This window comes from Ascaphus truei, chromosome 1 (assembly GCF_040206685.1).
Source record: "Ascaphus truei isolate aAscTru1 chromosome 1, aAscTru1.hap1, whole genome shotgun sequence".
Taxonomy (NCBI): Eukaryota; Metazoa; Chordata; class Amphibia; order Anura; family Ascaphidae; genus Ascaphus; species Ascaphus truei.
This window is the reverse complement of record NC_134483.1, coordinates 254,408,849-254,480,937: the sequence shown is the minus strand read 5'-3', so window position 1 is coordinate 254,480,937 and position 72,089 is coordinate 254,408,849.

Here is a 72,089-nt window from a genome sequence, read left to right as displayed (position 1 = left end):
TTTATATTTGTTATATATATATTGAAGTTTCAATTGAGACATATAAGTATAAAGAGTAATTAAAAATTAAGGAAAGTATGATAATCAAGTACCTCCATATGTGTTTTATGATATATACATATTTGCTATATACATTTTTATATACAATTGGCTTTTGGATTCATAGGTATTTATTTATTTTTCATAATTATTATTTTTATAGTTGTAGTCACATTTACTTTGGTTATATTGTGTGTGCTAGCTGATTGTATCGTCTGTTTGTTTATGCATTTCTTTTTGATTTCTTACTTTTTTGTGTTATTTTTAATGATCATACTACATGTGTTCCGGCATTTTTATGTATATTGGCTGCCATGGTTACCTCCACCGCTGCGTCACCAGGGGCCGTCCATGATTTTGCATCGCGTGAGACTTGTTGAATGAATTTGGGGGCGGAGCATCAGGCAGCCAATCACTACATATGCCGGCACATTCGAGGAAAATGCTACTCTTTGACAAAGTGCCTGTCAGCACGAAACGCGTCAGCTTTCTCCTCGAGGTACCCACAGTTGCTGTATGGTTTGCTGACCTCAATAAAACATTTTTAAGTGGCCCAGCAGTATCAGCTTGTCTTTGGCACGTCCACAAACGCAGTGCATGGCTATATCCTCCTGCATGGGAGAATTCCTCTTTGCTGCTATCTCTGAATCCGTTGCACGCTCATCCAGGACTTTATACTGCAATCAATAATCAGTGAGAACAACTATATACTTACTATTTTACTCACATGTTATGTTGATCCAGCTCCAGGGACTGGTTCACCAATTAGTTGGGGGTCTGGTTGATCCTTATCACGGTCTCCCTAGACATCCCCACAGTTATTGTTGGTTACATACCGTTTATAGGAGCATAATGGGATCTAGCTGCCTATATTCCGGATGAACTATATTGGACTTGTTTTATATATTCTGGTGCATTTATATATAACTACTGTATGCATTGAACTGATTGCCTATTCACAGGCTTTAGAGCCCTGTATTGGGAGTTTTTTTCCTCCACCCTCTACCATATTATATGAGCATGATGTACCCACTGTACCAATGAATGGGTGAAGAGTGGAGGTAGTTGCCTGGGGAGGGTGGTTAGGTTTACTGGGTGGGTAGTGGCAGAGGGTGGGTTAACCCCTTAATTACTATAGTGATTACTAACCGCTAAGGTGATTAAGGAGTTAGGGGACATTAGATTGTTTTTTTTATGTACTGTATTGTTTGTGGCAACGGAGGACATGGACGGTGATGAGGATGGTTTTCATCATGGCAGCCTGGCAGGGTGAGTGCAAGATTTATATACCTTATTTATGCTGCTAAATGTTTTATTTTAAATGGGCAAATGCACTATTATTCATATGTGGATAATAGTAATTTTGGCCATTATTGTACTGTATGTGTTAGGGGGCGGGGGAGGAAGAGGGGTGTATTTATTTAAAAGTATGTATTTTTTTTTTTTGGCCACAGGATTTGTACTGCAGGCAAACGGGGACCACCCGGGGAGCCCTGTGGGACCCCTGACAATTGTCCCCAATAAACATGCTATTGTACCTTAACCCATTCATTGTCTTAGCGGATAGCCACTAAGGTAATGAAGCTGCTTAAAAGTATTTTTTTTAATAGTGTGCGGGAGCAGGGGGTCTCCTGAGCTGAACTGCTTTGATTTCTGGGTCAGGGACCCCCTGCTTCCTGTGTTACAGGCCCCGGTATGGGGCATCGGATGCCAGTGTCGCCATTTTTAAAGCGTCCACCTCGTATGACGTGTGACATGTAAATAATGAAGATACTGGCACCCTTTATCTGGGCCTGTAACTCGGGAAGCAGGGGGTCCCCAAGGCTGAAATCAATGCGGTTCAGCTCAGGAGACCACCTGCTAAAAATTATATTAAAGCAGCTTCATTACCATAGCGGATAGCCGCTACGGTAATGAATTATTTTTTATTGTGATGTGTGTTTTGAAACTTGTGTAAATGAGCAGGGGGTCTCCTGAGCTGAACCGCATTGGTTTCAGCCTCGGGGACCCCCTACTTCATGAGATATAGGCCCCATTATGGGGGGCCGGTATCCCCCTGCAGGATTTAAATCCCCCGGTCATGTGACGTGGCACTTTAAAAGCACGGGGGATACTGGCACCCAATAACAGGGCCTTTATCTCATGAAGTAGGGGGTCCCCGAGGCTGAAACCAATGCGGTTCAGCTCAGGAGATCCCCTGCACATGTACACTAGTATTAAAATGTATATTGATACTTCACGATCGCCTGTAAGAGCTGTGCATGGAGACGCAGCGTCTCCATGCAGTTCTTACAGGCTGTTTTTTTTTTCTATCAGCTATTGCGCTGTAGAACTTTAAGCATGATAGCAGGGGGGGGGGGAAGCAGCTCGCGCGATATGGCATATTTTTGCCCGCCCGGACCAAAATGCGCTTCACTTGTTAGTGAATCCCGCGTTTGGTTTCACTTTGTATCGGGCGAGTCAAAAATTCCAAATTGGCCGCAAAAATGCGCTGCTTAGTGCGTAACCCCCTTAGTTTCTATAATATTTAGACAAATGACAGCTGCACTGTTGCATCTGTATACTTAATATGCATGCCTAGCTACGAAACTTTATGTTTTTAGTGCTCCGTTTGAGTGACCAATGGATATCTCACATATGCAGTTTAGTTAGTCAAGCATATCTGGACCTGTTTGTCACTGCTCTCTGTTATTCACAGGTGATATTTCAAGAACGTGGTTTTCCTTTGAGGCTGACGGCCTAAGATCTGGGAGCTGTAACCAGATTTCCATAATATACATATTACACTTTTAGTGGGCAATCAATGATGGCCCCCAGGTTAAGCTCACTTTCTAGATCAATACAGGAACAGGAAGAGTCTTGAACTATCATTTAAAAAGAACAATTCATCAAGATTATATGTAATGTACACCGTATTTTGTATCACTTGTTTGGAAAAAATGCAATAAAATCTAAGTTACAAAAAAAAAAAAAAAAGAACAATTCATGAATTTTTAAGGCAACCTAACAGCTAAAATGAACGCCCGATGACGCACCAGATTTATTCAGATGCTTAATACTTAATATATTCTGGCATTTTCATTATACTCCTACAAATTTAGAAGTATCCATTATTGATATGGATTCTGTCCTGTATCCCTCAATGGTTCTCATACACTCATAGGAAAAAATTGTATCTGGTAGCATTTGTCACTATGACCCTTTCCCCCCAACACAAAAAAAAAAAAAAGAAGAGAGAGAGAGAATATTACATTTAACATTTTTGTGTGTGCTTACAAAAAGTAAATGCAGCACACACAGCCCACAGATAAAGTGAGGGGACTATCCTCAGAATGACAAACTCCTGATCCTCACAAAGAGTGATGATGGAGAAACACCATCCTACAGCACATAGCATGTTGAGTGCAGTGCTAAAGGGGGAAAGCACTGCTTGGCATAATCAGAAATAAGGGTTTAGTTAGGTAACCCCCAAAATCAAACCAATGAATTATCCCCTGTTGATTTTGGGGGGTTATTCTAAAATACCATGCTCATGATCTTCGCAAGGGGTTAAAATGGATGGTGCCCTCCCCCATTTTGTGCAATGGGGAGGGAACGATCCATGATCATGGGAAATAACCCCTGAAATAAAATAAGGCAGAAGCCCTTCTTGATTTTGGGGGTTTACAAAGCAAACAAAACAAATGTAAAAGCATTTACAATAAAAACACATAATGAATACGTTCTCCTCTGACGGGCGCTTGAGTAGGGAATTATAGACTAATCAGTAGAGGGATTTAGATAGATATACTAGCAGGTCATACAGGTGAGGGGATTTCTGGAGGATGAAGACACAAGAGTACTAATACAACAGGATATAAAAAAATTCAAGGACACAGACCTTGGGGCACAACCCCACCGCCCCCCACCCCTCACCTTTCCTTCCCTTGTTGTGTTGTGTGTCCTTATGTGATGTATGTTTTGATATCCTTTTCCTTTATTTCTATACTCATGTAATATAATTTTAAGGTATTGTCTGAATGATCAATTTAACGTTGGGAAATTGTATTACGCACTGTATTATGAAAATCAATCAAATTTAAGTTTAAAAAAAACCAGACAATGAAATACAATAGGATAGTGGCTTTCAACCGGGGTCCAGCGAGCACCCCTCAGGGGTTCCGTGGCCGCCAGGGTGGAGAGCTGGGACAACTTTCCCATCACTGCTATACTTCATCTCCCGAAAAAGAATTGATAGTCCTCCAGCGCGTGGTCTTATTGCTTCTTTCTCCGTAATATGTAGAGAGAAAACAGAAAACAAAAACACACCACAATCCAGTGGTATAATATGCGTTGATATCACAAGGGATGTTTTCTCTCTACATATTACGGAGAAAGAAGCAATAAGACCACGCGCTGGAGGACTATCAATTCTTTTTCTGACATTCACACATGGAGGAGTTTGAATAACCTCCCTGGGACTCTGGCTGCGGGACTACAAGTAACTTTATTGCATTTGAACTGTTTAGTATTGTAAAAAAAGTCTGGCGCCGCTCTACCACGCTTTGCCCAAATACTTCAGCTCCCAGCGCCGCTGACAAGAGGGAGAGAGAGGAATTTGAGAGGGCGGGCACTCGCTCTCGCAGGGGGGGGGGGGGGGGGAGTTGGCATGTGTGTAAGTGGGAGAGAGTGTGCGTGTGTAAGTGGGAGAGTGTGTGTGTGTGTGTATAAGTGGGAGTGTGTGTAAGTGGGAGAGTGTGTAAGTGGGAGAGTGTGTAAGTGGGAGAGTGTGTGTGTGTGTGTGTGTGTGTGTATGGGGGGGAGAGTGAGAGTGTGTGTGAGTATGTGGGGGAGTGTGTATGTGTGTAATTGGGGGAGAAAGTGAGTGTGTGTGCGTAAGTGGGAGAAAGAGTGTGTGTGTGTGTGTAATTGGGAGAGAGAGTAAATGTGTGTGTGTGTGTAAGTGGGGGAGTGTATGTAGGTGGGAGAGTGTGTGTGCGCGCACGCAAGAGGGAGAGGGAGCGCAAGGGCGAACGTGAGGGCGGAGAGAGGGTGACAGGAGAGGGGAGAGAGACGGGGTGATAGGGGAAGGCGGGAGAGAGATATGGTGAGAGATGGGGGGCAAGGTTTGGGGTTCCCCAGAATTTCAAAATCGAACTCTGGGGTTCCCTAACCAAAAACAAGGTTGAAAACCACTGCAATAGGAAAATGACAGAGGGGAATATCAACCTTTTATCCAGGAGATTGTGCTCGGGGGGTGGGAAATGCCCGCAATGTTTGTACACAGGTACATACATCAATATCTCTCACTTGATATAAATACTGTATACATTTATACTGTGTTCAGGAAAAAAGGGACCCCTATTATTTTCCATCATATCTTTTATATTTATCACTCAATACTCATGAACATTTGAACAATTGTAGGTCTTTTATGTAGATTACGACTATATAAGAAACACAATGTAGACAATCAACTGATCTTAACTAAATTGATGTCACTGTATTATGTCAACAAGTACCAGGTACACTGCAGTATGTTCATTAAACGAGAAATAGATGTTTTTTTTTCTTCATAGCTCGTGAATGTTTAAACTGTTGTAATTTAATTTGAAACACAAAGGTTACTATAAAGTTTGAGTTCAAAATACTGCAGTATATGGTTCAAAGTGTGTGTTCAAATTGTCCTCCTTTTGAAATGCACGCCCGAAGACGAGTAGGCCACTGATTGCACAATTGATATTGCGTTGATCTTGCTCCTCTCACTTCTGAACAATATGTTGTTTTACAAATTCTTTTTTTCAGTCCTCCCTTCGACCATCTTTTATCAGGAAGCATTTACTGTAAGCATTTTGGACTAAATTCCTGCTCTGTCTCATGCACTTTATAACTTGCTTATCTTCTTCACTAAACACCATCTTGTAACTATGAATTTGATGAGGTCATCATGTCATCACCAATTTCAAAGAATATTTATTAGATTATCAAATCATCCTTAAATGTAATTGTAACAGGGAATTGCCCATGTTAAGAAACTTGCCTCTGATCTAGCAGTGTGCTAGCTAATTGCACACCTGCAATCAACCAACCCCACATGCCTAATTTTAGTTTCACTTTAAACGGTCTCCATTGTGTACCTCTGCACATGTCTCTTACAGTAATATTCTACTGTGCAGACCTATAATTTCACACATTTTCATGAAAATGGAGTGATATATATATATATATATATATATATATACAGTATATATATATATATATATATATATATATATATATATATATATATATATATATATATATAATGACAGAGTACACATGCAACCTTTTCTTAGTAAAGTACTGTATACTGTATGTATTAGGAGTAAATGAGTACTTCAATATAAGGTGATACCTTTTTTATTTGGACTAACAATTGATATAAGACAAGCTTTTGAGATTTTTTTCTTTCTTTCTCAGGTCAAACCGGTTCGGATTTACAAAATATTCCATGAGTTAAACACCTAAGGCTAAGGCCCCAGTGCGCACGCGATGGGGTGCCTGGCCGCGCTCGTTCCCGGCATCAGCGCAACCAGGTGGACTTCTGGCAACTCGCGATGGGGAGGTTTGGCGGGGCGTGGCCATGACGTCACACGGCTGGTTCGCTCTCACTGGCTGAACCGTCGCCGTGACGTGGCCAATGCTCGGCCACGGGGCCCATAGATGGCCATACCTTGTGAGCGCCGTGCAGCTGTCTCACGCGCAGCCTCGGCCACCGCAGACAAAGCCTTAGACTGAAGTACTCTGCACTATCACAACTAGACTAACACGGCTATTTCTACTTAATACATATTAAGAGTAACAAATTCCCTCAATTTTCACTTACATCAAAAGGAAAAAATAATGTGCACAGCAGATGGACAGACATCAGTTGAGCTAGGCGCCGAGAGGTATAGTCACCGCCAACCCGATATTTGAGCACGAGAAGCAGAAAAAAGGTAAAAAACGCAAAATAAGTGTCATCTTCAAGTAACACAAATGTGATATATGTAGTGTAATAAATCTATAAGTGAAGATCATAAGTGATGATAAAAAATATATAATTTTCACCATACAAGTGAGATGAGGCTGTTAAAGAGATGATTCCCAACATCACAGATAAGACCCGCACAAAAACTTGAGCAGCGCAGGGGACTCTCCAAATATATGGGGAAAAAAAAACAAAATACACAAAAATAGTGCAGATGTGCTAATAGCAAAAAATAATAGTGATGTGTGTGCAAAATGCCCACTCACGTGATGGTAAATAATTGAGACGTATATCAGATATTACTGATCAGGAACTGATCAGGAACTGATCATTACGGATGTGGTGAATCAAATCAATATCCAAAGGATATTAAGAAGAAGAAAAAAGGACATAGTACAGTACAGATCAATTTAATTAAAATAATATACAAGGGCAGTGAGCTCCAACAACTCACATGCTCCCAGTAAAAACAGGCAATGTGACCACTCATGCCTGCTGCAATGGCATCTCGATCGGTCCTGCAGGCACTGGGTAAGGGGTGGCTCTCCCTCCGCTTTAGGCCGAGTCCCCACTGGCGCTGAGTGCGCTCATGCTTGGAGAGCGCTCCAAGCATGAGCGCCGGGATTCCTGGTATTTGTGCATGTGCGTTTGGGGCATTGAGCGCGCTTGAAAGTATAATTCTTTTATTTACCTCACTCTCTTCCGGATTCTCCCCAGATCAACTCCACCTCTTCGCTCATACATTTTTTTCTTTTTTTCATTTGAAATAACCTAGATCCCTCTCAGTTATCTGGGTTATTTGATCAAATCTACACTTCTTTGCTCCAACAGACAGGAGCTGTTTTAAAGCCCTGCCAGCTGAAGGAGAAAGGAGGCAAGTACAGGAAGTACAATACATATATTGTGGGTCTCCAGGTGCAGGCTTTCATGATGTACATTGTACCTCCATGGGGCACTGAAGGGGTTAAGTCAATGTCCATTGCCATTTCACTTAATATGCTAATTTCCAAAATCCTCTAAAATTGCCTAAATGTTGTGTCCTCAGCCAAACTATCAAAGCAATTTTACCAAAACAAGAAGTACAATGCCCAAAGCTTACATGACAATTCCAAATCGTCCATTGAGGAGGAATATGCTCTCATCAATCCTTGTCTTATTTACACGTTTCTCAAGGAAAGATAGCATCAAGATTATAAGAACCTAAAAAAAAAAAAGAAGAATTTGTTAGTATGAAGTACAAAAGGTGTCCAAACAGGAACATATTAACAGCTTATGACACACATAAGTGTACAATGTTTCTTGGAGACATGATTTCTTGGTTAGGTACCAACACCTGGGGAAACAGTGGTTGAATTTAGGTGATTGAAATATTTTTTTTCAAAAATCCAACACATTAAAGTATATTTGAGGCATTTATTAAAGTTTGTTTGTAAACATGATGAGCTGAGAGGAGGTGCATGACATGATGAGCATTCGTTTGATGTCCATTTGCTAAAGTCTTACAGTTTCAAAAAAGGGGTAGAAAACAGCACATATATACAGTTAGGTCCGGGAATAATTGGACACCGACACAATTTTCATAATTTTGGCTCTGTACGCCACCGCAATGGATTTGAAATAAAACAACCGAGATGCAATAGAAGTGCAGACTTTCAGCTTTAATTCAAGGGGTTTAACAAAAATATTGTATGAAACGTTTAGGAATTGCAACCATTTTCATACACAGTCCCCTTATTTCAGGGGCTCAAATGTAATTGGACAAATTAACACAATCATAAATAAAATGTTCATTTTAAATACTTTGTCGAGAATCCTTTGCAGGCAATGACTGCTTGAAGTCTGGAATGTATGGACATCACCAAACGCTGGGTTTCCTCCTTTGTGATGCTTTGCCAGGCCTTTACTGCAGCTGTCTTCAGTTGTTGTTTGATCATGGGTCTTTCTGCCTTAAGTTTTGTCTTCAGCAAGTGAAATGCATGCTCAATCGGGATGAGATCAGGTGATTGACGCGGCCATTGCAGAATATTCCACTTCTTTGCCTTAAAAAAATCCTGGTTTGTTTTCGTTTTGGTATGTTTTGGGTCATTGTCCAATCAACTTAGCTGAATTTGGCTGTATCTGAGCATACAATATATCCCTATACACTTCAGAATTCATCCAGCTGTTTCTGTCTTCTGTCACATCATCAATAAACACTAGTGACCCAGTGCCATTGTAAGCCATGCATGCCCATGCCTTCACACTGCCTCCACTGTGTTTTACAGATGATGTGGTATGCTTAGAATCATGAGCCGTTCCAAGCCTTCTCCATACTTTTTTTCTTCCCGTCATTCTGGTACAGGTTGATCTTAGTTTCATCTGTCTGTAGAATGCTGTTCCAGAACTGGGCTGGCTTTTTTTTAAGATATTGTTTGGCAAAGTCTAATCTGTCTTTTCTATTCTTGAGGCTTATGAATGGTTTGCACCTTGTGGTGATCCCTCTGTATTTGCTCTCGTGAAGTCTTCTCTTTATGGTAGACCTGGATAATGATATGCCTACCTCCTGGAGAGTGTTCTTCACTTGGCTGGATGTTGTGAAGGGGTTTTTCTTTACCATGGAAAGGATCCTACGATCATCCACCACTGTTGTCTTCCGTGGACGTCCAGGACTTTTTGTGTTGCAGAGCTCGCCAGTGCGTTCTTTTTTTCTCCGAATGTACCAAACTGTTGATTTGGCCACTCCTAATGTTCCTGCTATCTCTCTGATGGATTTTCTTTCCTTTTGCAGCCTAAGGATGCCCTGTTTCACTTGCATTGAGAGCTCCTTTGACCGCATGTTGTGGGTTCACAGCAACAGCTTCCAAATGCGAATGCCACACCTGGAATCAACTTCAGACCTTTTACCTGCTTAATTGATGATGAAATAACGAAGGAATAGTCCACACATGTCCATGAAACAGCTTTTGGGTCAATTGTCCAATTATTTTTGGTCCCTTGAAAAAGAGATGTAATTCCTAAACCCTTCCTCCAATTTGGATATGAATACTCTCAAATTAAAGCTGATAGACCTGCACTTTAAGCCCATATTCATTATTTACCTGTAACTTGAATTTATTTTTGTAAACACCCGAAATAACAAAACTTGTATCAGTGTCCAATTATATCCGGACCCAACTGGATGTGATGGTGATGTGAGTATATATATATATATATATACAGTGTTTGACAATCATATACATTTACACGCCCGGGGCGAGTGTATTTAACCTCCGGGCGAGTAAATATTGGCCCAAGCAGCACAGATATTTGTTTTTTTAATTTCCCCCATTCGCGCTGCTGTTTTCCCCCCACTCGCGTTGGAGAAAAAAAAAAAAAGCCGGAGGCGGGTTCATGTTGTTGGGGGAGATTACCCCCCCCTTCGGCTCTATGAGCAGTGCCTTCGCTCCTCCCCCGCCTCTCAGCAATACTTTCCCTCCTCAGCGCTTTCACTACTCCCCCTTCCGGCAGCCAGCCCCTTCCGCGCCTCTGTCTGCCACAGGCCCCTGCAGGGCCATCTGTCGCCTCCCCTCCCATCGGGCCATCCGCCACCAACCCCCCACCCCAATCTCTCCTGGCCTCAGTGACCCCCCTTCACCCCAATCTCTAACGGCCTCCGTGACCCCCCCCTCACCCCAATCCCTCCCGGCCTCCGTGACTCCCCCTCACCCCAATCTCTCCCGGCCTTCGTGACCCCCCTTCACCCCAATCTCTCCCAGCCTCTGTTACCCCCCCTACACCAATCTCCCCACCAACACCCCAAATCTCCCCACTCACTCCCGATCTCACCTCCAACTACGTGTCCCCGGCCTCCGTGACCCCGCGTGGCAGCTCCGCCAGGTCGGTGACCCGGATCAGCCCTTCGTGTAAGAAGATGGTCTCCTCCTTCACCGACAGCCACTGAGCTGAGGCTGCCGCTGCCCCCATATCCCGGCGTGTCTGACCCCCTCACTGACACCCGGTGACCCACCGCATCACTAGCCCCCCCACTCCTCTCTCCCCTCTGTTCGGACCCCTCACTGACAACAGGTGACCCGCAGCGACAGCCGCCGAGGCTGAGGGCGACACCCTGCCTGCCACTTCCTCGGCTGTCACAGAGACCAGAGACCACAGCGATCCCACGGTGTGTAGGGGACGGGGGAGGAGAGAGTATGTGTATGTGTGTAGGGGGGGAGAGAGAGAGAGTGTGTGTGTGTGTGTGTGTGTGTAGGGGGTAGTGTGTGTGTGTGTGTGTGTGTGTGTGTGTGTGTGTGTCTGTGTCTGTGTCTGTGTCTGTGTGTGTGTGTGTGTGTGTGTGTGTGTGTGTGTGTGTGTGTGTGTGTGTGTGTGTGTGTGTGTGTGTGTGTGTGTGTGTGTAGGGGGGGAGGCAGAGAGAGACCACAAGTAGTCAGTCACCCACCAACCCAGTCACCCACCCAGTCACCCACCCAGTCAGTCACCCACCCAGTCAGTCACCTACCCAGTCAGTCAGTCAGTCAGTCACCTACCCACCCGGTCAGTCACCTACCCACCCACCCAGTCAGTCACCCACCCAGTCAGTCAGTCACCTACCCACCCACCCAGTCAGTCACCCACCAACCCAGTCACCCACCCACCCAGTCACCCACCCAGTCAGTCACCCACCCAGTCAGTCACCTACCCAGTCAGTCAGTCAGTCACCTACCCACTCGGTCAGTCACCTACCCACCCACCCAGTCAGTCAGTCAGTCACCCACCCAGTCAGTCAGTCACCTACCCACCCACCCACCCACCCAGTCAGTCACCTACCCAGTCAGTCAGTCACCTACCCACCCACCCAGTCAGTCAGTCACCTACCCACCGAGTCAGTCAATCACCTACACACCCAGTCAGTCAGTCAGTCACCCACCCAGTCAGTCAGTCACCTACCCACCCACCCACCCACCCAGTCAGTCACCTACCCAGTCAGTCAGTCACCTACCCACCCACCCAGTCAGTCAGTCACCTACCCACCGAGTCAGTCAATCACCTACACACCCACCCAGTCAGTCACCTACCCACCCAGTCAGTCACATACCCAACCACCCAGTCACCTACCTACCCAGTAAGTCACCTACCCACCCACCCAGTCAGTCACCTAAGTGTCAGTCACCTATCCACCCACCCACCCAGTCAGTCACCTACCCAGTCAGTCAGTCAGTCAGTCACCTATACACCCACCCACCCAGTCAGTCACCTACCCACCCACCCAGTCAGTCACCTACCCAACCACCCAGTCAGTCAGTCACCTATACACCTACCCACCAAGTCAGTCACCTACCGACCCACCCAGTCAGTCACCTACCCAACCACCCAGTCAGTCAGTCACCTACCTACCCAGTAAGTCACCTACCCACCCACCCAGTCAGTCACCTAAGTGTCAGTCACCTAATGTCAGTCAGTCACCTACCCAGTCAGTCAGTCACCTACCCAACCACCCAGTCAGTCAGTCAGTCACCTACCCACCCACCCAGTTAGTCAGTCACCTACTCACCCACCCAGTCAGTCACCTACCTACCCAGTAAGTCACCTACCCACCCACCCAGTCAGTCACCTAAGTGTCAGTCACCTAATGTCAGTCAGTCACCTACCCAGTCAGTCAGTCACCTACCCAACCACCCAGTCAGTCAGTCAGTCACCTACCCACCCACCCAGTTAGTCAGTCACCTACCCAACCACCCAGTCAGTCAGTCACCTACCTACCCAGTAAGTCACCTACCCACCCACCCAGTCAGTCACCTAAGTGTCAGTCACCTAATGTCAGTCAGTCACCTACCCAGTCAGTCAGTCACCTACCCAACCACCCAGTCAGTCAGTCAGTCACCTACCCACCCACCCAGTTAGTCAGTCACCTACTCACCCACCCAGTCAGTCAGTCAGTCACCTACCCACCCAGTCAGTCAATCACCTACACACCCACCCAGTCAGCCAGTCACCTACCCACCCACCCAGTCAGACAGTCACCTAAAGTAAGTCACCTACCAACCCACCCAGTCAGTCACCTATCCAACCACCCAGTCAGTCAGTCACCTACCTACCCAGTAAGTCACCTACCCACCCACCCAGTCAGTCACCTAAGTGTCAGTTACCTACCCACCCACCCAGTCAGTCACCTACCCAGTCAGTCAGTAAGTCACCTACCCACCCAGTCAGTCACCTACCCACCCAGTCAGTCACCTACCCACCCAGTCAGTCACCTACCCACCCAGTCAGTCAGTCACCTACCCACCCACCCAGTCATTCACCTACCCACCCACCCAGTCAGTCACCTACCCACCCACCCAGTCAGTCACCTACCCACCCACCCAGTCAGTCACTTACCCACCCACCCAGTCAGTCAGTCACCTACCCACCCAGTCAGTCAGTCACCTACCCACCCACCTAGTCAGTCACCTACCCACCCACCCAGTCAGTCAGTCACCTACCCACCCACCTAGTCAGTCACCTACCCACCCACCCAGTCAGTCAGTCACCTACCCACCCACCCAGTCAGTCAGTCACCTACCCAACCACCCTGTCAGTCAGTCACCTACCCACCCACCCAGTTAGTCAGTAACCTACCCACCCAGTCAGTCACCTACCCACCCACCCAGTCAGTCACCTACCCACCCACCCAGTCAGTCAGTCACCTATAGTCAGTCAGTCACCTACCCACCCAGTCACCTAAAGTCAGTCACCTACCCAGTCAGTCAGTCACCTAACCACCCACCCAGTCAGTCACCTACCCACCCACCCAGTCAGTCAGTCACCCACCCACCGAGTCAGTCAGACAGTCACCTACCCACCCACCCAGTCAGTCACCTAAGGGTCAGTCAGTCACCTACCCAGTCAGTCAGTCATTCACCTACCCAACCACCCAGTCAGTCAGTCAGTCACCTACCCACCCAGTCAGTCACCTACCCACCCAGTCAGTCAGTCACCTACCCACCCAGTCAGTCACCTACCCACCCACCCAGTCAGTCAGTCACCTACACACTCACCCAGTCAGTCAGTCAGTCAGTCACCTACCCAACCACCCTGTCAGTCAGTCACCTACCCACCCACCCAGTTAGTCAGTCACCTACCCACCCAGTCAGTCACCTACCCATCCACCCAGTCAGTCAGTCAGTCACCTACCCACCCACCGAGTCAGTCAGACAGTCACCTACCCACCCACCCAGTCAGTCACCTAAGGGTCAGTCAGTCACCTACCCAGTCAGTCAGTCATTCACCTACCCAACCACCCAGTCAGTCAGTCACCTACCCACCCAGTCAGTCACCTACCCACCCAGTCAGTCAGTCACCTAACCACCCACCCAGTCAGTCAAACCCACCCACACAGTCAGTCAGTCACCTACCCACCCACCGAGTCAGTCAGACAGTCACCTACCCACCCACCCACCCAGTCAGTCACCTAAGGGTCAGTAAGTCACCTACCCAGTCAGTCAGTCATTCACCTACCCAACCACCCAGTCAGTCACTTACCCACCCACCCAGTCAGTCAGTCACCTACCCACCCACCCAGTCAGTCAGTCACCTACCCACCCACCCAGTCAGTCACCTACCCACCCACCCAGTCAGTCAGTCACCTACACACCCACCCAGTCAGTCAGTCAGTCAGTCACCTACCCAACCACCCTGTCAGTCAGTCACCTACCCACCCACCCAGTTAGTCAGTCACCTACCCACCCAGTCAGTCACCGACCCAACCAGTAAGTCACCTACCCACCCACCCAGTCAGTCACCTACCCACCCACCCAGTCAGTCAGTCACCTAACCACCCACCCAGTCAGTCACCTACCCACCCACCCACCCAGTCAGTCAGTCACCTACCCACCCACCGAGTCAGTCAGACAGTCACCTACCCACCCACCCAGTCAGTCACCTAAGGGTCAGTCAGTCACCTACCCAGTCAGTCAGTCATTCACCTACCCAACCACCCAGTCAGTCAGTCACCTACCCACCCAGTCAGTCACCTACCCACCCAGTCAGTCAGTCAGTCACCTACCCACCCAGTCAGTCACCTAAGTCAGTTACCTACCCACCCACCCAGTCAGTCAGTCACCTACCCAAGCACCCAGTCAGTCAGTCACCTAACCACCCACCCAGTCAGTCACCTAAACAGAGTCAGTCAGTCACCTACCCAGAGTCAGTCAGTCACCTACCCACCCACCGAGTCAGTCAGACAGTCACCTACCCACCAACCCACCCAGTCAGTCACCTAAGGGTCAGTCAGTCACCTACCCAACCACCCAGTCAGTCAGTCACCTACCCACCCAGTCAGTCACCTACCCACCCAGTCAGTCAGTCACCTACCCACCCAGTCAGTCACCTAAGTCAGTCACCTACCCACCCACCCAGTCAGTCACCTACCCACCCAGTCAGTCAGTCAGTTACCTACCCACCCACCCAGTCAGTCAGTCACCTACCCAAGCACCCAGTCAGTCAGTCACCTACCCATCCACCCAATTAGCCAGTCACCTAAGTCAGTCGCCTAAAGTCAAGTCAGTCACCTACCCACCCAGTCAGTCTCCTACCCAATAGTCAGTCAACAACCCACCCACCCAGTCAGTCAGTCACTTACCCACCCTGTCAGTCAGTCACCTACCCACCCAGTCAGTCACATACCCACCCAGTCAGTCAGTCACCTACCCAGTCAGTCAGTAACCCACCCAGTCAGTCAGTCAGTCACCTACCCAGTCAGTCAGTCACCTACCCAGTCAGTCAGTCAGTCACCTACCCAGTCAGTCACCTACCCAGTCAGTCAGTCAGTCAGTCTCCCTCTCCCCCCCCACTCCCCCCCCCCACTCTCTCCCCCACACACTCTCTCTCTCCCCCTCTCTCTCCCCCACACTCTCTCTCTCCCCCACATTCTCTCTCTCCCCCACACTCTCTCTCTCTCCCCCACACTCTCTCTCTCTCCCCCATACTCTCTCTCTCCCCCACACACTCTCTCTCCCCCACACACTCTCTGTCTCTCTCCCCCACTCTCTCCCCCACACACTCTCTCTCTCCCACACACTCTCTCTCTCTCCCCACACTCTCTCGCTCCCCCACACACTCTCTCTCCCCCACACTCTCTCTCTCCCCCACACTCTCTCTCTCCCCCACACTCTCTCTCTCCCCCACTCTCTCTCTCTCTCTCTCTCTCCCACGCACACTCTCTCTTTCTCCCCCACTCTCTCTCTCCCCCACACTCTCTCTCTCCCCCACACTCTCTCTTTCTCCCCCATTCTCTCTCTCTCTGTCACCCACTCTCTCTCTCTCTCTCTCTCTCTCTCTCTCTCTCTCTCTCTCTCTCTCTCTCTCTCTCTCTCTCTGTCACCCACACTCTCTCACACTCTGGAACTAGATATTTTATTTACCCTATATATCTTAACTGCCCTATACTACACCGAAATAACCTATACTGCTTTCTTCCAGATCTGACACAAGCTTCACACGGAAGACATCGGAACCTCCCCTTAACCCAGAAGACAGGTAGGGAACACATCCCCTCCAATGTATAACATTGCAGGAATGCGGGTACCTGGACATTGAGGGACTGCGGATCAGGTAAGATCCCAAACGGGATTGCTGCTTTAGATATTCTGAAGCAGGGACGTCCAGACACTGGTTATGGGGTTCAGGAAACTAGTCATTCACACCTGGCTTTTATTTCTAGATCCGACATACACACACACACACACGCACGCACGCACGCACGCACACACACACACACACACACACACACACACACGTAACAAGGACTAATTGTAGTATAATGTAATACAATAAATACATTTATGTCAAAAACAAATGTTGTTCAGACTAGGAATTTATTACATGTATTTTATTTATATATTTTATTTTAAAGCGGGGTCGGGTGGGACTAGGGGCGGGACTAGGGGCGGGGTAGGGGGCAGGACTAGGGGCAGGGTTGGGGGCGGGACTAGGTGGCGAGTAGATTTTTTGGTTAGGCGAGTAGATTTTTGGGTGATTTGTCAAACACTGTAAATATATATGTATATATATATATATATATATATGGCTCCGTGAGTAAAGACACTGATTGGCACTGAGTTTGAAGCAGGGGAAACTGGTTCAATTCCCTCATTCAATTCCTCACTCGGTGCGAAGTACTCCTTGAGCATGTTGATGTGATATGTCCTGGTTCTACCTGTCTCTACGTCTAACTGTGCAACTTAGTTGCACTCATTCATCTTTCTGAGAACCGTGTACGGACCAGAGCAGGCAGCCATTCATTTGTTCTCCCGAGTGGGCTTCAGAACAAGCACTGCTGACCTGGAATGAATGATTTGCTACGGGCATTCTGATCATACCAAGTCTTCTGCATGGTCTGAGCATCCCTAAGGTTATCCTGTGCCACGAGTGTCTCTAACCGATCTCTGAGATTTACCACATACTGAATCACAGAGGCATCAGTATTGGTAGTCTCCCCTTCCTACCCCTCCCGGAATAGGTCAAGAGGTCCCCGTACCCTGCGACCATATAGCAGCTCAAAGGGAGACAAGCCTGTAGATTCTTGCGGTACCTCTCTGTATGCAAACAGCAAGTACTGCAGGTGAATCTCTCAGTCTTTCCCCTCTGTCTCTATAAAAGCCTGCAGCATCTGCTTCAGGGTTCCATTAAACCTCTCGCATAGTCCGTTTGTTTGGGGGTGATAGGGGGCCGTGCGTTGGTGCTTCACCCCACATGCATCCCAGAGACACTGTAGCAGCTCACTCATGAACTGCGACCCTTGATCGGTTAGGATCTCACTTGGGAATCCTACTCTAGTAAAAATAACTAACAATGTCTTTGCTACTGCCTTTGCATCTATAGTTGCCAGCGATACAGCCTCAGGGTACCGGGTGGCAAAGTCCACCACCGTGAGGATGTAGCGCTTCCCTGACCAGATGGGAACCATAAGGGGACCCACTATGTCCATGGCTACTCGCTGAAAAGGCTCTCCTATTACCGGTAATGGGTTCAGAGGTGCCTTCACACGATCACCTGCCTTACCTACTCGCTGGCAGGCATCACACAAGTGGCAGAACTCTGCTACTGCGCCGATGCCCCCGGCCAGTAGTAACGCTGCAACAGCCAGGCTCTCATGCGAGTGACCCCCTGATGCCCACCTGCAGTAATTGCTGTCTATAAGCCCAGGGTACAACTAATTGTCGCCTGCCAGTCCAAACCCTATCTATCCACGTAGATCCTTGCTCCCTATACAGAAGCCTGTGGTGCCACAAGAAGTGGTCTGACCCCTCACTTTCCTGAGACTCAGACGCCCGCAGTCTCATACCTTCTAAGCTGGGGTCAGCTTTTACCGCTTCCCTAAATTCTGTTCCTAACACTGGCCACCCACCCTTAGTCGCTAAGTCAGGGGACACGGGAACAGGGGAAGGGAACACAGTAAGTCAGTCTCTGGTTGCGACTCCGCAGTCTGGCTTACCGGTTTGGTCTCCTCAGAGACCTCTGGAACCATTGGTCCCAAATGCAGGGGGACAGGGGTTGATTCTGCTGCTATCCTTGATGCCTGGCTCCTAGTAATCGCTGCAACAGGAGCCAGCTCTGCAGAGAACATACAGGTCACATGCCCCAGGACATTACTGAGTAAGCAACAAGAGACAGGGGGTGCCCAATGCTACATTCCATTGACAAAACATATATAATGAAACGTATAAAGTAAAATACTTCAATAATAATATTAAATACTTGGTTATTTGGTTAACCCTTTGGCCAAAGCATCATAAGCCTGCATACCAACGTCAAGGTATAACCAACTTAATGCAGGTCCTACACTACACTACACTGTGAACCCTTTCTATTACCTCTGTAAGAGGGGAAGAACCATAATAGGTCTTGTTCCTGCAGCAAATGAAATGACCTCCCAAGTTAAAAAGGTGAAGGAGGAGGATTGAGCTCTGGGGGGAGGTGCCACAGCCTCCAATTGACTGCTAGCAGTAAGACATAAATTAACACACATTCCCAGCTAGCTCAAACTCCCACACCCACCACATGATGAATATATATTTATGTCAACCAGAGAGCTACCGAGCGTGGCAATTGCATACAACAAGAGACAGGGGGCGCCCAATGCTACATCCCATTGACAAAACATATATAATGAAAAGTATAAAGTAAAATACTTCAATAATAATAATAATAATATTAAATACTTGGTTATTTGGTTAACCCTTTGGCCAAAGCGTCATAAGCCTGCATACCATGTCAAGGTATAACCAAATGAATGCAGGTCCTACACTACACTACAATGTGAACCCTTCATTTTACCTCTGTAAGAGGGGAAGAACCATAATAGGTCTTGTTCCTGCAGCAAATGAAATGACCTCCCAAGTTAAAAAGAGGAGGAGTGAGCTCTGGGTGGAGGTATAATTATTATTGAAATATTTTACTTTATACTTTTCATTATATATGTTTTGTCAATGGGATGTAGCATTGGGCACCCCCTGTCTCTTGTTGTATGCAATTGCCACACTCAGTAGCTCTCTGGTTGACATAAATATATATTCATCATGTGGTGGGTGTGGGAGTTTGAGCTAGCTGGGAATGTGTGTTCATTACTGAGTAAGACCTCGGCATCCAACCCAGGCAGCACCCCAACCTCCCTCATGCCATGACCGGCACCCCAATCCAAAAAGACTCGGGCAACCTGGAATGACCGCGGTCCTCCATCTAGAATGGTCACTTGCATCCCGGTGCCGGGAGCAAATAATCTGGTCGGATCATATCTAGTCTAACCAGGGTCACGGTGGCACCGGAATCCAGCAAGCCGTCCACTTGCCAATCTCCAATGGTCACACACCGCAGATGTTTCTGCCGGACATCATTTGATTGCAGCCTGACTAGCGCTACTTGATGCACCTCCGCCTCCGCTGCTGGTCCCAGGGAAGCAATGGCAGATCTCTCTGTGGACGTCCCTCTGTGGATTGGTTCCTCGGCTGGCCTTGGTTCCTCTGTGTGTGCCAGTCACACACAGGCAACCGGCTTCGCAGCTTGGGAGCATTGCCTCTGATGGGGTCCACCGGACTTGCCACGTTCCAGACAGTCAGGACTGATGTGACCGACTTTGTTACATAGGTACTGTAACACCTTTTCTCATGCCTGAAGTCTGCAGGCTTAGAACTGTTAGGTGCTGCTGTAGGTTTGTGCACGCACTGAGATGTCTGCTTGGTGCTTTTAGCTGGCACTGCCGGTCTTTTGGGAGAACTTTTCTACTCCATTAGGGCATGGCTGAATAGATACTCATCAGCCAGCTGGGCAGCCTCCTTATGAGTCTTTGTTTTTTGTCAAAGATGCATGCCCTCATGTCCAAGGGGCACTGCTGAGATAGCTGCTCCTGACACAGTAAGTCTAGCTGCTTGTGGTATGTTGTAGCACCACAACCCTCCACCCTCTGAGTACACTGGCATACGATGCGGGCACTGTAGTTTACAAAGGACTCCTGAGGATGGCGTTCCTCTGTCCTGATCTTGCCCTGTACGCTTTTGGGGTGAGGGCATACCGCAACAGCAGTAACGCCTTGACGTGCTCATTGTCATCCCTGTCTGCTTGTGGGGCAGACTGCTGGGTTTCCTTTGCCTTGTCCGAGAGCAAGGGCTGTAACTGCAGCACCCAGTCCCGTGAGGTACTCGGTACCTTAAGCACTGTGCCTCAAAGTCTGATAGGAAACCATCAATCTTGTCCGTGCCACAGACGAACTTACTGAAGCTGTGATGGTTAACTTGTGGCACAGGCTGCTCTCCATTTACCTGGTGAGCATGAAGGGTCGCTTGTCCATGAACGGCTGCCAGCATGCGAATCCACTCATCAGCTGTAGCGTTTGCCCCCATGAGGCAAGAAGTGCTGTCAGTCCAGAGTTAGGCGTCTCCGCAGGTACAGGAACAATTGGTACTATAGGTACAATAATGTTCCCCGCCAACCCCAAACCCAGTCCTTCACCATTATCCCAGTGAGCACCTTCTTCCTCATCTGATTCATCTGCCTCCAGGGGTGGCATAAGTTCCCCCACCCTGTGCTGGAGTGACTCTACTGCGGCTGCAGTTCCAGGACTCGTGCGGGGAAGGACTGCAAGGCTTGTCTCATATTGTTCCACATCCTCTTCTAGCTGTGTCTTTGCCCGACCATCCGTCGGTAACCCATACTCCTCACACCGGGCAACTAGCCTGGCACGGTCCCAGGAATTGTATTTTCCTGCTCTCCCGTCCATGCTTCACCCACAGGCAAAGATTAACTGTGTTATTTGCTTCTCTTGCAATTTGTGTGTGTGTGCTATCTCACGCTTTGGGGAGCCTCCCTGCTATGATATAGTACACCGCAAGATACTATATTATAGATTCAATCAGATCCCCCGACTGGTACGTTAAACTCTTTTGAATGCTTGTAGAAAGGCAGCGGCGTCATTAAGCAGTGAGGATTCCTTTTTCCAGAGAGGGGAGGCCAAGGCTAAAGCCTTGTCTGTCAGTAGGGAAATTATGTAGGCTACCCAGAATCGACGGTTGCAGAACATGGAGGGCTGGAGCTGGAACTGAATAGAACACTGACAAACCTATGGCAGTCCCAGCACTCTCTGTCTTACAGCTAAAGAAATACAAGTGTAATGAAGGTGAACAATTTTAAGGACACTAGCAATAAACTGAAATCATAGCAATAATAGCCAATGTGTAAATAATACAATGTGTCAACATGGGAGAAGTCTCAACGTAAGGGGTGGAGGAGAAAGAAGGAGAAGGGGGGAAAAAAACACATGAAACATAAGGAATACCACAATATGGGAAAAGAAAGCAAACTAGGGGGGGCGACGTTTCGAAGGGACTACCTCTTCATCTGGCCCATTCCCCCTGGTCCCAAAGGTACTTCCCTAAGCCTTCCCTCCCCAATAACAAGTATGCCCACACACCACTGAGAGAAAGCTATTGATCATATGCTGTAAGTAGGGCAGAGTTCGCATAAAGATATCAGACATCCAGAACAGTAAATGAGATAGGCAAACCCTCTGTCCTCTGCTCCCCGTGCTCTGTGGAGTGCTGGGCCCAGAGGACAGAGGGGTTGCCTATTTCATTTACTGTTTTGGATGCCTGATATCTTTATGCGAACTCTGCCCTACTTACAGCATATGATCAATAGCTTTCTCTCAGTGGTGTGTGGGCATACTTGTACTTGGAACACACACACACGACTGCGACTATTCTAACACAAACTAGTGGAAATCGCCAAAAAGACCCAGGTACATTCTGAATATATGCCTTAAATTTGCCTTAAACTATCCCCAGCATTTCTGCTTTGATTAATGGACCATCAGATTAACAGCGGGGGTCTCAAACTACAGACCAATCTCACTTCTCCCAATTCTATCCAAAGTCATGGAAAAATGTGTCCACTTCCAATTAAGCGATTACTATACCAAGACAAATTTCCCTAAACAATTCCAATCTGGCTTTCGTCCCAAACACTCCGCCGTAACTACCCTGCTAAAAGTTAGCAATGAAATTCATTGTGGAATGGAACGGGGACAACTCACTGGTGCAGTATTCCTTGATTTGCAAAGGCTTTTGATACAGTTGATCATGCTATCCTGCTTAAAAAACTCCAGAGCTCTGGAATAGGGAAGCATGCTTTAAACTGGTTTCAGTCCTACCTATCAGGAAGATCCCAACATGTGTCCATCTCAGGCTCTAACTCCAACCCCCTTGATATCACCTGTGGTGTCCTGCAAGGCTCTGTTCTGGGGCCCCTACTCTTCTCAGTGCTCATAAATGATCTTCCCACAGCTTGTAAGGAAGCCTCAATACACATGTATGCAGATGACACAATCCTATATGCACACAGCCATAGCCTCTCTGACCTTCAACACATACTTCAGTCTGACTTTTTGAGACTCGAAAACTGGATTTCCCAACACAAACTGTCTTTAAACACTGACAAGACTGTAACAATGGTATTTGGGACCAAGACTAAATTTTTAAAGCTTCCAGCGACTGAGCTCCACATTAAAACAAACACTAACACCACCCTAACCCCTGTCACTAGTTTTAAATACCCGGGCTTATGGTTTGACTCCCACATAACATTCGGAATACACATTGATACCCTGACAACCAAGACCTATGCCAAACTAGGGGTACTTTACAGGAACAAATCCTCCCTAAGTCTCCTGGTCAGAAAGCATATCGCACAGCAGATGCTAATGCCAATTATTGACTATGGAGACATAGTATATGGCTCAGCACCTCAAACCCACCTTAGCAAACTTGACACCCTCTACAATTCAATTTGTCGTTTTGTTCTCTAATGCAACTACAACACACATCACTGCAAAATGCTCAAAGAACTAGATTGGTCATCACTAGAGTCTAGGCGCAAAGTTCACCTTTCCTGTCTTGCCTTTAAATTCTTTATGGGCAAGCTACCCAGCTACCTGAACAAGCTCCTCACCCCTACCACATGCAGCACTTATCACCTGAGATCAGACTCCAAAAGACTGTTCATGGTCCCAAGGCTCAACAAAGTATCCGGCCGTTCCTCCTTCTCTTACCGTGCACCCCAAAACTGGAACAACCTACCAGAGACTCTCACATCCACCACCAGTTTAAGTTCTTTCAAATCTAAGGCTGTCTCACATTTTAATCTGGTCTGTAACCGTTTCATTCGCCCATAATATATATTTTCTTTAACTGCATGCAATGTCTTGTATATAATGTATACCCTGTTCATTTATGTAACTGTATTTGTAACCATGTATTATTTGTCTTAACTCTGTGCCCAGGACATACTTGAAAACGGGTGCCAATAAGCCACTTTTCAACACTTTTTGAAATCGGCTGAATTCTAATTGCGCCGATCAGCTTTTCGCTGGTGATCGGCTCTCTAGAATTAAGATTTTTACGCAAATCCAGCCCGCCAACTAAAGTTGGCAAGTTGGTGGTGGAGAAGCATCGGCAAGGTCGACACAGAAAAAATCAGGCCTTTTTCCTGCCTGGGATTGATGCCGGGGTTCTCCGGAGCTGATACCCATTAATACCAGCACCGGAGCCCCCCCGGCGTGCATCCGAGGGAGGAATGCATTTACAGCCCACTTCATTACCTTACCGGCTAACCGCTAAGGCAATGAAGGGGTTAACCAGCCGTGCCAGGTTTATTGTATGCAATTGCCACACTCAGTAGCTCTCTGGTTGACATAAATATATATTCATCATGTGGTGGGTGTGGGAGTTTGAGCTAGCTGGGAATGTGTGTTCATTACTGAGTAAGACCTTGTGGGTAGCGCGGTGGGTGAAGGGGGTATTTGGCCCTTGGTGGGTGTTTAGGGCTTGCGGGGGGTTGCGGGTGGACTTAACCCCTTCATGACCGTAGCGGTTCATACTGCTACGGTCATGAAGGAGTTAAGCCCTCCCGCTACCCACCCGCAAGCCCTAAACAACCACCATTGGGGCTAATACCCACTTCGGCCACCCCCGCTACCCACAATAAAAAAAATACACACACAACAGCCCCCCACTAAATAAATATATAAATATATAAATATATATATATATATATATATATATACAGTGTTCGACAAACCTATACATTTGCTCGCCCCGGGCGAGTGGATTTAACCCCCAGGCGAGTAAATATTGGCCCAAGCAGCACACGTTTGGTACTAGGTGGCGAGTAGATTTTTTGGTGTGGCGAGTAGATTTTTTGGTGATTTGTCAACCACTGTATATATATATATATATATATATATATATATATATATATATATATATATATATATATGTATGTATGTATGTATGTATGTATGTATGTATGTATGTATGTATGTATGTATGTATATATATATATATATATATATATATATATATATATATATATATGTGTGTGTAGAGGTATCAGTACCGTGTTAGCTGAGCTTCAATAATCAAAAAATAAATAAATAGATGATACCGTTCTGTGGCTAACGAAATGCTTTTATTTGTGCGAGCTTTCGAGATACACTGATCTCTTCTTCCGGCGATGTTACAATGAATGAAGCAAGCAAAAGGTATACTTAACAACAGTGTCTATTGGAATGTTATCTGTGCTTGTCCTTCCCCCGGTGTACCTCATCATGTGCATGAAATGCCCAGGGGGCTACTACTACATAGGTGAGACAGGGCAGGGGCTAAACAAGAGAATGAACCTGCATCGCCACAGCATCACACACGGAATAAGAGACAGTCCTGTTGGCGAACATTTCTCTGACTCTGGCCATATGATGAACGATCTGAGGGTTGCCATACTCAAAGGTAATCTTAAAACACCGAAAGAGAGACGGTTGCATGAATACAAATTTCTGCAACTGTTCGGGACACTTAGCAGTGGCCTAAACAGAGATCAAAATTTTATGAGTCATTACTGACACAAGTGAACTCTCTTCCCATGAGCGCTAAAGGCCATGTCTGTACATACTGTGCTATATGTATGCACACACAGCTGTCTCTTACACATACTAATACTCCTTGTTTTTCCATCCCTATATACCAATAGGGACCACAAAGTATCCACACACACTTTTAGTTGTGCTACTATCTCTCACATTTCCACACCCACCCACACCATTTATATCCACTCCCACTCCACACACACCTTTTGTAAAGCACTGTATATACTGTGGGCTCTCCATTCATTTTTATTCACACTGATACACACACACACTCTTACATCACTTGCTTTCAGCAACCTTTTGACACCTCTAGCCATATAACACATCCACACCGGGGGAAGGATCAGCACAGATAACATTCCAATAGACACTGTTGTTAAGTATACCTTTTGCTTGCTTCATTCATTGTAACATCGCCGGAAGAAGAGATCTGTGTATCTCGAAAGCTCGCACAAATAAAAGCATTTCGTTAGCCACAGAACGGTATCATCTATTTATTTATTTTTTGATTTTATATATATATATATATATATATATATATATATATATATATATATATATATATTACACCAACAACCCCTATACCCCCCTAACATACAGCAATGATACTATAGGCAGGCGGGGGCCCTCGGGTGTTACCCGCGGCCCTGCAGTACCAATTCTGTGCCCCCCCAAATTAATTTTAAAACACATACATACTTATAAAGAAATAACCCCCCGTGTGTGTGTGTGTGTGTGTGTGTGTGTGTGTGTGTGTGTGTGTGTGTGTGTGTGTGTGTGTGTGTGTGTGTGTGTGTGAGAGAGAGAGTGTTACAGTGTGTGTGTGAGAGAGTTTGACAGTGTGTGTGTGTGTGTGTGAGAGAGAGTGTGACAGTGTGTGTGTGTGTGTGACAGTGTGTGTGCGAGAGTGTGACGGTGTGTGCGAGAGTGTGACGTGTGTGCGAGAGTGTGACGGTGTGTGCGAGAGTGTGACAGTGTGTGCGAGAGTGTGTGTGGAGTGTGGGAGAGGAGGAGAGAGAGAGAGGAGAGAGGGAGAGAGAGAGGAGAGGGGGAGAGAGAGAGGAGAGGGGGAGAGAGAGAGAGGGGAGAGAGAGAGAGGGGAGAGAGAGAGAGAGAGAGGGGGGAGAGAAACAGAGGGGGGAGAGAAACAGAGGGGGGGGGAGAGAGAGAGGAGGGAGAGGAGGGAAGAGGGAGAGGGGGGAAGAGGGAGAGGGGAGGAGAGAGAGAGGGGCGGGGAGAGAGAGAGGAGAGGGGGAGAGAGAGAGAAGAGGGGGAGAGAGAGAGGAGAGGGGGAGAGAGAGGGAGAGGAGGGGAGAGAGAGGAGAGGGGGAGAGAGAGAGAGAGAGAGAGAGAGGGGGGAGAGAAAGAGAAGGGGAGGGGGGGGGAGAGGGGGGAAGAGGGAGAGGAGGGAGAGAGAGAGAGGGGAGAGAGGGAGAGAGAGGGGGAGAGAGAGGGAGAGAGAGGTTGGGATTGAGAGGGGGGGGAGAGAGAGAGGGGGGTGAGGGGGAGTGGGAGAGAGAGAGGGGAGAAGGAGAGAGAGAGAGAGAGAGAGAGGAGGAGAGAGAGGGGAGGTGGAGGAGAGAGGTAGAGGAGAAAAGGGGAGGGAGAGGAGAGAAGGGGGGGGGAGAGAGAGGAGGGAGAAAGAATGGGGGGAGAGATCGATTGATCCGTGGGGGGGTGATGTGAGATGCAGGGGAGGTGATGTGAGATGTAGGGGGGGGTGTTTAAACCAAAATCATTACAAAATATATACACAGTTTATTCAAAAGTATGAGTTAATTATTATTTATTACCCCCACTTCTTTACACGTCTATTTGTGATTTACCCGTTGAACATGTTATCCAGATAGGGGTTCCCCAAAATGTAACGAAATACTTAAAGGATTCCTCCAAACAAAAAAGGTTGGGAATCACTGCTCTATACACACAAACACACACTGCAGCCCCCACCTCTCTACACACAAACACACACTGCAGCCCCCACCTCTATACACACAAACACCCACTGCAGGGCCTATCTCTGTACACAGAAACACACACTGCAGCCAGGGTTGCCACCTTCTATTGAAGGCTAACACGGAGATAACATTTTTTTAGATCTATTTATTATATATTTATTTATCTTGCCTTTGGCTGTATCCTCCCCTCGAAATTCTGTCAACATGGCTGCGCGATGTCACGTAATACACATTGCCATAACAACGAGCTGCTCCGTGACGTCACGCAGCATCAAGTTGACATGACAATGGGATGCATTATGGTGACGAGGCATCACGTGATGCCACATTGTCATGGCAACATGTCACTGCCTGACGTTAGTGTCTTGTTGTCATGGCAACGAGAAGGGGGGGGCGTGACGTGATGTACATTGTTTTATAAATAATGTTTTAAAGTGTCCCGGTTTTTCATTTTGAAAATCTGGTCACCCTACTGATAGTGCCATCACATCAATGTTTGCATCACACAGACTGCTCTCAGATAGGGAGGACTCACTGATTACACACACACTGTCTGCACCTGGAACTCCATGCTCAGCTGTGTGAACTGCTGCTGCTGCTTGCATCTCTCCTTGGCCAGACTCCATTTCTGCTCTGCTGGTCTCAGGGGGCTGTGTTTGGGAGACCTACTCTGTGCTGCAGCTGCTGCTCCCTTGGGAGTAGTACTGAATCTAGAATTTATAATCTGCTTCACTGCTAGAGGAGCTACAGATGTAGCCCATCTAACTTGCTTTGGGAGCGAATTCAGCTGAGGCCCTGTTCTCCTGGCACACTGTGGCAAATGTAAATTTAATGCTTATTGCTTCAACTCCTTAATGCTTAGCCACAGAACCAGGACTACAATAACACACCAAAACGCTTTCCATGCTTCAGTTCTCCGGAAAGTTATTCAGGCTGCATCTGTACCAATTCATTTGTTTGCAGACCTCACTGGCAGTGAAGATTGAGATCACTTTTAAGGAAGGTCACATTGTGGGGGGCCTGCCATTAGTCCTCGTGGGACTGGTTCGGACTGATCCACAGGTAAACAGGGGAAGTCCTTGGTAGGTCTCGCCATCAGGCACCCATCAACTTTAATACTCGCAAGTTTACATGAACGACCGGGAGATTCCCAAAATCTATGGTAGGTCATTGGTTTAATTATTCTCTCAGTATTCTCTATAAGCGTTAAGTGTGTATGTATCTATCCGACTCTTCTTTATCAATCAGTGTATGTATGTATGAGTGCTTGCATTTATGCGTATATGCGTGTATGAATCTACAGCACAATAGCGGGACCTTTATTCTGTTCCCCCCTGTTGACCCCTAACGCCCCAGCATGATACTGAAGAAACCCTAACTCATTCCAATAAATTGCTACCTTTAGCCCTTCAGGCAGTGAAGGCAATAACACAGGTTAGTAGACCTAATTTTCATGTGCATGGTAATCATGACACTGATTCTAATGAATATTTTTTTAATGTGCAAAAGCAATATGCAATACAATATGTTACAGACCCTTATAGCACAGAAGGGTAAATTATCAAGTTAAAAGCACATTCTCACGTATGCTAATGAGAGCCTTAGATGGAAAAGTTACTATGTAACATTTGCTTACATTATGGTATTGTAGGGGTCCGGGGGTTGCCTCCGCCATGTCGCGCTTCCCGCTTACCTGCTCCAGCGGTCACCACGCCCCGCCGGTCCCCTGCCCCCACGGGCATCCCTCCCGTGGCTCCCTCTCCTATTCCGGATCGCGCGCGCCAGCCCGTCGGCTTTATAGTGCGCGCGCGGACCCGTGCCTCTTCTCTTCTGCTCGCGGAGATTAGCTCCGCCCCTGCCTATCACGTCACTGGCGCGCCACACTCCTGAACCTCAGGACCGCCCCTGCCTGCCTCCCTCTGCCTGAGTAACTATCCAGGTACTTCCTTGGGCCCTGCCTCAGCAATCCTTACCTCTGATTGGCAGCTATCAGCTATGTAGGTTCCCTTCAGTCAGTCAGTCAGTGCTCAGCATAGACTCTGGTCCCTTGGTGCTGTCTGGTCTTGTGCTTGGCTCTTACTCTCTATTGTTTCAGTCTCCATGTTCCTGACCTTGCCCGTCTGCTTACCTTCTCTGGATCTTGACCCTGGCTAATGGAACTCTACTAAGCTGTCTTCTCTACCCCCCGGACTTGGCAAACGAAACTCGACTACGCAGCTCTCTCTACTCCCAGACCCTTTGTTTACGGACACGACCATTCTACATTCCACTACCCAGGACCGGCAAGTACCCGACTAACCCTTCTCTCCAGCCCAGACCCGGATCCGCTCAAATACCACACTCCGGGCATGCCTCTTCTGCTGTGGGTGTGTGGTGATCTTCCCTCCCACCTCAGTACCGGGGTCTTGTCAGGTTTGCAGGCAGCACAAGCGTGACAGGTATGTACTTCATAAGCACTTGTGCATGCTGAGACATTCAAGAAGTATTTTCTTCGAAATGTGGTTCAACATCATTGTACATGAAAGGGAGGTGTGAATAGACAATGGAAGGTCTGTGACAGTAATGGAAAATCCTTTTTTGCTGTATTAGATTACTTACCGATGGAGCAAGTGAACAATGTAGAAATAAGTCCATGTCGACATAGTCTTTACAGGTGGCATTTTCCTGTACAGCTCTGAAAGAAAAAACATTTCCGACAGTCATAACCACTGAAAAACAATAATAAACACGAACAATAGTATTTTCATTCTAAATAGTCAGTCTACATTCCTCTTTTAATTAGATTCTTTAGGGAGTGTTTACCCATTTTGTAAGACCTGCTGTGTAATTGTATTTTGCCTGGTTTTAGGAGAGACGAATAATGTTAAATAAAAAATATTCAACAGGTATATGCTATCTTTAGGAACAAAAAAAGGTCACACAGTATTTTGTATAAATCTTATTTTATTCTAAAAAGGCAATGTAATACTATATATACCTGCACCATACAGTGGCGGCCGCCTCTAGCCTCCTGCGGCCGGATACACGGCGTTCTGATCATCGCGGGCAGATGCGTTTTTTTTTTGGTCCAGAGTGAATTGCGTTATTTTCGCGCTCGTAATATTAGCATTTTATTATCGCTGTCTGCAATACTGCAATACCGTCTAAAAACTCAGGGGGCGTTCGCGAGCTGTTGTCTTGGAAGTCTAATACTTTAGCAGTTCAACCTACGTCAGTACACAGTCTGCGTGTGCGTGCGCAGTAATTGTAAATTTGCATATTTATACATGCATTTGCAGTGCTGTACTGTATGTCCCATTTGAAAATTGTTGAAACGCATAGGCGTGTGCTGTAACAGTATCACATTTCGGCATATACAGCACTCTCCCCTCACTCGCCCCCGCACACACACAGGATAATTTACTGCACTGCAGTATTTCAACTTCTTATCTTATCTAAAGTGCAGTACACTTCTCCCACACCATTCATTTGAATGTGTGTCTTTCTGGTTTCAATCACAATCCTGCTAGATAGCTGATGATTACTGCGCATGCATCTGAAAGTTCACCACTGCTTGCTTGAGTGAGTGACCAAAAATAAATAAATATATATATATTTTTTTCTCATTTTTTATTTTTATTTTCTCCACACAAGCCTGCATAAACCATCATGATATTACGATATTCAATCTGTACTGTAGCTTTTCACTGCAACCCTGTGCGTTTGACTGCACAAGGTTGATTTGTGTGCTTTTTATGTACTGTATTTGGGGGTGTAGGGATCAAATTATTATGATGACCTGCCTTTTGAAAATATGCCATTTCTTTGAACTGCAGTAGAGCTAATCATTCATTCTGCTGTACCCCCCCTGCACTCCCCCTGTACCCCCCTCCCCCACGCACACACACAAGGCTCGCTCAAGGATTTGAAACTCTTATCTACAGTCATTCAGTTTATGAAGCTTGTCATTGTGTTTTTAATCCGTCCCTAGCCGAGCATCACCTCTCTCTGCACCTGCGTGTAATCCTCTTTGGGATGGGAGCTAGTTCATTACTGCGCATGACTCACCCAACTCCCCCCCCCCCCAACCCTTTGAGGCTTTGTTTAGGGTAACGCTTTGGAAAATCCCTTCTCGAATTTGATATGTAAATCTGATTTGCACAGCACTGTGAGAATTGAGAGTTAAAAAAACCATTAACTGATTCATGCTGTTGATGCAGTAAATTACTGCTTTTTGTCATTCTTTCTTTTTCTTTGGTGTAGGTGTGTGTGTGTGTGTGGGGGGGTTGTTGACAATGATTATGATTATCATGAATGTAAATAAATATTTATTTTATCAGGAACAAAAAAACACATTTAAAAATAATCATGAATAATACATACAGTAATGCAGTCTTTATTAAGTTCTTCTGTCAGATGGAAATTGACTGCCGGCCGGTGGATAATCATGAATAATGCACATTGATAATAATATTAATTAATAAAATATAATATATAATAATATATATAGTAATATAATTTTTTCCGTCTTTATCTTCTTCCTCATTCTGTGTACAGTACAGTAGTTCATTGAGAGAAGGAGAGGGTTTGTGTACATCATGACTGCAGTTTAGATACTGTACACTTAACTCCCCCAGTCCATCCTTTTTTTCTGAAAAGACAAGAAAATAAAAAATGAGTGCAGTTATGTGCATACTGTCTTATGGCATTGTGTGCTGTGTACTACTGTCAAACTAGTCTATACTGGAACTACTGTATACTGTGGCTACTGTTAAATAGTTTGGAACCAGATGGCTGGTGCTGCTCTCTCTGGAAATAAATAAATTGAGCAGTTAGGTGCATACTGTATTATGGCATTGTGTACTGTATAGCTACTCCATATTGGACTACAGTATGCATTTAGTACTGTCTAACTAGTCTATACTGGAACTACTGTATACTCTGACTACTAGGAAAGAAAAAATATGTGCCATACTTACTGTACCTGTATCATACTGTACTTACAATACTACAGTACTACAGTATATCATACTACCTTCCCGATGCTTGCCCATTACGCGCAATCACAATGGGCAACACAGTCGCAATATGGTCAATATATTTATTGCATCGTTCCACGGTGAGTACATCGTTCCAAAAACTCAGTATGCTTTGCGCCAACTCATCCTTTTTGGAGGGTTTCATGACTTTTCGGATATGGTCCTTCAGCTGATGCCAGACCATTTCGATAGGATTGAAGTCTGGCGATCTGCCATTGGAGGGGGAACAAAAAGGACAATTAGTTTAAGAGATACAGTACACAGTAAAAACAGTGGTAAAAAATGAGACACGGTTACCGCACTTACTCCGCTGGCGTCTTCACCCAGTTGATACCGCGCTCAAGGATATGCGATGTTGACGCGGTGTGCTTCGGATCGTTGTCCTGGTAAAAACGGTGACCATCCGGGAACTCACGTGTGATGTATTCCACAATCTCGGGCACAATTTTCTCTTGGAAGAAAGCTTTATTCATGATTCCTATAACAAGAAAAGAAAAGTGCTCAAAAAACTGCACACTAGTGCAGTACAGTGCGTAAGGCAAAAGCGTGTGACATACATTTTACTGTACCTTCAAAGATGACGATGCATCCTGGTCCACGGCTAGAGATCTGGGTGTTTTGGACACGGCTTCATAGATATGCGACCTTTTTTGTGGAATGCAAAGGTGGTAAATCTCTCCAGCGAAACAGTAGACTCGTCAGTGAAGATGCAATCCTGGAAAGTTTCTCCACTGTTGATCCATGCCTAGGCCTGTACCACTCTCTTGATTTTGTTAACGTCCCTTATCATAGAGTACGCTCTGTAATGACAAGGAATAAATAATTTTAGAGGTACAGTACAGTTTCTTGACCAACACTTTTAACTCCTGTACTGTCCAGTACTGACCTCACACGTCCATATTTCCATCCAATTCGGCGTCTCATCTTCTTTATGCTGGTCTCGGATACAGTGAGATTGTGATTTTGCTGCAGAGTGTATTTGACCCTTAATGCACTCTTCTCATCATTCTCTTCACTTATTTTGTCGACCAGAAGAGTTGTCTCCCTACAATGTACAGAAAAACAACAATCCGGTAAGTTACAGTGCAGTAGGCCACAAGCACAGCACATCATTTGCAGTAAAAATAAGATACAATTAGAGAGATCTACACAATATATTGTTCTATTAATTTGCAGCAATATAAACAATATATATACTGTTGTTATATAAATATACCGAAATAACTATAACATTAGATAGATCTACACAATTATATTGTTCTATTAATATGCAGCAATATAAACAATATATATACTGTTGTTATATAAATATACCGAAATAACTATAAAATTAGATAGATCTACACAATATATTGTTCTATTAATATGCAGCAATATCAACAATATATATACTGTGGTTATATAAATATACATATGCGTTAGTTACCGTTGGTGTCCTCGTGCGTTGTCTGGTTTTTCCGTGTGCATGATAGCACACGGTGGTTGATTGCACAACGAGGCCAGAAGCAGCTAACCAGCATTGGATATCTGCAATTCGGTGTCCGCTTGGGTACATCTCCTTAATTCTCATGCTGAGCTCCTTTGAAATCTTTTTAACAGGCATTGCTGCAAGTAGAAAGAAATACAAACACAAGAATGTATATTCAATGTTTAGTTGATGTGTATTCAATGTGCAGTGAATCCACAAAATGGATGGTGTATTTATATGTTAATGACTCACATTAGAGTACGCCCACTTTAACACCTGTACCTCGTCGCCATGCACAAAAGGTTACACACTTTGCATAGCCCACCACTCGATGATCTTTATCTGAACTTGCCCTTGTCCAGATACTGCAATGTGCCATCTGCTTCCATGGATCAACTCCGATTCTACGGACGCAAGAAGCCACTCGTCTCTGCCGTGCCTGTCACGCAGAAAAAGCGAAAGGCAGGAGCCGTTCCCAAGCCAAGGCCAAAGCAACAGGCTAAGGCTAATAAAGAAAACCTTCTGCTGACCCCAGAGGCTAAGGGTTTTCATAGACGTCAGCCTTATTATGTCAAGAAGAAATACAGTGATGTACACTCAACGCAAAACAAATGGCAGCCAACCCATCGAACCCGCAGACCACTTCCTCCAATACACTTCGACGACTCTACCGCTCTCCCGGAAATCTACAGCCCATCTTCTCCACTACTCGTCCACGATGCTGCCGCTGGTGCCCCTGAAATCCACGGGTCACTTTCTCCATTACGCTTAGACGACTCTGCCGCATCTCGCCCGGAAATCCACAGGTCACTTTTTCCATCCCTCTTCGACGACGCTGCCACTTCTCCTCTCCCGGAAATCACCAGGTCACTTTCTCCATCTCTCTTTGACGACGCTGCCGCTACTCCTCTCCCGGAAATCCACAGGTCACCTCCTCCACCCTTCTTCGGCGACACTGTCACTTCTCTCCATGGAACCCCCATCTCATCCTCCGTAGCACCCATCCCCCTAGATGTCCACAGCACGCCATGCACAAGAACCAGCTCGTTAGACCGCATGCTGAATGGGTTAAGTGTGGATATCCCCGGGAACTCTATTGTGCTGCAAAGATAGATCTGCTTCTGGAGACCATGCTAACTATGGATCAACGGATGCAGAAGATAGAGACTGACATAGCGGGGATAGATCATTTGCTCGGTGTTCATGCCTCTGTATCCCCGACACCAGAGCAGGAGGGTGGCATGGATCTGATGAATGGGACCTTCGACCACCTTCCAACCCCAAGCGCACCCCCTCCACCAGAAGATTTTGTGTATATGTATGCCGTTGAGGAGGAGGATGTTGTATCCAGGGTAGGAAGGGAGCGATGGTTTCAGGAACACCCCGAAAGAAAAGATAAAAAATGATGGTGCAGCAAGTTTCCACAGTATTAGATACAGGTATGTCTTGGCTCTATTAGATTGCCTACTTACAACAGGTAAGTGTTAAACCAGCAGTGACAGGGAACAGGATAGATGATGGTACAGGAGAGCTCCCACTCGAGTTGATATTCATGGAAGACAAGGAGAGACCATAGTGTAGATCGAAAGTATCAAATTTATAAGTTTATTTCCCAGGCACAGGTTTACCCAGAACTAATGTCTGTGGATTAAGAGGTAGTTTTGTACCTATAATTGTATCGATTAATATTATCATATTATCATATTTTCCCAAAATGTTTATATTTTACTGCACAACCACCATTTTTGTCCCAAAGTTTCAATCTGGTTAAATTGTCTCCAACACTTATCTGATGTGTAGAGGTTTGCTTGTTGCTGGTGTAAGATACCATCTTAATAATATTTTATAGCTATTTTCTTTTACTATAGAACATACTGTATAGAGCCTACTTTAGCGCTCAGCCAAATATGTTCCCAGTCTTCCATCTCCAAGGTTGACCCCCAGCCCCTTTTCCCATTAATCATATATTGTATTTTCGTTTCTGCAGAGGATTGTGATAAGATATAAATCAAATAAATCATCCATTTTCTCACAGTGCCAGATTAAAAAATTGCTTCATACCTTGTAAGCACCCTATATGTTCATGGGTTTGTTCTCTGAAACTGTAAGTGTTTAATTAGCATATATTTAAAAGACTCTGTATTGGGAGCATGATTGATATTTCTCTTTTATCGTTTTGAATATTTGTATTTTTCCATCATAGATTAAATCTCACTAATCCATTTATCTTTCAAAAGTGCCAACCTATATCTTCTTGGCCAAGTGAAAAACATCTGAATTTTGAAATATAGAGGATCATTGGAGATGGGAACATAGACAATCTAGCTTTTATGGCTCAAGTATCCCAAAATATAATAAAAGTGTCACTGTAGGATTGCTTTTTGTTAAAATCCATTTTCTTTGGGCAACTAATTTTGCGGATTTTTAATTATTCTTACGAATACTCTCCGCAGATTCCAAAATCCGTTGACGGATTTGTAGAAGTCAATCCGATTGCTGATTCTGCAGATTGGATTCTACAAATCTATCAACAGATTATACTCTATGGCGGTTTTTGACAAATCCGTGTGGATTAAAACCGAACAAATCCGTTTGCAAATTTTACAAAGCGAAATGGATTTGGGGGGAGGGGGGGAAGCGAGAAAATCCTGGAAATGGATTTGGGCGGATTCATACATTTCTAGTAGTCACATGCACTAACCAAGGGCACATGGAGAGCAGGCGTTTTTCTCTCAATGTTCTCCCATATATACTATCTGATTTAACTGAGCAGCTATAAAATATTTTTCTAACAATGGGAGGGCAAGGGGCCTACTCAGGTAGCTTCGATGTTATCACTGCAACACCGAACATGTTTGCATGTTATTACCTAACGGTATGAACTATGTGAAAAAACGGTATTAAGTAAGATAAATCGCATTTTAAATACCGTTTGTTAAAAAAAAATTATATACCGCACAAGTTTGTACTTGCAAAATGACCTGAACATACAATTTCCCCCCAGAGCCTGGAGCTGCTACCCGGAATGGCTGCGATGTGGGTTCTAATCCTTTTGGGTCTGACACTGGTACTCCCTTAATCACAAGGGTATTTAAACTGATTGGTTCTAAGAATATATTTTAAGACTGACTCATTTAAATATACTTTGTATAGACATTAGCATATCTCCCACGGTACCTCAATTATGTTCATTTTTCAGCAGAGGTATCTCTCCCTAATTAAGGATTTACAATAACTGAGACAAGATATATTTACCTTTTTCATCCCAATGTCTAACTCTATAGATAGACAATAATGAGAAATGGCTGATGCAAATGTACATGCAGTCTGTGTTTTTTCCGTGAGTAACATCAATAATGCTGTTACTTAACTATATTGTTCTGTATCCCCCTCTTTCTATTTTCTAGGACGCCATACATAGGGGGCTATGCACTAAGCAGTGATAAGTCGTTTTAAGAGCGCAAAGTGCTCATAGAACGTGAAGTTCCGCCGAGCGCTATTCACTAAGCCGCGCAAACATGCACTTTGCGCTCTAAAACTGACTTTTTCCTGGAAATTTTTCAAAGTCCAACTTTGAACATACGATGAGCAGTTTGCGCTGAATCCTGCCCTTCTGCGGGATTCATTAAGCAACGCAAACTTATCGTACGTGAAAGTTGCGCTGAGTAAAGCTCACCAGCTAAAGGCAGGTGATAAAAAAAGCAGGACTTTGAAAAAATTCTTTGTTTACCTAATTGCAGGCGCAAAACCCATACAACAGGCCGGCGGGTGTCCCCGGCTGACCCCGCGGGGGTCCCCGAGGTAGACCGGGCGTCGCGTGGGAGTCCCCAGCTGACCCCGCAGCCGTCCCAGGGTCCCCTCAGGCCTGCGGTACTAATGTTGTGCCTACAAAGATACTAAACATTATTTCTAACTAAATACACCCCCCTAACACATACAGTACAATAATGTGCAAAATAACTATTATCCAGATATGGATAATAGATTATTTGCCCATTATTAAACACTGCATTAGCATACCTAAAAAAAGTAAATAAAAATAGTAGCCAGCAAATCTAATGAATACAAGCAGTAACAACATCAACAATGAATTAATTAAACCATTAACCAATGAAACCAATTAATTCCTAAACCAACTCAAAATGAATAGTAACACTAACCAATCAAACCAATGAATTACTACAAAATTAATGAATGTAAACATTAAAAGACAAAGAAATACATTCAAACAATATCTGAAATAACCATAAAGCGCATTAGCTAACATAATACAACATTAACTGCAAACGAACACCAATCGCAAACATTTTATTACCATTAAGCAGGAAAAAAACAAACAGTCACATCCACATAAGAAATAGAAATTTAAAAAACCAACAGGAATACCAAGCCACAAATGCCCCCCAAATATTGTCATATTAATGTATTAATCTGTTCCCTAAAGTGGTACAGATTAATATATTATCAGTCAATGTGCCTCCCCCCAAAAAATCAAAAAACACATCCAATGAAGAAACCTGTAAAAAGAGACATTTACAAACATTCAATAAATTACTTACCATTAGAAGCGGTGGCCGTCCGACTCCCGGGGTAACAGGAAGCTCACGTACCTTGAAGGCCTCCAACAGCATCCGATGCCATCCGCCATGAAGATCCGGATCAGGTACCCAAATCTTCTTTTTCTTTCTTTAATCACCTTCTTCTATCTTCATCTGTCACCATTTCTTGATCTTCTTTATCTTCTATCTTCATCTGTCAATCCAAAAAACACCATGGTAATTCCCAACCGATGTTGTCTCGTCGTCTTCTTGGGCTCAAATGAGGCATCACGGCCTTAAATAGGCCTTGTGACGTCACATTTAGCCTCAAAATGGTTAACAGCCACCTGATGTTCCGACTTTAATTTTTTTTTTACATGACGTCACTTAAAGGGAATGATGCCAGCCAATCAGAATGGTTGTGCTTCATTTGCCTTTAAGATGACGTCACTAAATCCAAGATGGCCGGTGTCACAAGGTATTTCAGCCAATCAGAGTGTGGAATTTGTTCCCACGATCTGATTGGCTGAAATACCATGTGACGCCGGCTTCGTCACGTCATCTTAAAGGCAAATGAAGCACAGCCATTCTGAATGGCTGGCATCATTCCCTTTAAGTGACGTCATGTAAAAAAAAAATAAACATGTGTTTCATAGTGTAGATGTGCAGGGGGTCTCCGGAGCTGAACCGCTCCCTACTTCAGGAGATACAGGCCCCGTAATCGGGTGCAGGTATCCCCTGCACTTTGAAGCGTCCGCGTCACGTGGCGGGACATTGAAATTCTGCAGGGGATACCGGTACCCCATAACGGAGCCTGTATCTCCTGAAGTAGGGGATCCTCGGACCTGAAACCAATGCTGTTCAGCTCCGGAGACCCCCTGCTTATGTACACTATAATTAAAATGTATTTATTTAGTGTACGATCGCCTGTAACAGCCTTGCATGGAGAAGCAGAATCTTCATGCAAATGTCACAGGTGGCTTATTTATTCTATCAGCTAGCGTACAGGAAGTTTCAGTGTGATAGCAGAGGGCAAAAAACGTGCACGCACGATAAGCCAATTTTGGGCACGTCCGATAGAAAATGGGCTGAGGGCCTTAGTGAATCGTGCCGCCGGCTAACCGCTAAGGCAATGAAGGGGTTAAACCGCCATGCCAGGTTTATTGTGGATAGCGGGGGTGGGTGAAGGGGGTATTTGGCGCTTGTTTAGGGCTTGCGTGGGGATTGCGGGTGCCCTTAACCCCTTCACGACCTTAATACCGCTACATTCATGAAGGGGTTAAGCCCTCCCGCTACCCACCTGCAAGCCCTAAACAAACCACCGTTGGGGCCAAATACCCCCTTCACCCACAATAAAAAAAAAAACTCACACACAACAGCCCCACACTAAATAAATAAATATATATACATAAATATATACATATACTGTATATATGAAAAAAGAAAAGAAAAAAAAGAAACAGGCGCACACCTAGTGCATTAACGTATAACAAAATGTTTATAGAACATTAAAATCAGTCAAATGCCCACTCACAAAGGTACAAAGTGTAAAAGCAGGTATGAGATAGGCTCTCATTTGCCAGTACTGCCGTCCGATTTCAGCAATGGCGTCTTCTCCTGTCTGTCCTCCGTGTAGTCAGATAGCCGGAAGTGACGTCCCTCTGGCTGGGCGCCCTGCACAGGAAGTCCCTCCGGAAACCAGCAACTCTGATTCCTCAGTGCTGGCCAATGACACACCGGGGGAATAGGATCCAGCGTTTCTCACACAGCCTGCAGCGTCTCTCACACACCAATTGCAGAGTTCGTGGGAAAGTGACAGCCTCAATCTAGCCACGCCCTATGCGTTCCATCATCTTCATAGACTGATTTTAATGTTCTATAAACATTTTGTTATACATTAATGCACTAGGTGTGCGCCTGTTTCTTTTTTTTTCTTTTTTCATAGGTATCATCAGGGAGTAGTGAACCCTTTTGAAACGGGCTGCCATATACCTGGATGTTATTTTTTGGAACAGGACTTTGTGTTTTCAGAGGTTATTTGTAAAGGTTTTTCATTTAAGCTTTTTATATTTTTTATACCTTTTTGATATGCTTATATGATTTTTTATTGTAATATTAAAGTATTAGGCTAGTGTTATACATTATATATAGCATTTTTTATGTAACGGGTATTCCCCCCCCCCCCCAATCGCAGATCTGATGTGGGTGCAAGGAACATACGGTGTTACTATAGGTGTGGTGCGTTACCTGTTGGCTCGCAGGAGGGCTGAGCTTCCGCCACGGGGAACCTGGGGCAATATACTAGGGGTAACCACTTACTCAATTCAGCGCCTCCACCTGCGATGGCTCCCACCAGAGGGGGAGTGGTTCCTCGCAGGACAATCAATAATAACATACACGGTGAGGTATAATAACTAAGGACTTTACTAACATGCAAACAACGTATCACGGCAATACCACAATATAACCTGTGTCCCTCTCTAGAGGAGACACCTACTGCGTCGCGCAGGACGCTTCCCCAACACCAGGTGATCCCACCCAGTGTCCCGAGAATCCCACCCAATGTCCCGCACTCTTGGAGAGAACGTGGGTGACTGCGCAGTCACAGTTACACTAAGGGCCCGGTGGTGCACTTATGACTGTATGGTACCTGCCGAGCACTACGGTACTCGGATCAGCAACTGGCTTCGCAAAGGGTCAGACGTGTGATGAATCCGTCTGATCCTCCAACCGAACTCATTTGTACGTGGACCGCCAGGGCGGTCTCACTCTGATGAAAGTCTCTGGGGACCCCAACGTGGGTCCGAACTCCGTCGCTGGAACCACAGCATCCGCTGAGTCCCTAACTACCCTAGGCACTAACGTGACAGCTACCCTAACCTAGGGCCTGTCCCTGTCGCACCACAACTGGGGAGTGAGAGCCTATCTGGGACCTTAGGGGTTTATAGCCTGCCTACTCCCTTAACGGTTCCCAGTCCTGACTCCCACTAACAACTGACTAACCTGAGTGACAGGGTCCCTTACTCTAGGGCAGTCCCTGGCAACACTCACTATCATGGGATAACTTATACTTATCTTGGGCCAAGGGGGTGCTGGCCTAGTACAGGGGTCCCTCTCTACTGTACCCCTACCTCCTTCCCTTGTCTGCCCCTTGCTCTGACTGACTAGCATGCTCTCTGCCCGCGAAATGTATCCACTTCTGTCCAGGGCAGTCCTACAGCCCTATTGGCTCCTATCAGGCACCTGGTGCCTGTCTCGCTATGCCCCATGGGAGTTGTAGTCCCATGGAGCCTAAAAACACATAGGGGCCGCGTGCGCGCCTTTCCTGCGCATGCGCGAACATCTAATGGCCGCCTCACTGTTTCCCTACCTATTCTCACGCTCGCACGACTCATCCCTGCACCTGAAGTTCCCGCCGCGCATGCGCGAGTTGCTCGGGGGTCTCTGGCGCTTAATGTCTCCTGCGCATGCGCAACACGCAGAGCAATGGCGGCGCCAGGATTACCGAGCCGCCGGGACCTTAGCGACGCGACCGCGGCCATAGCAACGGCCCGATCGCGTCCCCGGCAACCGGCAACCTGCAGGGGAAGACGCGCTGCTCCCTCCTCGGCCCCCACCCTCCGGAATGGCCGTCGGGTCTGCCGCTGGCCTCCGGCAGCACCCGACATCGCTCCGGGCCACGTAGGCTCCCTGGGGGGTCGCAGGGGGAAAAAGGTGACCTGGCTACACTCTCCCCCTGGTGAAACACCCAACGCCCTCGCTTGGGGAACGACATCACATGGCACAATTTTACACACTGAAAAATGGCATGGCATAACCCGTACACTTAACATATCGGCTGCAACATCCCTAAAACATGGTACATCACACCCATTATTACCCGAGGCCAGCTGAGTATCAGCTACTTGCTGAGACCATTTGTGGGGTGCCCCTAACTGATCAGATGGGGGTACCTCACTTTTGCGTCCGTGAGCCTCCCCGGGGTGAATCTCTCGGAAAGCACACTCTGGCGTAACCGTCACTGGTCCAGTGCTACTTCCTCCCCCTGGTGGAAGGAATAGCACAGTGTCTTTTAAACCGGCCTTTACCTGATCATCCATGGCCTGGAAGCAGCACGCCAAGCGACTAGGACCTTTCCTGCGGTCCACTACTTGGCGAATGGGCCACTTCTTTGTGGGCGTAAAGGGGGCAACTTCTACTAGTACCTTTGCCACACAGTCCTTGTCCATACATACTGGTGAGGCTCCCACTGGGAAGCGAGCAACTGGCAATGTCTCTTTCTTCAAAGTCCCTGGTTCACCCGGCAGGGGGTAAAGGGTTTATACCTTACCACTGCGGTGATTCCCGGTGGCCAACAGGTCCTCGGGAACGCTGTCAGTTTCCACCTCGGATGTCTGGGAACCTGTCCACAACTCTTCTGGGACAGTCCACTCACTGACTTGGAACTCGGGAGCGTTGGATCCCAGTCCTGGGACCATTTGGGCCGGAGCGTACGGGCTCACACTCCGCTCAGGAGCCGTAACTCTGGCCTTCTTCACGGCCACCTCCATCGGAGCCTGTGGGGAGCAAGGGGGTTCCTTACCACTCGGCTGGCTTGCGATGGGTTTCTCTTCTTCTTGCACGATAGGCGATAGGTACTGGTCCACTCGCACCACTGGACAGCTGTCTTCTAGGGGAGACACCTCCGCCAGGACGCGATGCCGAGTGGAGCCATTCGCCCTGGTGGCCAGACTTAAGGAGCTATCGTGCTCTGCGGTCACCTGGAGGCTCACACCCGACACCCCTGGGGCAGTCAACTCACCCGGGTCTTCGTTAGGTACTGGTCCCCATTCTAGGACTGATGGCACCATCATCTTAGGCCGGACTGGCCGTTGTAGGGCACATGGGCCCATATCAGGATTCACTGCAACTGAGGTAGTTGGTTCTTTATCTCCAGCTTCACTGGTGTGGTCCGCCGGCTGGCGCATCACTACAGCTAGTTGTTGGTCGCTGGAATCACTATGAGGGAATGGGGGTAGAGACACCTTACCCTGGGATTCCGGAATCTGTGGTTCAAGAATCTGCAGTCCTGAGTGTGAAAACGAATCTGGAACCGTGGTTAGGGCGCACGGGCCCTCTGTAGCTGAGGTGGCCTGGTTAGCCGCATCTTCCTCTGCGAGTTCGGTTGCACACAGAAGCACAGGTTTTAGGAACTGTGCCCCGCAGCAGGCACACTTGGGACCCCAGGTCTGTTTGCCACCTGGGAAGTCACACTGGTTACAAACACATCTTATACACCCCTCGTCCTCCACCACTGCCACCCGATATTCTATTGGTAGCCTAAAGTGGTTAAAGTCCATACCACCAGATAGATTCAAGTCCTTTTGTAGGCACGGGCACACAAGAAAGGATATTTTCCCTCCTTTTGACCGCCATGCTCCATACAACTGAGGGTGTGTTTCTCTGCATTCTGTACTGTCTTTAGTGGGGACAGCGGTTGCTGATTGCTGTTCACTGTGCTTGCTCCCCCTGGTGGAATTTAAAGGAGGGGCACGCTCTATCACTGAGTGGTTCGGGCTCTGAACTGAGTCACTCACATTGCAGGGGCGGAGCTCTGGTTTTCCCGCCAGTCCCGGACGGATTTCTGCAACACAATTTAGTGCAGGCTTGCAGTCAGCAGCACATGTGCTCTCCTGCTTTGGCGGGAGACGCCATTTTAGGTGTGACTCACTGGATGAGGGAGCCTCCATTTTGATCACAGTTCTGTTAATCTCACTAGGGCTCTCTGCGTAGGTAAGAGGGTAGCCTTCTGGTGGGGCTTCTGGGAAATGTAAAATCAGAGGGACATTTTCCCGGCATATTTCCTGATCCGCTACTAGCCATAGTCTACTACACTGGTCAGTGGGGTCGTACCGGTGCTCTATCCTCTTCCACCTTTGGTCTATGCCCAGGAGTCTCCCTAGGGCCTCAGAAATTTCCTTCAACTTCACTGCACTACTGGGAACATTCCCTACTACTATCACATGTCGCGGGGATACTTTTGTCCTCTTGGTCCGTTCGTGGGCCTCATGGCTTGCGGGCCCAAACATGGTGAAAAATATAAATTGGACAATTTGGAAAAAATGGAAACAGGGCACCCCAGGTCGATCTCAGCAGCGCCTCCAAATGTAACGGGTATTCCCCCCCCATCCAATCACAGATCTGATGTGGGTGCAAGGAACATACGGTGTTACCATAGGTGTGGTGCGTTACCTGGTGGCTCGCAGGAGGGCTGAGCTTCCGCCACGGGGAACCTGGGGCAATATACTAGGGGTAACCACTTACTCAATTCAGCGCCTCCACCTGCGATGGCTCCCACCAGAGGGGGAGTGGTTCCCCGCAGGACAATCAATAATAACATACACGGTGAGGTATAATAACTAAGGACTTTACTAACATGCAAACAACGTATCACGGCAATACCACAATATAACCTGTGTCCCTCTCTAGAGGAGACACCTACTGCGTCGCGCAGGATGCTTCCCCAACACCAGGTGATCCCACCCAGTGTCCCGAGAATCCCACCCAATGTCCCGCACTCTTTGAGAGAACGTGGATGACTGCGCAGTCACAGTTACACTAAGGGCCCGGTGGTGCACTTATGACTGTATGGTACCTGCCGAGCACTACGGTACTCGGATCAGCAACTGGCTTCGCAAAGGGTCAGACGTGTGATGAATCCGTCTGATCCTCCAACCGAACTCCTTTGTACGTGGACCGCCAGGGCGGTCTCACTCTGATGAAAGTCTCTGGGGACCCCAACGTGGGTCCGAACTCCGTCGCTAGAACCACAGCATCCGCTGAGTCCCTAACTACCCTAGGCACTAATGTGACAGGTTCCAATGGCGCCTAAAAACACATAGGGGCCGCGTGCGCGCCTTTCCTGCGCATGCGCGAACATCTAATGACCGCCTCACTGTTTCCCTACCTATTCTCATGCTCGCACGACTCATCCCTGCCCCTGAAGTTCCCGCCGCGCATGCGCGAGCTGCTCGGGGGCCTCTGGCGCTTAATGTCTCCTGCGCATGCGCAACGCACAGAGCAATGGCGGCGCCAGGATTACCGAGCCGCCGGGACTTTAGCGACGCGACCGCGGCCATAGCAATGGCCCGATCGCGTCCCCGGCAACCGGCAACCTGCAGGGGAAGACGCGCTGCTCCCTCCTCGGCCCCCACCCTCCGGAATAGCCGTCGGGTCTGCCGCTGGCCTCCGGCAGCACCCGACATCGCTCCGGGCCACGGAGGCTCCCTGGGGGGTCGCAGGGGGGAAAAGGTGACCTGGCTACATTTATATATCACATATACTTTATACATATATTTTTTATCCTTGGTTAATACTGGTTTTTAGTTTATTTTGCTAATTCTTGCTGGGATGGCTGCAGATTCTGCAAAGGCCCAGCGGGAGCTCTAGGTGCAAGCGGCCATCTTGGATCGGTATTCTGACAGTTAAGGGGACTTTGAGTTGGAGCCAGGGCAGACAAGGGGAAGGGAGGGTCTGAGTGTCAATGGCACTCAGACTAGGCCAGAGAATCCCCATAGGTCCCTGATAGGCCCCACTCACGTGTAGCTTGTGGCTGCTGCAGGGAAAGCCCCTTAGATAAGGACGCTTCCCCATTTTACTATAGTGTCAGGGACACAGTGATAATGCCGTGCAGTGATCGCAGTCTGTGGTCTGGGACCAGACCACCGCAGTGCTATCAAAATCTCTTAAAGGTGAGACCCTCCTACCGGAGTCCACCCAACGCAGAGGCGGACGCCATCGTGGAGGGCCACGTCGCTGGATCAGACAGATCCTCATTTCTAAGTCGGCCGCACTGAGTACTGGAGTGTCACGCTTGGGTATGAAGAAAAAGGGTTAATCCAATACTCGCCAGGTTCCAAGGGTAGGAGAGGTACACGTAGTAGTTATCCGTAAGCCAGGGGTAACGAGCCAGAGAGAATCCGAATGCAAATCCAGGTCGGTGCACGAGAGGTTAATCCATAAGCCAGGGGTCACGAGCCAGAGAGAATCCAAATCCAAAGCCAGGTCGGTACACGGGAGGTAACTGTAGAAAACAAAGCAGGACAGGGCTGGACAAGCCAGGCACACACAAGGCTACACAAAGTCTATGTTCAGCAGGTATGCCATGAAGAGGCAGTCTTATATAGGAGACAGGAACCAGTAGGGGAGGGAGCGGAGGCGGGGCCTCCGCAGATGCCAGTATAGGCTGCAGGAGACAAGGCTCATAGCAAAGCTTGACACGTAGCTGGGGCTCGTTGCACGCCGTCATGCACGTGCACCGCGCACAGCAGAGGTGCGGCGTGTCCCAAGGGGTCGGAGCTATGCTCAGTGACCATGCATAGAAAGAGCGGGTGCGCGCACGCTCTGTAACAGGAACAGTGATGCGCACATCAGCGGGGGGCGAATATTCGGCAGCTGCCGCTGCAGTACTACAGATAAGCGAGGAGGGAACGCGCCGCAAGGGACGCACTCCCCGATTCCTCACATGGAGTACTCAGCAGGTACCTCAACAAGTGCACCAACAGTTCACGGGATAGCGCTACTCCCTACACTTTTGGGTGGGCTGGACACTGGGAAAGGAACAAATATACTTTGGGACATTCACTGGCGGTACTGGGCGGGGTGTTCATTATACTAGGAGGTGGTGTTATGTTATATGTGTTATCAGTAAAGGTTGTAATTATATACTGTGTGTGTTTACTATTACTATTGGTTCCTGTGAGTTGCTTCTCCCACTATGCTGGGATCCCTCGCAGGTGGAGGCGCTGCACCGAGACGATAATTATACCATCCAGGCTCCCCGAGGCGGAGGCTTGGGTCCTCTGTGAACCAACAGGTAACAGTAATACCGGTAGTCTCTTTATTTAAGGAAAAAGAGGGCTAGAAATAAAAAAATTAATTCTTGTATACGAGCAGGGTCACGGTGATGCGGGACATTTAAATGCATAGAAGATACCAGCACCCCATAACAAGGCCTGTATCTCAGGAAAGAGGGGTCCCCAGACCTCAAATCAACACAGTTCTGATCTGGAGACTGCCTGCTCACGTACACTAGTATTAATTTTTTATTAAAACAGCTTCATTACCTTAGCAAAGAGGTTCAACTTCATTAGTCTGTTTATTGGGGGCATAGGGGGGGGATGAAGGGGGTAGTAGCCACAGGGTTTGTGGTTAGGCCTGCCGGGAAGGTTGCGGGAGGAGTTAACCCCTTCACTACCATAGCGGTGGAAAACGCTATGGTAATGAAGGGGTTAACCAGTCCCGGTACCCCTCGGTAGGCCTAAACAACCACCCTTGTGGCTACTACCTCCTTCACCCAAGCCCTCTACCCCAAATAAAGACAAATAAACACAACAACCCTTCTACCCACCTCCTCTACCCCCAACAATCTCACCAAAACATAAAGTACAGTAATGGGCAACATTACTATTAGCTCATTTGCCCATTCTAAACAAAAAATTAGCCAGCCAGTATAAATAAAGTAAATAAACTTCTACTTACCTCTGCCATGATGAAGGGCATCCTTATCACCATACTTCAGGTCCATGTCCTCCGTTGGCAGCAAGAGCACAATAAAAAATACAATCTAATGGCCTCTAAACCCTTAATCACCTTAGCAGTTAATAACCGCTATACTAATTAAGGGGTTACCCCCCTCCCCTGCTTCATACTCAGGAGGCCTAATCACCCACCCCGGCAAAAGTAACACCATTTTTAATGTTTATTGTGGGTAGCAAGGGTGGGTGAAGGTGGTATTTGGCCCTTGGTTGGTGTTTATACCACCGGATGGGTAGCGGGATGGGTTAACCCCCTCATTACCTTAGTGGTATTAACTTCTAAGGTAATGAAGGGGGTAACTCCACCCGCCACCCTTCCACAAGGCCTAAACACCCCCGATGGGCCAAATACCACCTTTACCCAACCCCGCTACCCACAATAAACATGGCACTGGTAGTTTACCCCTTCATTGCCTTAGCGGTTAGCTGCTATGGTAATGAAGTTGCCTGTTTTTTTTACCTGCATTTTTATTGCATCGGATTGATGCCGTGGGTCTCCGGTGCTGGTATTAATGTGTATCAGCTCTGGAGACCCCCGGCATCAATCCGATGTAGGAAAAATGCATTTTTTTCCTAAGTCCCTCTCTCGCAGCCTTCTCACCAGCTTCACGCCAACTTTTTCTGTCGTGACAAATTTGGGAGAAAAATTGCAGGGCAGTGGCAGTGAGAAAATCACGACGTTGAGCACCTTATTTATTTTGTTTTGAATGCGTTTTATTATTGCACACATTGTAAGTGCGATTCTTATGCTTTTTCAAATGTATACATTTTCGATCTGCGCAATGGTCCCTTTTTCTTTTATGCATTGAGGTACGAACTACTCGATCCCCAAAGAACAGAATACCAAGGTTTTGAGGTCTTCATAATAACCTGCCACACTGTGAGTAGGCATCACGTACCTGTAGGAACCAAGATATTTTATTAATTCAATTGATTTATACATCTACACTTAGCTGTGTCCTTTCTATTTTTGTTGAATCTTCTCATGCTCCCCTGAATTTTGAAGAAACATTTTTCAGCACAGGCATCTCTCCCTAATTTATTTGGAGCAAGGTTTGAGGGGACATATATACAACTGGAGATACCTATTAGGTTATTATTTTATATTCTAATCTAATTTTATATTTTTTTGCAATAGTAAGGAGATATTGTCAGTGGTGGGATTCACCGGTTCGCACCTGTGCGTGCGAACCTGTTCCTAAAATTTCACAAGTACGCTGAACCAGTGCTTAATTCTCTCACTTGTGGACGGGTGGCATCTACCAGCATCTCCCTGCAACTTTCCCCTGCAAATCTTCTCAATATGGCCACGCGGCATCAAATGGCACCGCACTGCCATGCCAACGGGAATGCTACGTGACCCCCGTTGCTATGACAACAGGACGCTATGTGTCACCATGTGACGCTGCGCAGCCATATTGAGAAGATTTGCAGGAGAAAGATGCCGGAGAATGCCGCCCGCCCCCACAGGTGAAAGGGTTGCAGGGGGAAGATGCCGGGAGGACGCAGCTGAAGGTAAGAGAAGAAACGGTTACTAAAAATTTTTAATCCCACCACTGGATATTGTGTGTGTTTTGTATGGAGTTTGGGGTTTCTTATGGTGGTTTTAAACCATTTTTAGTTTTCCCCCAGAGGTTGCAGTAATTCAACACAATCCTACTCTAACTAGGTTGGTAACTGCAGCTTCAATGCCCTAACCCCTCCCCTTGTTTGTTTAATTTGCTTTTAAGGTCGCGCTCACTAAGTGCGCTCGCACTTCCAGGACTCTTTCCAGATTTTCTATTGTAGTTCCTCAAGTGTCCCTAGCGGCACTGTAGCGCGTCGACGCCCGACAAGTAAATTTGTGATTTTGGGCTGCCCTCGCGTGACATCAGCCAATGAGGGCAAACCAGCTCCGTAACGCGCCTGTGATGCGTTCGCCACGCCCCCGCCACCCCCAATCTCCTGCAGCCTAGTGCACACATCCCTGGGGCTGCAGGAGTGTGTGCGGTGGTGCACACAGTAGCGCGCTTATGCCACCACTATGAGTGCGGCCTTGTTCAACTTACTTTTTAGCCGCCACCAGTCTAAGTTCTTTCAAAACTAAAGCTGTCTCATTTTAATCTGATCTGTAACTGTTACATACATATATAACCTATATTATCACTTACTGTGCATGCAATGTCTTTATATATAATGTATAACCCTGCTCACTTAATGTTACCATGTATTTGTCATCATACTGCACCGACACACTTTATTCGAGCAAATACCCAGTATGTACCTGGCAGATACCTGGAATGCGCCGCTCCTCACCTCTGACAAGCCCCGTTGCGTTTGCCTTCCCAGCCTGGGTTCATGCCTGGCTGACGGGCGGCTGATCTGTTAAATGATAATGATTAGGATTTAATAGGCTGCAATGCTTCGCGTGTCTACCAGATGGCATAAATTCATGAATTATAATGCAGTATATATATATATATATACTGTGCAGTATTGCAGCCAGCGGGAATAAAATGCTTCAATCCCTGCCTGGAAAATACCTCAATGCACTCGGGCAGAAAACAGTCACAAACCTCAATACACCCGGGTATACCCGAATTCGTGGGACTAGCCGAGCTCGAATAAAGTGTGTCGCCAGTGTAACTCTGTGCCCAGGACATACTTGAAAACGAAAGGTAACTCTCATTGTATTACTTCCTCGTAAAACATTTTATAAATAAATAAAAGTTGAGTTGTTTTCTTTATTTGATTTGGGAGCTCTATTTTTTTTTTTAAAGAGTGCTGAGGTAATGTTACCAGTCAGAAACTTTATACTCATTACCATATATGTTTTGTCAATCTGATGTAGCATTGGGCATGTAGCATGTCTTCTGTTGTATACATTTGCCACGCTCAGTAGCACTCATTTTGGCATAAATATATATTCATGATGTGGTGGATGTAGGAGTTTGAGCTATCTGGGAATATGTGTGTTAATCTATTTCTGACTGGTAACAGTCTATGGAGGTTAGGTGGCACCTCCCCCCAGAGCTCGCCCCTCCCCACCTTTTCAACTTGGGAGATTCTGGCAACTTGCTGAAAGGACAGGACTCACTGCAGTTCCTTCCCCTCATACAGAGGTAACAGGAAGGGTTCACAGTTTTAGTGTTAGGACCTGCATTTTTGGTTTACCTTGACGTTGGTAGGCAGGCTTACAATGCTTTGGCCAAAGGGGTTAATAACCACATAACCACAGGACTTTTAAAACCAAGGCTGCATTTCTTGCACTGGCAAGCAAAGGACAATTTATTTAGTTCCAAGGACAATTTATTTTGTTCCCTTATCCCAGTGAGTGTTGTTTTAAGTGTATTCTGCAGATGTCGTGTGTTTGTCTATTAAGGAAATAAATCAATTTATTTTGCAACTTGTTCTTGTCATCGTGACAAGCTTTTAAAAACTTAGCGGTGGCCTAAACAGAGATCGAAATTTTATGAGTCATTACTGACACAAGTGAACTCTCTTCCCATGAGCGCTAAAGGCCATTTCTGTACATACTGTGCTATATGTATGCACACACAACTGTCTCTTACACATACAAATACTCCTTGTTTTTCCATCCCTATACACCAATAGGGACCACATAGTATCTACACACACTTTTAGTTATGCTACTATCTCTCACATTTCCACACCTATCCACACCATTTATATTAACTCCCACTCCACACACACCTTTTGTAAAGCACTGTATACACTGTGGGCTCTCCATTCATTTATATTCACACAGATACACACACACACTCTTACATCACTAACTTTCAGGAACCATTTAACACCTCTAGCCATAAATCACATCCACACACGGGGGAGGGAAAAGCACAGATAACATTTCAAGAGACACTGTTTTTAAGTATACCCTTTGCTTGCTTCATTCATTGTAACAATGCCGGAAGAAGAGATCAGTGTATCTCGAAAGCTCGCACAAATAAAAGCATTTTGTTAGCCACAGAACAGTATCGCCTATTTATTTTTTGATTATTGAAGCTCGGCTAAACACGGTACTGATACCTCTACACATATATATATATATATATATATATATATATATATATATATATATATATATATATATATATGCAAATATAGCTGTATGCTCATCTGCATGTCTTAGGCAGGTCTGCAACCCCGCCTTTCCCCATTATCACCCAGCATACAGCACTTCCACTGCAGCAAGGGATTCTGGGAAATGACATGCAAATGAGCACACAGTGTCACTTTTTGCCTCAATAACCATTTTTAACATGGTTCCCTATAGGCTTAAGCTTGCTGCATGGTCACAGCTTTGAGCACAGCCAGGGTTAAGGTGCATACCCAGAAAACCACCCACAGACAGCTGTTTCGACCTTGATGGGTCTCATCAGTGTGGGGTTGATTTTACTGGGAATGCAAGAGAGGCTATGGGATAGGCTAAACCATAATACTGAGTTAAGTTATGGTGAGTAAAAAAAGTGACAAAAACCCTCCACAGGAAAGCAAATATGCAAATATAGCTGTATGCTCATCTGCATGTCTTAGGCAGGTCTGCAACCCCGCCTTTCCCCATTATCACCCAGCATACAGCACTTCCACTGCAGCAAGGGATTCTGGGAAATGACATGCAAATGAGCACACAGTGTCACTTTTTGCCTCAATAACCATTTTTAACATATGATATATATATATATATATATATAAGAATGTACACACATAGCTTACATGGTATTATTACTTAGCAACATCTTGTGTGGGTGTATATATGGACAGTATATGAATGATTAGTAGAATCGATGGATCGGTCAGCGCATGGGTTTTTTTGCTCACAGGATGAAAAGAGAAAAATGGGGGACACGTGATTAGTGTTTAAATAGACAAAGCATTTAACCAATAATACAATGTGGTTGTCTAAAATTGATCTTTGTTTAAAATAAAATAAAAAAATTAAAAATAAAATAAATTAAAAAAAAAAATATATATATATATATATAATGGAGAAGGGAAAATGTATATACCTTGGTTAAAAGCCTGAATTCGGGCTTGGATGGAAAGGTCTGAATAAAAACCACTTCATAAAATTAAAAAGTTTTTAAATGGTGGGATGAGGGCTGTGAAATAAAAGATGTAAGAACGGTGGGGGCAGGTGATTGGCGCGCTCTTGTGCAGCCTGCTGCCAAACAGGGACGGTTGATGCTGTTAGTGCAGTACTATGCAGCCTACTGTCTGGCTAAAAATAGTGATGCTGGTTTGGCAGTGTTCGTTGTATTTAAATGTTGCCGGAAGCAGTAGCTTCCTACTCCTTCTATTTGGGGTGGTATGTGGTGCTAGTTTAGTAAAAGATAATATATTATAACAAGATAAAATAGAGTTTCTGGTGTAGGGGTGACTGCCTACTCCTCCTAATGGAGGCGGTATGCAAGTGACTTCTCTCCCGGGTGCCCGATTCAAAGGAAGAAAGGGCCAAAAACCGGTGAGTGGGTGAAAAATAAGTTTATTAAGTGCATAAACAGCAAACAGGAAAAACACTTACAATACAGCTTAGGCAACAGCCCAGCCTCAGCTCGATCGTCCGATGGCGCTCCTCCGACCGGTGTATCCCCCGTGATCGCGTCCGATGGCGGGAACCGGAAGGGGAGGGCTTACCGGATGTCAACAGGCTGGCTGGGTCCTTCAGGTAATGGGCTCCGGCAGGGAACTACGCGTTTCGCAATGATGCTTCGTCAGGTTCCTGCCGGATGCCCTGGATCTTCCCTTTTTATAGGTTTAATGAAGCTGCTTGATTGATTGATTACAATCAGTAAATGATCTATGCAATTACACTATTAAAACAGCTTATACATCCAATGGTGGTCTTATTTATTATGTACATTGACTGTAATGGGCGAATGGAGGAGAGACAAGGTAAATGCAATGTGAATATAAAATTTATACAGTCATAAAATTGGGTCAAGCATTTAATTGTGCACATGTGATATCACTCCTTCGTATGGAGCTTGATTGTCTCATATATGAGTGTGCCAATTAGTAGATAATACAAAATGCATAAGGAATACATAGAAAAAATACATGAGAGAAATTCTAAGAAAAAAAACATGAGAGAACTTAAAAGAAAAAATATATATAAGAAAAAATGCATACTTCTTTATACAGGTTCCTTTAAAATGAGTGCTGTAAATGAATTGTATTGTACTAAAACCTTGTACTTGAATCCCCATGTAGGTTCACATAGCTCTATACTTTGGTAGAAGATAGTTTGGTAGTCAGGGGGATAGAAAAAAAAAATATATATATGTCTAAAAAGCAGTATATAATCTCATACAAAAAATTTTTTGATGGAGAATTAAGTCACTTCATACATCTCTTCACTAGAGCTTTAAATTTAAAATGCTTCACAGCGTTCTAAAAATGAAATAGTAGGATATAAAATATATACTTTAAAAATAATATATATCAAATAAATATATATCAAAAATTGTAAGGAGTTACGGGTTTAAAACAATAATAATAATCAAACATAATTATGTGTTTTAATTGGAGATAGTATGAATTGTGATGATGATTCAGTATTTAAGTCATCTGTCATCATGATTCAGACTTTAAATACCTGAGTGTTCTTGTATGTGATTTGTCGGGGATTCGATTCCAGGGTCATAGTCACTCTATGTCTTGTGTGCTTAGTGGGTTATGCTACATAGATGCTGATATTCAAAACCATGTTTGCTGGTACATTTGGAGGTAAGTTGTCATAAGTGTTGGTGGATCCTCATAGTTGCGCCGGTACCTAGTGCAAAGGGAGGTAGAGAAAGGGGGGGGGACTTTCTAGGATGCATCCATTTCAAGAAGATTCCGGGCTTTATCTTCTCTACAGGTCCAGCTGCAGAAAACAACAAGGGCAAGTATACACTACCCCTTATTTTGGTTATACATTAAAAATAGGCCATACAACAAGCCTAATAAATAAGGGAGCGCCCCAGCCTCTATTCTTTTCTATGAATGATTAGTGTCTGCGTATTTACTAGACTTTATTGCTTTGAATGACTTCCTGGAAATTGTTGAGGGCTGTTGACCAGGAAAACAAGGCTGACATTGTGAAGGCATCTCCATTACAATTCGCAAACCTCGGCTTCCTCCTCCACACGGAGGGAGGCTGTAGTGCGTCTCCAGTGTACGACACACACACAGCCCCCATCGAGGCCGCGCCCACCCAACCCGTTTTGGTCACGCCCTCCCCCGCGCCTAAAACAGCTGCATGCAGACCGCACATCGTGGTGAAGCGCTGTGCACGCGCCGCCAGGATGCAAGGCGTGCATGCCGGTACCTGCAGCGAGGTCTTAGCCTAGTTACATAGTTACATAGTTACATAGTAGATGAGGTTGAAAAAAGACGTACGTCCATCAAGTTCAACCTATGCTAAATTTAGACAACAGATACTTTATCCTATATCTATACTTACTTATTGATCCAGAGGAAGGCAAACAAAAAACCCCATTAAGGGGAAAAATTAATTCTTTCCTGACTCCAAGAATTGGCAATCGGATTAATCCCTGGATCAACATCCTTCCCATGTATACTTATTTGGTATATCCCTGTATACCTTTCCCATCTAAAAAGATGTCCAACCTTTTTTTGAACAAATCTATTGTATCTGCCATCACAGTCTCCATGGGTAATGAATTCCACATTTTAACTGCCCTTACTGTAAAGAACCCTTTCCTTTGTTGCTGGTGAAATTTCCTTTCCTCCAACCTTAAGGGATGGCCCTGAGTCCTTTGTACTGCCCGTGGGATGAATAGTTCTTTTGAAAGCTCCTTGTATTGTCCCTGAATATATTTGTATATAGTTATCATATCCCCTCTTAGACGCCTCTTTTCTAATGTAAATAAATCTAATTTAGCTAGCCACTCCTCATAAATTAGAATGTCCATCCCCTTTATTAATTTGGTGGCTCTTCTCTGCACTCTCTCTAGTTCCATAATGTCTTTTCTTAGGATTGGTGCCCAAAATTGTACTCCATATTCAAGGTGTAGTCTTACTAATGCTTTGTAAAGGGGCATAATTATGTTTACTTCCCTTCCATCCATTGCCCATTTGATGCAAGATAAGATCTTGTTTGCCTTTGCAGCTACTGCATGACACTGGGCACTATTGCTAAGCCTGCTGTCTACAAGCACTCCTAAATCCTTCTCCATCAAGGATTCCCCCAATATATCTCCATTTAATTTGTAAGTCGCCTTTTTATTCTTGCATCCCAAATGCATAACCTTACATTTATCTGTATTAAACCTCATTTGCCATTTACCTGCCCACGTTTCCAGTCTCTCCAAGTCCTTCTGAAGAGAAATTACATCCTGCTCTGATTCTATTACCTTACACAATTTAGTATCATCAGCAAAGATGGAGACTTTGCTCTCGATCCCAACCTCATGGTCATTAATAAACAAGTTAAAAAGCAGGGGGTCCCAGTACCGATCCTTGAGGTACTCCACTCACTACTTTAGCCCAACCTGAAAAAGTTCCATTTATAACAACCCTCTTTTGTCTGTCCTTTAACCAGTTTTCAATCCAGGTGCATATATTATTACTGAGTCCAATTTTCTTTATTTTGTACACCAACCTCTTGTGTGAAACTGTATCAAAAGCCTTTGCAAAATCTAAGTAGACCACATCAACTGCATTACCCTTGTCTAAATTCCTACTTACCTCCTCAAAGAAACAAATAAGGTTAGTTTGGCAAGATCTATCCTTCATAAATCCATGCTGACTATTACTAATAATTTTGTTTTCCATTAGGTATTCCTGAATATTATCCCGTATTAAACCTTCAAGTAGTTTCCCTACTATTGAAGTCAGGCTTACAGGTCTGTAATTCCCCGGGTGTGATCTAGCCCCCTTTTTAAATATAGGCACCACATCTGCTTTACGCCAATCTTGTGGTACTGAGCCTGTGGAAATGGAGTCCTTGAATATTAAATATAATGGTTTTGCTATTACTGAGCTTAACTCCTTGAGAACTCTTGGATGTATGCCATCGGGGCCAGGTGCCTTATTTACTTTAATTTTTTCAAGTCGCTTATGAACTTCTTCCTCAGTTAACCAATTGGTCATTAATATGGAGGTTGTGGCTTCCTCCTGTGGCGCTACTATTGAACTTGATTCTTCCCTGGTAAACACAGAGGCAAAGAATTTGTTTAATACCTCTGCTTTTTCCTTATCTCCAATAATCTGCCTACTCATCTCACACTGAAAGGGTCCTATATTTTCTTTTCTCATTTTTTTGTTATTAAGGTACTTAAAGAACTTTTTAGGGTTGACCTTACTTTCTATTGCAATCCTTTTTTCATTATCCATTTTTGCTAATTTAATTGCCCTTTTGCAATTTTTGTTACATTCCTTATAATTCTGATATGATGTCTCTGTCCCTTCTGACTTAAATAATCTAAACGCCTTCCTCTTCTTGTCCATTTCCATCCCTACCTGTTTATTTAGCCACATTGGTTTTGACTTAATTCTTTTATACTTATTACCCAAGGGTATACACTGATAAGTGTGCTTTTCTAACAATGTTTTAAAGACTGCCCATTTACCTTCTACATTTTTCCCTGCAAAAACATCATCCCAATTGTATTACTACTAGATTAGACCTCAGTTTATTAAAATCTGCCTTTCTAAAGTTTAAAGTCTTTGTTGAACCCAAGTACTGTAATCTGTTTTTTGATAATTTATTTCAAATGAGACCATGTTATGATCACTGTTACCCAAATGTTCCATGACTTGAATATTTGTTATTACTTCTACATTGTTTGATATGACCAAATCCAGAACTGCCCCTCTCCTGGTTGGTTCCTCAATAATTTGGGTCATATAATTATCTTTAAGCACCCCCAAAAACATGTTTCCTTTTGTTGTAACGCTAATCTCATTGCCCCAGTCTGGATAATTAAAATCCCCCATTATGCAAACATGACCCAGTTTTGATGCCTTCTCCATTTGCAAAAGTATTTTAGCTTCCTCAATCTCGCAGATATTTGGTGGTTTATAGCATATTCCCACAAACATTTTCTTTATACTTTTACCTCCACTGATAATTTCTATCCACAAGGTCTCTACATTTTCATCATTCCCTTCATAGATATCATCCCTTATAATAGGTTTTAGATCTGGTTTAACATATAGACATACTCCACCTCCCCTTCTATTTGTTCGATCCTTCCGAAAAAGAGAATAACCCTCTAAATTAACTGCCCAGTCATGGGTTTCTTCCCACCATGTTTCAGTAATGCCTATGATATCATACTGCTCCCTTGTAGCTATTAATTCAAGCTCCCCATTTTATCTGTCAGGCTTCTTGCATTAGCAAGCATGCATTTAAGTTTTTTTTCAGCCTGTACTATTATCTTATCTGCTCCTTCCTTTCTGCTCCCACTTGGTTTAGTCTTTAGAAGTTTTCTAGTATTATCTCCATTTACTATGGGTATCTCACTGCTTGTCAAACTTGCACTTGCCCCCATTCTACCTCCATACCACCTTGAAACCTCATCTATTCCATTTAGTTCATTATCTGTTTCATTCCCCTCCCCCTTCCATCCTAGTTTAAAATCTCCTCCAACCTTTATAGCATTCTCCCCCCTAGCACAGAAGATCCCTCTTCATTGAGGTGCAATCCGTCCCTAGAATATAGATGGCACCTCTCAGAAAAGGAGTCCCAGTGCTCTAAAAACCCAAACCCCTCCTTCCTACACCACTTTCTTAGCCATGCATTAACCTCCCTGATCTCTGACTGTCTCCCTGCGGTAGCGCATGGCACTGGTAGTATTTCAGAAAATACTAACTTGGAGGTCCTTGCCTTAAGCTTTTGGCCTAGATCCCTGTAATCATTTTTTAGGACCCTCCATCTTTCTCTAACTTTGTCATTGGTGCCAACATGTACCGAGACCGCCGGGTCAATCCCAGCCCCCCCCAACAATCTGTCTACCCGATCCGCAATGTGCCGAACCCGAGCACCCGGGAGACAACAAACTGTTCGGTTCATGCGGTCCCGGCAACAGATTGCCCTATCTACCTTCCTAATAATGGAGTCCCCTACCACCACAATCTTTATTTGCATCTGAGCATCCTGAGTCCCCACTGTGCTGGAGGAACTATTCCCCTGGATGCTAGAGGAATTAGTCTCCCCCAGCCTTGCCATTTCTGCCCCAACATTCCCAGTATCTTCGCTCAACATGGCAAATCTACTGGGATGTGTCAGCTCAGAAACGACCTGCCTCTCCCTATTGCCCCTGCTTCCCCTTCTAACTGTCACCCAGCTACCTACCTTCTCCTCACTAACAGCAACTAGGCTACCTACCTGCTCCTCACTAACAGCGCCACCATCTGCACCACTAGTCAAAGCAAGGGCCTGCTCAGTGAGCTCTAATTCCCTTTCAATATTACCAATGTCCCTCAATATTGCAAGTTGCCTCTTCAGATCAGCAATCTCTGATTCTAAAGAGACCACCCGCTCACACTTCTCACAGCGGTATGCTCCTTGGAACAGCTGCTCCAAGTGCACATACATGTGGCAAGATGTGCATTGAGTGGCATTTTCAATGTTTAATTGTACTTCAATAAACTATACCTTGTTTAACCGCTTCCTTGTTCAAACTGCTTCTGGTTCTAACTGCACACACTTTAACCAGCCAGCAGTTCAATCAACCACACAGATCAATCAGTACACGCAAGCTCAGGATTCGTTAGAAGCCTCTGTTTAAATAGAGACACCCATCAGGTGTGTTAGGTGTGTTAGGTTATCAATTAACTAAGCCCACTGTGACAAACGCCCCTCTTTTGTAGTGCTGACGTCTGTCTGGGTTCTTCCCGACACAGTCTTCTAGGGTTAATTATACAACAAACAGGATCATGCAAAGTATTATGCTGCTTAACTCAGGCTTCTGCCTGCTTTATTTTCATCCAAGTAAGGTACTGCAGCTTTAACATGTGTAGGTTAGAGGTACTCAGATACTTTCATTCAGCAGTTCACACATTTCAGTGTTACAATATTTCCCACACTGTTATTTCAAGAAATAAAACCAAAATCATATAAGCAAATCCTATCCCTTTCAGGGATCTAACTACACATCAGAATCAGTCTCTCTAACAGCTGCTGGCCAACTAAACTGGTTCCCCAGCTTAAAACAATGCTCTCTCATTTAGGGACACAAGATACAGCACAGTCTTTTAGCAACAGCAGTAATCATTTGTTTTGTCTTATCTGTTCGTGGTGTCCAGGCAAACACTCTGGTACTGTCATACGTGGAGAGGCCGTCAACCTCGATACTGGATGCAGGAGAGTAGCGACACCCCCAGCCCCCAGGCTCCAAGGAGAGAGAGTGAAATGCAAAACCTCTCTGCTCTAAATACCTGTGCATGTGATTAGAAGAGCAGGTGAGGGAGAACTAGAGCCATTGTAATCTGTGGTCTGGATTTTCCATCCAGCTGCCTGAGGTAATGGGAAGCTGTGGAACGGATCATTTGTAACTATTCCTGCACTTTCTGCTCTAAAATGGGGCAGAAAGCTGCCTAACATCTTTGGACTATGTCACACCACCCACTGCAGGTGTGTTAGGCCAGCCAATTAACCAACCACATCCACTCTGCCTCAGGCAGGAGAAAGGGAAAAAAAGTTACAGGCTTCAAATTACAGCACACTTTAAAAATAGATTAACCCACTGCACACTCCCCAAAAACAGCCACCCCTGCTAGTATACACTTCCCTTTCTTCTGGTTCTAACTTCCTGGTTCTGGTTCTGCTTCCCTTTCCTTCTGGTTCTAACTGCACACACTTTAACCAGCCAGCACTTCAATCAACCACACAGATCAATCAGTACACGCAAGCTCTAGTACATCACGTGTTTTGGCCACACCTCCTCCAGCTCCTGCTGGTAGCTCAACCCCTGCAGCCCCAGCTACATCATGGGTGAAGGTGGCAGCTGCAGACACTGACCCCAGCAACAATGCTTGGGCCCTATCTTGCCTAAACAGGAAGCATGTAGGGAGGTGCCCTATATCTCCTAGCAAGGGCATTGAGGCTTATGTGAGGGCTGTGGCCGAAGTATGATGTATGTGAAGGGTGTAATCTTTCTCCATACGCTGGCTGACCCTGGTGCAGAGGGGCATTGCTGTAAGGGGGACCTACATCCCATTTGAATCCCTGAAAGCCCAGGGAGACATCAAGTCTGAGAAAAATACTGTTGGGCTGCAGGGATAGGGCGCTCAGGTATGTGCTCTAATTAAGGCGGCAGGCAGAACTGCTTCAGATAGGAAACACAGTCTGCAGAGGGGTCCCCTATGAGGGCATTGTATCCAGGGTGTACTAAGGTAATATATGTTCAAGGAGCTGGGGCATGCTGTCTTCCACAATGGAAGGAGCACAGGCTCCTTCCTCTGCCAAAACACCCTGTCCTACTGAGCTCATCAAAGTGGGGCCTTCAAGAGCTTGTTCCCCTTGAGGCCATAGGAGAGGTCGCTGCCCCTGCTTGGAGAAATAAAAAGGCTACCCTGGCATAGTCACCCTATGTTGTATCCCCAATATAAGCACCTTACAGAGCGTGGGGGAGTGGGAAGAAACTTCCACTTTGGAGACATTAGCACCCTCTCCAGGGGAATCACCCCGCAGGAAGAGGAAACTTAAAACCCAATAGGACGGTGGCTAAGGACGAGGAGGTTGAACATTACTAGGTTCTAAAGATTCCTAAGCGGAACAAGGCATCTGTTCCGCACAGGGTGTTTTTGTCCGGCTCACTGGTTAACATCAATTAGCCTGTGTTGGCTCCCACTCCAGACCCTCAAGAAAATAAACACGTAAATATATGGAATAAACAAATTTTTTGCTATTTAAGAATCTTACAAATACAATGTTCAGTTTAGCTCTCATAACTGACATGTTTAGCGATGCTCACAGGGATCAGATGTCAAGGGATCTGGAAGTAGTGGGAGGGGAAAGGGAGGTACCTCAGGATTCAGGGGTCGGGGGACAGAGTGCTATACAGCATGAGGCCCTGCCCCTGGACATGTATGTTGGGGTGCCCCCACTACCCCTATCAATTGGAAAATTATCCCAGGGGGACTTGTGTTTCAGTGCATCTACCGTGCTGGATGCAGCAGTCCTCAGGGACTTGGGTTTCAGTCAAGATCCCCCTCCAGCTGTGCCACCTATAGATGGCATACCTGGGGCAATGCCCCAGCTCATGTCACCATAGAGGGATGAAATAGGACTAACCCCATGGATGACTCTGGCAGTAGGATTATGAGGATGGTTGGGGGTATGGAGGATGGAGCAGGGGAAGTGGTATAAGGGAGGGTGTTGTGGCTAGTGCCCCAAATTATATCGAGGAGGCATCTAAGATGGGCCCTCTCTGTGGGGAGTCTCAGTTGGGCTCACTGCAGGAGGTACCTGCTGCACTGGAGAACCCTCTCAGCAGTGCTGCAAATCCCTGTAATATCCCATTTTCCCAGGTGATGATGGAAGAAACTGTCAGGGCACTGTATGCCACTGTGGCCCCCAAAGTCCCTCAGGGTTCCACTACCTCCACCCAACTGCCAACAGCTACCCCTGAATGTTCTACCCCAGGGTCACAAGTAGAGGGTACAATGGAACCCCCCTGAAAACACCAAAAGAGGGGCCCATCATAAGGCTGAGGATATTAACTCCCACAGGGAGAGTTTTGACATCCTCAGCCAAGAGGAGTCCAGAGAGTAGGGGCTCAGTGAGGGGGAGTCCTTTGGCACCATGGAACTGGTCAACCTCTTGACTCCTGTTATCCCCACCCAGGAACTAGCTAGAGTTCCTGGGAATTACCCTCTATGGGCAAAGAAATATGATGGTGCAGAATATAGGAGGGTCAACCACAGGGCCAAAAACTCTGGGAGCCTTGACCATAACTGTCTCTGATACTGAAGGGGATCTTTGACAAAACTCTAACTGGTGACCAGTCTTGCTGCTCAGCATGAACTATAAGATCCTAGCCAAAGCGCTCTTGCTGAGGCTCAAGCCGGTGTTGGCAGATGTGATTCCCCCCAATCAATTTTATACTGTCCTGGCCAGAACATTCATGATAACATCTTTCTGGTATGGGACCTGCTTCACTAGGCGCAGAGGAAAAGGCATATGACAGGGTGGATCACTGATACTTCATACAGACCTTGCAGACGTTCAGCTTTGACCCACAATTTGTGAGACTTTTCCAGATGTTGTACTGTACACCTCTTCCGAGTCTCCGGTGAAGATTAATTGGTCCCTGACAGCACCTTTGACGTTTGATTGGAAAGAACATCAAAAATACCCCTTATCCGGGCATGTACAAGTTCAACTGCCTGTTGTCGAACGTTTGCCATGCGTGTTTTGAACGGTAACATCTAGCATGTCGCGAGGTTCCAGTGGCCAGACTAATGGCGCATTGGATTAACACTGTGGGGGTCCCTGATATGTGAATCCTACATGGTTTCACCTGTCTGTAATAGACACACAGGAAGAGATAGTGAATCAGTTACTCTACCTGTGCGCCTCTAACAGGCGATCGCGAGGCTTTTATTTTATTTCAATAATACAGTACAGGTCTCCAGAGCTGAACATATTGATTTCCCTCTGCTTCCCGAGTTACAGGCCCCGTTATGGGATACCCTAATCTGGAGGATAACATTGGACGGACAGGATAGGAGTGGTAGGAATTCCCTGTATCTATGAATTATAGTCTGTAGCTCTACAATGGTATAGCCAGTATGCCTAATGCAGCCAGTTCTAGATCGCGGAGCGATCTTAATAAGAAGTCAAAGGGAGGGTTAAAATGGTATTAATTTTTCCCTCCCTGCAGTCTTGTAGATTATCTAGTGAGATTGCCAGGTCTGCAGTCTCTATGATGGAATACAGCCTAATTGATAATCTAATCCAGGCGCCGGGTCTGGAGCTCCCATGCGAACAGCTGATTTATTGGCTTCTTGCCAGACTCTATCCGCATTGGCGGTACACAGAGTATTGGTGCATGATAACATCAGCGAACTGCCCTCCTCCCAACGATCGTTTCAATTTCACTGAGCTTTTTCAAGGGAAGTCTTTTCCAAAAGAGAGCAATATTGGATTTTTACCCTCAAAACCACATTTCCAGCGGGTTTAAATGACTACATAGAGTTTACCCCTTTCTTAGATGAGCCTCTGCAAGCATATTCCTACAGTATACTGTATACTTCTCAGATAAATCCATCCAATTTTTCATCCTCCTAATAATTTAGCATTCTCGTTACTTATTTTCCATTTGTTCACCTCATGTGTGATGTTACATATTTTTACATTGAGTTCAACTTGACATAACATTTGATAGAATGTGACATTGAGTACAAATTTACATAACGTGATACAATGTGATATACAGACTCTTAGATGTTTGTTTTTCTTGTTCCATTTAAGATGCTACTATTTACATATTATAATACCATTTAATTATTATTATATATTTGTTTGAACTATCATGTTATCTATTGCTAGCTACTTATAATTGTGTTCGGTTTAAACTGGAGCCACTAACCATGTTAATTCTACCGTCATTTATGTGCATAGAATAATGTCACCCTAGTTCCATTTGTATACCTTTTGTATTGTTGCTATTTTATATATTTGTCTCACAGATGTCTGTCACTCCTAAAATAAGAGATAAGTGGGTTCACTTCTCTCCCCTACTTCTATTTGATACTCTGTCAATCTCGGGTACATTACAACACTATTTTGTAATATTGTAATGCTGTTTGGATTTGTCATGTCACTAGCATCTACAACCACCGTTCACCTTCACTATTCCTAATTAACCCTTTGTCCCTCGCCCTCCTGTGTTCTTTTCCCATTTTTTAATTCGTTTTTTTAGCTTAAATTCACTTAATATTATTTTTGTTTTCATGTTCATTAAACATAATTTATACCTCTTTATTTTTCTATCTATAAAAATAATTTCAGACCAAGAGTCGGGCAGATGCCAGGTGGTTAAAATGATTAGTTTCACAAGATTGATTTACCCTTTACAGATGTTGCCAATGCTATTGAAATAAACCTGATATTAAATTACTGAATAAGGCAATTTCTAAGTTTATCTGGATAAATGGGAGAAATAGAATAGCTAACAACAATTATGTCTCAAAAAAGAATCGGGAGAGCTTTATCTGCTTCATATTAGAAAATATAACCTGGCTTGTGTAGCAAGACATGTAAGAGATTGGATAACTGGAAATAGTTATCAATCATGTTTAGATTTGGAGGAGCAGGCGGTTTCCCAAGAGAGTCTTCCAGGGTGTAAGGAATCCACTACTGGCTTTGACTATTGCCTTGCAGACTTGTGCAGTTGCAGGCTTCCTCTGGCAATCTATGGCACAGGTGCTGCCTCTCATTGCAGCTTCTGCCCTGTGCTACTTCATTGGAGGAATTCTCACACACCCTCCTCCTGTGATTGGATCTCCGCCCTTTATATTCTAGGCGTTGGCTCTGAACCAGCGCCGAGCATAACTATTCATTTCTCTATGTTACTGACTCTGCCACAAACCACCCCAGGCCTCTCTCCTAGTGTTCTTACCTTCAAGTTCCTGAGTATCCAGAGGCCTGGTCCTGGACGTCTGTGCTGAAGCGTTGTTGCCAGCACTGGCCTGCTGCTATCTCCTTGCAGTGGCCTACCCTGGACGTCTGTGCTGAAGCGTTGTTGCCAGCACTGGCCTGCTGCTATCTCCTTGCAGTGGCCTACCCTGGACGTCTGTGCTGAAGCGTTGATGCCAGCACTGGCCTGCTGCTATATCCTTGCAGTGGCCTGCCCTGGACGTCTGTGCTGAAGCGTTGATGCCAGCACTGGCCTGCTGCTATATCCTTGCAGTGGCCTGCCCTGGACGTCTGTGCTGAAGCGTTGATGCCAGCACTGGCCTGCTGCTATTCTCCTGCAGTGGCCTACCCGGGACGTCTGTGCTGAAGCGTGTTGCCAGCACCGGTACCTGCTGCATTCCCTCCTAGCAGTGGCTACCCTTCCTTTCCTGCGGCTTGCTGCGATCCTCTTGCAGTGACCTATCTTGGACTTCTGCGCTGAAGCGTTGGTTCTTCCCGACGCTGCCCTGCGGTGAACTTCGTCCAGCCTGCTGTCTCCTCCTGCTGAGATCGGCGTCATGGGCCGAGGCCGCTCCTCGCGCAGAAGCCACCCCCGCGCTCACGCTCCTAAGCTGAAGCGGGGAAATCCTGACTACCTGTTGCCGAACTCCTGCTTCCATAACGACGATGCTGCCTTCTCCAATCCTGACCCTGCGATGTACGACTACGAACTGCGCACTCCGGATCAGTCTGCGTGGACTCAGGTCGGTGATTATATAACCCCACCTCAGCCCCGCGGTCCGGTCCCGGTTTGTGGCGAGCATCGGCGTAACAGTATGCTCGGCCCGTTAAAACCGGACCGCGCCGTGGCGGGGGATGGCAATTTTCCAACTGAAGTTATGTCCCGTCCTGCGTATCAGTCCCACTATGAAGGCCAGTATTTGTTTGAAGTAATACCCCTGATGGATGAAATGTTTACCTATGAAGGTTTAACCCCTTTGCAAAGACAATGCCGTTGTGATCTCTTTATTAAGGCTTACTGTATCCTGAACTTAAAACAGTCTCTAGCCGAATGTATTCGCTCCCCTGATTCCCCTTTAACCTGGGATAATGTGAACCCTATGGAACTGGCCGACGCCCAAGAGGCAATCTATGCCCTGGCCTCATCACTGGACATTCATCTAGTGGAACAGAGCGCCCTCCTCATGTTGGCCCAGTCTCAAGATACACTCCATGTACTTTCCTCAACACTAGACACTCACATAATAGAACAGGATCCCCTCCTTGCCAGCTATGCTGCTGCTTGGCAGATTCTCTGTGCTGCCAGTCCTGTTACTAAACCTGTGGGGTTACCTCTCTCTCCTAAGAATGGTCAAACCATTTCTCTGTCGCTGCCCGCTAAGGAAGAAGCTGCCACGCTCCCTAATCCTGAGTTAACCTCCCTAAGTTCTGTCCCTGAGGTTATTTCGGTCTTAACCCCTGCTAGTCAGGCTTATGCGTTCCCCACTGTAAATCCCTGCAGTACCCAGGTCAGTGTGTCTTCCCTAGCACCAGAGAATGAATCCTGTTTGCCCTCTTTTCCTAAACCAAAAATTCTAAGCTCTGTTTCCGAGGTTTTTTCTGTATTAACCCCTGCTAGTCTGCTCTGTGAGGTTCCTACTGCTAACCCTAGTATTCCGCAGTCTAATGATAGGTCCCTAGGGCAAGAGGCAGAACCCCCTATGACCCCACTCTCGGAGACTAGCTTCTATTTCTCTGATTCTCAGGAACAGAGTAATTTAACCCTTGGGGTTTTTCCTATGTTAACCCCTGCAGGTCAGCCCTGTGAACCTTCCTTGGTAGATCCCTTTAGTTCGTCAGTCAGGGACACCTCCTTAGCCTCAGAGGATCAACCCCTTTTGTCCTCTGACTCGGCTAAAATTCTCGGGGCTATGCCTCCTGAACTTTCGGCAATAATACTGGCTCCAGTAAAAAGTATTCTGGAGCCGTTTGTTTCTCTAAACCTGTTCGCAGAATCCCTACTCCTAGGTATTTCACTCACCCCGTCTGCCACTCAGAGAGCTGAGACCCCTGCTTCTGAGCATAGACCCCTTTTCGTAGAATCTGTTGTCGTTTCTGAAGTCCCAGACACTCTTTCCCAAATACCCACTTCAGAGGCCAGCACAGTCGTGGTTGCCCCACTTGCACTGTCTGAGTTCTCCTTTTCCCAAATCCTAGGGTTTAAAGCGAACAGTACATATTATTCTCCTTTCCAAGTGACCCCTTCTGAGATCAGCGTATCTGCTGTTGCTCCCTCAGTACCATTAAAGTTAGGGCCCTTCTTTTTGAATGATCAGGCTTTCAAGTTTGAGACTCCCTTTATCCCTGACTTTGTAAAACTGCAGTCCCTTCTCACTGTAGTTAAAAGTTCTCCAGCAGCCGCTGAGTTAAGCTTTGCCGCTGCCAAATCTTCTGTTATAGAAGCAACCTTGCCTAGCTTACTTCTGTCTGCCCTATCTATGATGCCTATCACCTTTACTAAAATTTCTGTTTTGCAAGGTATTTCTCCTAGTAAATCTGTGATACCTGCCATTCCTTTAATCAGTTCCAAAACCCCTGTCACTAAGTCTCCCATGGAGTCTGATGCCCTCACTAGGGATTCTCAGGGACCCAATTCTGTAACAAGCAAGATGTCCCTTGTGTCTGTTGGAGAGTTTACCCCAGTTTCTCTCACGGATCATGCCACAGCCTCCGGGATGATTAAAAATGACTTTAAGTCTGGGATGCCCATTCCTGTAATAATACTGTTTCACGCTGATTCGCCCACAGTATTCGGGGTATCCACTACTGACTGTATGTCTACTACCACGAACTCAGGGGTATCGCATTTGGAACGTTCCCTTTTTTCAGAAGATCCCGTCTTTAAAATGGACTTATTTTTCTCTGTGTCTTCCACAATACTTGGGGTACTTGCTATTGACTGTCCTGTCCCAAAACTAGGGTTACCTCTCAAAAAGGTGCCTGGAGCTACCGATGTTAAAGACCCTATGTTTAAAACAGTAACAATTTGCATTGCTTCTCCCACAGTATCATGTGAGACCTGGGTACCTGGGACCTCCACTCCGAAGCCAAGCTCTACTGCACCGACACACTTTATTCGAGCAAATACCTAGTATGTACCTGGCAGATACCTGGAATGCGCCGCTCCTCACCTCTGACAAGCCCCGTTGTGTTTGCCTTCCCAGCCTGGGTTCATGCCTGGCTGACGGGCGGCTGATCTGTTAAATGATAATGATTAGGATTTAATAGGCTGCAATGCTTCGCGTGTTTACCAGATGGCATAAATTCATGAATTGTAATGCAGTATATATATATACTGTGCAGTATTGCAGCCAGCGGGAATAAAATGCTTCAATCCCTGCTTGGAAAATACCTCAATGCACTCGGGCAGAAAACAGTCACAAACCTCAATACACCCGGGTATACCCGAATTCGTGGGACTAGCCGAGCTCGAATAAAGTGTGTCGCCAGTGTAGTTCTCTGTCTTCTTTCTCTGTGTTGGAGGCACACAGCTTTAACCCCAAGACTTTTTTCCCTAAGGTTGATGCACCGCGTAACCGCCTGCCTTGTTTTTTGGATAAAATCTGTTTTCTCACCTTTCAAACAGACTCCTTACTCGCAGGTCTCTGTGCGGTGCCCAAAGTGCCCGTTCTGTATGGCAATTGGCCTCTCCCTAAGACGAAGACACCCTTACTGGACCTCGTCGCTTTACCTGAAGCGTCCGTTCCTGTTCTCTATGGGTCCACTATGGGTATAGACATGCTTATTATGTCCTTCGCCAAGGCCACAAATTCGGATTTCATTCTCTCTAAAGATCACAAACCAAAGGAAGCGGATCCTTCTTCAACTGCCAGTACCATGACCAAGAGTTGCATGCACACTGCTACAGACTCTCGCAAATTGCTTGGGATAGCAACCCTGCTTGGTATCAAAAGTACCGCTGCTATAGTATGTAGTGAACCCTCCCGCCCCATTCCCTTGCTAACCACCACCCGGAATTCCTTGGAAGCTAAAGACTCTCGCAACTTCCTCCGTGCTGATTTCACCAAAGACATTGCCTTCTCTGAAGGTCCCTCTGCCATTTCTGTCCGACAATCTGTGTCCTGTGTCCCGTACTCTTGGACTATTACTATGCACCGGACACCTGGCTACTGTCCTTCCGATGTTCCCATTCCGGAGCCCTCAGGTCCCATTGTCCATGTACCAAGAACTGCAGTACCACCGCTGTCTTTCATGACACTCGCCAATGTACATCTGGATTGTGGACCTAATTCTCGCCGGAGACACTTCAGGAACAACTCAATGTCTCCCAGACCTATGAATGGTCCTGTTCACCCAGGCTTCTCACCCAGTGGTGGGGGTACTGTAAGGAATCCCAACAAACTATGGGCTTTCAACGCCACCTCTCGCCTAAGGAGGTTTAGGAACAATTCCATGTCCCCCAAATCTGTGATGGATCTTGTTCGTCCGGAGGTCTCACCTGAAGGGGGGGGTACTGTAAGGAATCCACTACTGGCTTTGACTATTGCCTTGCAGACTTGTGCAGTTGCAGGCTTCCTCTGGCAATCTATGGCACAGGTGCTGCCTCTCATTGCAGCTTCTGCCCTGTGCTACTTCATTGGAGGAATTCTCACACACCCTCCTCCTGTGATTGGATCTCCGCCCTTTATATTCTAGGCGTTGGCTCTGAACCAGCGCCGAGCATAACTATTCATTTCTCTATGTTACTGACTCTGCCACAAACCACCCCAGGCCTCTCTCCTAGTGTTCTTACCTTCAAGTTCCTGAGTATCCAGAGGCCTGGTCCTGGACGTCTGTGCTGAAGCGTTGTTGCCAGCACTGGCCTGCTGCTATCTCCTTGCAGTGGCCTACCCTGGACGTCTGTGCTGAAGCGTTGTTGCCAGCACTGGCCTGCTGCTATCTCCTTGCAGTGGCCTACCCTGGACGTCTGTGCTGAAGCGTTGATGCCAGCACTGGCCTGCTGCTATATCCTTGCAGTGGCCTGCCCTGGACGTCTGTGCTGAAGCGTTGATGCCAGCACTGGCCTGCTGCTATATCCTTGCAGTGGCCTGCCCTGGACGTCTGTGCTGAAGCGTTGATGCCAGCACTGGCCTGCTGCTATTCTCCTGCAGTGGCCTACCCGGGACGTCTGTGCTGAAGCGTGTTGCCAGCACCGGTACCTGCTGCATTCCCTCCTAGCAGTGGCTACCCTTCCTTTCCTGCGGCTTGCTGCGATCCTCTTGCAGTGACCTGTCTTGGACTTCTGCGCTGAAGCGTTGGTTCTTCCCGACGCTGCCCTGCGGTGAACTTCGTCCAGCCTGCTGTCTCCTCCTGCTGAGATCGGCGTCATGGGCCGAGGCCGCTCCTCGCGCAGAAGCCACCCCCGCGCTCACGCTCCTAAGCTGAAGCGGGGAAATCCTGACTACCTGTTGCCGAACTCCTGCTTCCATAACGACGATGCTGCCTTCTCCAATCCTGACCCTGCGATGTACGACTACGAACTGCGCACTCCGGATCAGTCTGCGTGGACTCAGGTCCCGGTTTGTGGCGAGCATCGGCGTAACACAGGGATTTGTAAAATGGGGAGAAATACCAATGGAAGCCAAATTAAACCCACTAATAAGGGAGACATGGGCTACCTGGAGAATATTAAGAAAACACTTTGGGACATTGTATACTTGCTCAAAGTTCCTAAATATACAAGGGAATTTAAGGTTTCCCCAGGGAAGGATGTAGGTCTCTTTTTAGATATGACTAGCTGATATACCCGGGATTTACCCCCCTTGACAGGTGGGTTCCCCCCCTCCCTTCACAACCCCCCCCTCCCTTCACACCCCCCCTCCCTTCACACACCCCCCTCCCTTCAAACCTCCCCCCTCTTCACAGCTCCGTCCCCCCTCCTTCACAGCTGCGGTCTCCCCTCCCTGCACCACACAAGTTCCCCCATGCACCCCACATCACTCTCCACCCCCCTGCACCCCACATCACTCTCTCCACCCCATACCTCACATAAGTCTCTCCCCCCTGTACCTCACATCAGTCTCTCCCCACTGCACCACACATCACTCCCCCCTGCACCCCACAGCACACTCCCCCTCTGCACCTCACATCAGTTTCCCCCCCTGCACCCCACACCACTCCCCCCTGCACCCACATCATTGTCCCCTCCCTGTAATCACAGTCCCCCCCACCTGCATGACCCCCTGGTCCTCGTTTCTCTCCCCATCGCTGGTGCTCACCCCCCCCCCCTGGTCCCTGGCATTCATGCTCCCCCTCTACAACGGTCCCCGGTGCTCCCGCAGGTGATGCAGTGAGTGGGGAGGCGGGTGATGCACCCCCCATTGTCACCCCCACCTGCATGACCCCCCCCGGTCCTCGTTTCTCCCCCCCCCCCTGTCCCTGGCGCTCATCCCCTCCCCCCCGGTCCCTGGCATTTGTGCTCCCCCCCTACCCTGGTCCCTGGTGCTACCGCGGGTGATGCGGTGAGT